At 41.9% G+C, this 72089-nt stretch overlaps 1 long non-coding RNA gene across 1 annotated transcript; it reads left to right on the forward strand.

Moving 5' to 3' along the window:
• The first annotated feature begins 29723 nt into the window (after window positions 1-29723).
• Window positions 29724-32798, forward strand: LOC142180611 (uncharacterized). The gene is made up of 2 exons (XR_012709224.1): window positions 29724-30353; window positions 32563-32798. It is a non-coding gene; the product is annotated as an uncharacterized LOC142180611 (long non-coding RNA).
• The last annotated feature ends 39291 nt before the right edge of the window (window positions 32799-72089 follow it).

Consider the following 72089-nt stretch of genomic DNA (forward strand, 5'->3'; position numbering starts at 1 on the left):
TCGTAACTGTTGCTACCTCCTATCATGCAGCCTGTATGGCTGACTTTGTAAGTGCGCTTATGCGACTCTTCTCTCCTTTTCCCTCCAACTTTTAGCCAATCTCTAGGCCTCACTTTGTAAATATATACAGAGCTTGACAAGATGTCCCTCAAGGCATCGATAGGTATACTTGAAGTTCTTTGCTCGGTACTTTTTTTAAACTTACGAATATTGCTATATCTTATTTCACAGATCTGCTTATTCATTGGTATGACTTTACTGCATCTAGGTAGGTCATCTAGGTTACTTTCGTTACTTATCCCATATATATAAATCTAAGTCCTTTAGTGCTTTTTCATTACTTGTTTATCTTAAGAATGACAGCCTAATCTCACCTCATACTTTGTGACTTGTGACCATCCATTGTTTATTCACCTCAATATTGATCTATCATCTGCCACTGCCAACTTTATCTCTTATGTAACACTGCCGCTAAGGCTCACGTCTCATTGGGAACATTTGGAGTAATTAGATTGATCCATCTAATACTTCCACAATGTAACGACCCAGCCGGTCATTTCATGAGTTACCACTCCGTTTCCCCCCATTTCTGCTTCTTTATGTCTTGTTCAGCTGTATTATGTGGTATCGTGTTGGTTAGTTTGGGTTCAGAGTGGTTTTGTAGAGAAATGAGACACTTAGTCTCTTTTGAGTAAGCTTGAGTTGGAAAAGTTAACCAGATGTTGACTTATGTGAAAAAGGTCTCGTATGTGAATTCAGATGGTTTGGATAGCTTCGTTAGGTTATTTGGGACTTCGGAGAGTGATCGGAATGTGTTTTGGAGGTCCGGGGTAGATTTAGGCTTGAATTGTCGAAATTGGAATTTTGGCATTTTCCAGTTGGTAGTGGAGATTTTTATATAGGGGTCGGAATGGAATTCCGGAAATTGAAGTAGGTCTGTTGTGTCATTTGTGACGTGTGTGCAAAATTACAAGTCATTCGGACGAGGTTTGATAAACTTTTTGATCGAAAGCAATTTGAAAGTTTTGGAGTTCTTAGGCTTGAATCCGAGGGTGATTTGATGTCTTGAGGTTGTTTTGAGCGTTTCGAATATTGGAAAAAGTTTGAATGATGTTATGGGTTGTGTTGGAATGTTTGGTTGAGGTCCCGAGGGCCTCGGATAAGTTTCAGGAAGTTAACGGACCAAATCCTTATTTTGGAGAGTTGCAGATTTCTGGTTTTTTGTTGCAGAAAAAATGTCCTTCGCGTTCGCGATGGGGGCTTGGGTTCGCGAAGGTATGGCCAGTCAAAGGAATGTGAACACGAGGAGATGGACGCATTCATAAAGAGGAAAGTGGAGCAGCTGGGTCCCCTAGTAGTTGTTCACTGCGTTCACGTAGGTGATGTCGCGTTCGCGAAGGCTTGGACGGTTGAGGCTTCGCGTTTGCGTGAAGGATGTCGCGTTCACGAAAGAGAAATATTTGTTCAGTGAATTTTTCTGCTTCGCGAACGCGAGGCTTGACCGCATTTGCGAAGAAGGAATTATCGCCTGGGCATAATGTTTAAATAGTTGCCTTCGCGATATTTGGTCCATTTTCCACCATTGTTGAGCGGTATCGAAGCTTTTTGAAGGGGATTGAAGAGGGAATCGAAGAGAAACACTTGGAGGTAAGATTTTTGAAATCAATACTCGATTATATGATGATTTCTACCTAATTAAACATGAAATTAGTGGTATTTAAAGCCTAAAATTGGGGAGTTAGGGCTTGAAATTGGAGACTTTGATTTGAGGATTTGAGGGGTGGTTTGTGGTCGGATTTTGATATATTTGGTATGTATGAACTTGTGAGAGTGTAAGGATTCTAGTTTTGTGATTTTATCGGAATCCGAGACGTGGGCCCGGGGTCGGGTTTGGCCAATTTCGGGATTCTTGATGTAATTTGATTATTTTTACATGGGCTTCGTTCCCTTAGCATATATTGATATTATAATTTTGATTTTGGATAATTTCAACGCGAGTTGAGACCGAGTCGAGAGGCAAAGATATCGCAGAGTAGTATTTCATCCGGTTTGAGGTAAGTAACCATTGTAAATCTAGACCTAAGGGTATGAAACCCAGAATTTTGTAATGTTTTGATAAATGAGGTGACGCACATGCTAGATGACGGGCGTGTGGGCATGCACGCATGCACCCGTAGGGATTGTTACTTGGTCCATCCCGTGGCGACTGTATAGTTTCATATTTTGATATATTGTATGTGATATCCATGTGTTTTAGAATTGGTTTGTTAAATTGGGCTAAATGTCATGATTGGGGCCTTGTGCCGACCTGTTTAGACCTTTAGGGGTATTTTTACTACTTTCCTCACTCTGTTTGATTCGAAAGCATATCCTCAGTCGTGTTTTACCTATTTATTGTTTAAAACTGGTTTCATCACTCTATTTCTTAATATATGAAAACTTTTTGGGCTGAGTTCCCTGATTTTCATCGATATGCCCGAGTAGCCGTGAGATTAATGACTGAGAGAGGTTAAGGACCTAATAGTGAGGATTGCATATATATTATGGATCGGATTGTGTGCCGCAACGATATTATATGGATCGAGTTGCACGCCGCAACGATATGTATTGGATCTGGCTGCGCGCCACAGCGATATGACACTTGGGCTGTAGGAGCCCCTCCGGAGTCTGTACACCACCAGTGAGTATAGTGGACTATATATCATGGATCGGGATGCACGCCGCAGCGGCTACTACTATTATTATGAGATATCTATTGAGCTGGGTGCTAAGTGTGAGTACTGATTGAGTCACAAGTGACTGAGAGACTTGCCCGAGAGGCTATACTTATGAGTGATACCTTTCCCTAGGGGCCTGTTTATGACATTTTCTCTGTTTTCACTCTTCTTTATTATGAGCCTTTATTGAAAAATGTTGAATAAATGTTTACAAAAGATTTCTAACTGAAACTGGAGTTTTATGAGATAACTGGCTATCAAACTGCAGATTTTGCCTTGATATTTCTGTTGAGATTTCTTATATGATTTTAAATGCTCGTCACTACACTCAAACTTTATTTACTTTAGTTACTTACTGAGTTGGCGTACTCAAGTTACTTCCTGCACCTTATGTGCCGATCCAGGTGCCCGATCATCAGAGTGAGAGCTTCCAGCACTCTCAGAGTCTTATCCGGAGATCGCAAGGTAGCTGCACGGTGATCGCAGCCCTGCCTTCCTCCTTCCTATCTTAGTACTTTGTATTTTCAAACTTATTATGTATTATTTAGACAGTGTTGGGTTATACTTAGAGGCTCATGACTAGTGACACTAGATTCGGGTTGTGTTAGTATATTTTGTACTATTTTTCCGCGTATTTCTGTTGATTTGTATATTACATATGAAAGATTTGAGACTTAATCGGTTTTGGAAAAATAATTTACTGAAAAGAATTCGATGCGGCAAATGTTGGTTTGGCTTGCCTAGCACTGTGATAGGCGCCATCACGACCAGAGTAGTTTGGGGTTGTGACAAGTTGGTATCAGAGCCTAGGTTACATAGGTCTCACGGGTCATGAGCCGGTTTAGTAGAGTTTCGCAGATCGGTACGGAAACGTTTGTACCTATCCTCGGGAGGTTGCAGAACCTTTAGGAAAAACTTCACATTCTTGAAATTCCTGTCTTGAGAATCTGTTGATTCTGGTACTAAACTTATATTGTTCTATTCTCTAATAGATGGTGAGGACACATGCTACTGGTCAGGACGGATGACCACCAGTACCACTAGAGGCCGAGGTTACGGTCGAGACTGTGGTAGGGGAAGGGGTGTAGCCTGCACAGTAGCTAGGGCAACACTTGAAGATCCACCCGTCACCCTAGTTCATGATCAGGTCCCAGTTGTAGACGCTCCAATAGTACCATCTCAGGCACCGACTGTGCCTATCTTGATTCCAGACCTTCAGGAGGCCCTAACTCAGATTCTATCAGTGTGCACTAGCCTGGCTCAGGCAGTCTCAGTTACTACGGCCGCAACTACTTCTCAGGCTGAGGGAGGTACTCAGACTCCTGCTGCTCGCACACCTGAGCAGGTTGTGCAGGGACTTCAGACACCGGGGGCACCACCAGCCCATCCGGTTGCACCAGCACAAGATTATGTGGTACCCGTTATTCCTGACGATGAGTAGTATCGATTGGAGAGGTTTGGTAGACTTTAGCCTCCGACTTGGACAAGTGTCAGAGGATTCTTCATACAGCGAGTATTTTGGAGACCAGTGGGGTCGCATTTACTAATTTTCAGTTTTCTGGAGCTGCCTTCACTTGTTGGGAGGCTTATGAGAGGTGTAGGCCTGTTGTTGCAATACCCCTTACCTGGAAGCAGTTCTCCATTCTCCTTTTGGAGAAGTATGTGCCACAGTCTCGCAGGGAGGAGTTGTGTAGACAGTTCGAGCAGTTGCATCAGGGTGATATTAGTGTGATGCAATATGAGATGAGGTTATCGAAGTTAGCTCGTCATGTTGTTTGGTTGGTTCCTACGGACAGAGAGAGGATCAGGAGGTTCATTGATGGCCTCACATATTAGCTTCGGATTCTCATGACCAGGGAGAGGGTGTCAGGTGCTACTTTTGAGGAGGTTGTTGACATTGCTTGCGAGATTGAGTTAGTTCATCGCCAGGAGTGAGATGAGAGGGAGGACAAGATGCCTCAGGGATCTGGTAGTTTTTGTGGTGCTCCTTCGAGAGGTCAGTTTCCACGTCAGAGGCTGTCCATTCAGGCATGCTTAGTCAGCTCACCCAGTTTATCGTGGGGCATCATCAGGACATGGTTCTCACAGCTCACATTAGGTTCATTCATCGGTTCGTCCCGTGCTCCATCGGTTCAGGGTTCTTCCATGCCAGGTCCTTCTACTGTCATTCCGGTGCTAGGGGTTCCCTTCAGTCCCCGTTCCCTGCACCAATGAATTGTTACAAGTGTGGAGAGTTTGGGCATATGAGGAGGCAGTGTCCTCATCTTCTTGAGGGTCTGTCTCAGCAGAGGAGTCAGCCCTCGACTTCAGTTCCAGTTACTTTACCACCCGCTTAGGCAGCTAGTGGTGGGGGTTAGTCAGCTAGGGGTGACCCCAGAGGGGGAGGTTGATCAGGTGGTGGTCAGTACCGTTTCTATGCACTCCGAGCCAGACCATATGCTATTGCTTCAGATGCTGTGTTGACAGGTATTGTCTTAGTCTGCCACAGAGATGCCTCTGTATTATTTGATCCTGGTTCCACTTTTTCATATGTGTCATTTTATTTTGCTCGTTATTTGGATATGCCCCGTGAGTCTCTTGTTTTATCTGTTCGTGTATCTACTCCAGTGGGTGATACTATTGTTGTGGACTACGTATATCGGTCGTATGTGTTGACTATTAGGGGTCTAGAGACCCGAGTGGACCTTTATGGTGTAATTTGATGTGATATTGGGCATGAATTGGCTATCTCCGTGTCGTGCTCTATTGAACTATCATGCTAAGACAGTGATGTTGGCTATGCCGAGTGTGCCACAGATTCAGTGGCGAGGTTCAACTGATTTTGTCCCCAGTAAGGTAATTTTATTTCTGAATGTCCAACGGATGGTTGGGAAGAGTTGTTTTTCATACTTAGCCTTTTTGAGGGAAGTCAGTGCAGAGACTCCTAGTATTGATTTTGTTCCTATAGTGAGGGATTTTCCTGATGTGTTTCCTGCAGACCTGTCTGGCATGCCTCCGGACAGAGATATTGACTTTGGTATTGATTTGGTGCCGGGCACTCAGCCCATTTCTATTCCACCATACTGTATGGCACCGACGGAGTTGAAAGAGTTGAAGGAGCAGCTTCAGGAACTCCTTGATAAGGGGCTTATTCAACCTAGTGTGTCATTGTGGGGTGTGCCTGTTCTATTTGTAAAGAAGAAGGATGGCACGATGAGAATGTGCATTGATTACAGGCAATTGAACAAAGTTACAATCAAGAACAAGTATCCTTTGCCTCACATTGATGATTTATTTGACCAACGTCAGTGAGAGAGAGTGTTCTCCAAGATTGATCTCCGTTCAGGGTATCACCAACTGAAGATCAGGGACTTGAATATTCTTAAGACAACTTTCAAGACCTAATATGGCCATTATGAGTTTCTTGTGATGTCTTTTGGGCTGACCAATGCCCTAGCAGCGTTCATGCATTTGATGAACAGCATGTTTCGGCCTTATCTCGACTCGTTCATGATTGTTTTCATTGATGATATTCTGGTATACTCGCGTAGTCAGAAGGAGCACGTGGAGCATCTAAGAGTTGTGTTGTAGAGATTGAGGGAAGAGAAGCTTTATGCAAAGTTCTCTAAATGTGAGTTTTGGCTCAGTTTAGTTGCTTTCTTGGGGCATGTGGTTTCCAGTGAGGGTATTCAGGTTGATCCAAAGAAGATAGAGGCGGTTCAGAGTTGTCCCAGATCATCCTCAGCTACAGATATTTGCAGCTTTCTTGGTTTGGCGGGTTATTACCGTCGGTTCGTTCAGGGATTTTCATCTATAACATCACCCTTGATCAAATTGACTAAGAAGGGTACTCCATTCAAGTGGTTGAATGAGTGTGAGTCGAGCTTTTAGAAGCTCAAGACTGCCTTGACCACAACTCCAGTGTTAGTCTTGCCATCAGTTTCAAGTTCATATATAGTGTATTATGAAGCTTCGAGAGTTGGTATTGGGTGTGTGTTGATGCATGAGGGTAGAGTTATTGCTTATGCTTCTCGTCCGTTGAAGCCCCATGACAAGAACTACCCCGTTCATGATTTGGAGTTGGCTGCCATTGTTCACGCGTTGAAGATTTGGAGGCATTATCTTTATGGTGTGTCTTGTGAGGTGTTTACTGGTCATCATAGCCTCCAGAACTTGTTCAAGTAGAAGGGTATCAATTTGAGGTAGCGGAGATGGTTGGAGCTGCTAAAGGACTATGATATTACCATCTTGTACCATCCGGGGAAAGCCAGTGTAGTGGCTAATGCTTTGAGTAGGAAGGCGGTGCGTACGGGTAGTCTTACATTTATTCTTGTTAGGGAGAGACCTCTTGTAGTTGATGTTCAAGCCTTGGTCAATCGGTTTGTGAGGTTGGATATTTCCGAGCCTAGTCGGGTCTTAGCTTGTGTGGTTTCTCGGTCTTCTGTGTTTGATTGCATTAGAGAGCGCCAGTATGATGATCCTCATTTGCTTGTCCTTAAGGACAGGGTTCAGCACGACGATGCTAGTGATGTGACTATTGGTGATGATGGGGTATTGAGGATGTTGGGTCGGATATGCATGCCCAATATAGATGGGCTTTGGGAGTTGATTTTGGAGGAGGCCCATAGCTCGCAGTATTCCATCCATCCGAGTGCCGCAAAGATGTATCAGGATTTGAGGAAGCATTATTGGTGGAGAAGAATGAAGAAGGACAATGTGAGACTTGTAGCTCGGTGTCTCAATTGTCAGCAGGTGAAATATGAGCATCATAGACCGGGTGGCTTGCTTCAGTAGTTAGATATTCCAGAGTAGAAGTGGGAGCGGATCAGTATGGACTTCGTAGTTGGGCTCCCACAGACATTGAAGAAGTTCGATTCTATTTGGGTGATTGTGGATCGGCTGACCAAGTCCGTGCACTTCACAGTTTCGGTCATTTCAGATAGAGGTACCCAGTTTACTTCGTAATTTTGGAGGGCCGTGTAGAGAGAGTTGGGTACTCAGGTTAAGTTGAGCACAACTCTTCACCCTCAGACGGACAGGCAGTCCGAGCGCCCTATTCAGATATTGGAGGACATGTTACGTGCTTGTGTCATTGATTTTGGAGGGTCATGGGATCGGTTTCTACCGCTCGCGGAGTTTGCTTATAACAATAGTTATTAATCGAGTATTCAGATGGCTCCATATGAGGTTTTATATAGGAGACGGTGTAGAGCTCCAGTTAGTTGGTTTGAGCCGGGTGAGGCTAGGCTTTTGGGTACAGACTTGGTGCAGGATGCTTTGGACAAGGTGAAGGTGATTCAGGAGCGACTTCGTACAACTTAGTCGAGACAAAAGAGTTATGCTGACAGGAAGGTCTGCGATGTGTCTTACATGGTTGAGGAGAAGGTTCTACTGAAGGTTTCACCCATAAAGGGTGTTATGAGATTTGGGAAGAAGGGTAAATTGAGTGCTCGGTTCATTGGGCCTTTTGAGGTGCTTTTGATGATTGGGAAGGTAGCTTGTGAGCTTACTTTACCACCCAGCTTGTCGAGTGTGCATCCGGTATTTCATGTTTCTATGCTCCAGAAGTATATTGGCGATCTGTCTCATGTTTTGGATTTTAGCACGGTTCAGTTAGATGATGATTTGACATATGATGTGGAGTTAGTAGCTATTTTGGAGCGACAGGTCTGAAAGTTGAGATCAAAGGATATAGCTTCAGTGAAAATGCAGTGAAGAGGTCGGCCCATGGAGGAGGCTACCTGGGAGACCGAGCGGGAGATGCGGAGCATATACCCTCACCTATTTGAGGCTTCATGTATGTTTCTTGACTCGTTTGAGGACGAACGTTTGTTTAAGAGGGGGAGGATGTAACGACCCGGCCGGTCGTTTCATGCGTTACCTATCTGTTTCCCCCATTTCTGCTTTTTTATGTCTTGTTCAGCTGTATTATATGGTATCGTGTTGGTTAGTTTGGGTTCGGAGTAGTTTTGTAAATAAATGAGACACTTAGTCTCTTTTGAGTAAGCTTGAGTTGGAAAAGTCAATCAGATGTTGACTTATATGGAAAAGGTCTCGAATGTGAATTCTGATGGTTTGGATAGCTTTGTTAGGTGATTTGGGACTTAGGAGTGCGATCAGAATGTATTTTGGAGGTCCAAAGTAGATTTAGGCTTGAATTGGCGAAATTGGAATTTTGGCATTTTCCGGTTGGTAGTGGAGAATTTGATATAGGGGTCGGAATGGAATTCCGAAAATTGGAGTAGGTCCATTGTGTCATTTGTGACGTGTGTGCAAAATTTCCAGATGATGTATTTTCTTCATATCATCTTTGTAAACTCTATTCTTAGAAGCTCATGATTTTTACTACTAGTCTTTGGGGAATTGTATAAGATTCAGATAATTTCTTTTGACAAATTGCCTAATTGAATGTTATTGGAATTGGATGGTTAATTGACTTACCTAGTGGGTTGGGTTAGGTGCCATCACGACTAGTGTATTTTGGGTCATGATACAAACAGAGATACTTGCAACATTTTAAATCAACTACTCATAGATACTTTGCATGAGGTTATAATCTGACAGAAGATAGGGTAAACTTCACAAAGTAAGAATGTCATAAAAGAGGTTAAAACAAGAAAATTGCTATACCAAATAGGTTTAACTCAGCCATGTAATTGAGAGTTCTATCTAAATATGAGGGAGTTATGTTTAGCTTAACAACAACTACCATTTAACTATAACAAACATAACTATGACCTATTTTTGTAAAAGACAATTTGATAATAACAGAATATATGTAGATGGGTTACTAATGTTCATGAGAGTTCATCTCCACAAGATTGTTTTTATATAGATGCAACCAACAGTTAGATATGAACATAATAATGTTATGATGACAACCCAGAAGTTGCTCTCAGAGTTAACAAATACAAATATAGAGAAGTAGAGCACTTAAACACTTAAACTTTTCATGTTTATGTTAAGTGGTGAAAGATTAAACTTGCTATTCCAAGGTTTATCCTAATTAGGATTATCAAATAATAATCTCGACCATATGACAAACAAAATGTAGAAAATAATATGTAGAGATAGAGATCACAACATAAATGGAAACTATGAAGTCTAAGTAAATATGAGAAGTCATTACGACACATTAAGGAAACCTAATCATCTAGGCTGTTTGGATTCAGAAATACAAGTCATAGAGGTCACATAACAGCTTAATCAACACTAATTAAATATACTTAGGAGCATGACAAGTGATTACAGGTTATAACACCTTATCATGAGTTAAAATAAAATTTTCTATACTCCTGGCAAATATCATAAATGAATACAATTAACAGAAGGCAACGACGTTCATGGTATTCAAGCAAGGCAATCAAATAGAAAAGGTACTGACCTTTTCGAGGGTAGCAGACCAAGTAAGAATTTTTAGCCGTTTAAGATCCAAGAATTCAAAACTTTAACCAATGAGTAACTCAGAGCAAAATAGAAATCGAGTATGAACTTAACCTTAGTCGAAAAAATTGTAAAGCACTACTATATTGATTTTTCTTCTTTTGTTAAGTGTTCTTGGTGTTATTTTTTTTTTCTGTAAGGTTGTTCTTTTTAGGTGAGAACATTAAAAACCCTTATACTGCCATTTAAGGCTTTAGGGTTTCAACAGATTCAAAATCGTGAGTGGAAGATGATGGATGGTAGATGATATGATCACGATTGAGTGAAGTTGGAAAGAAATAGAGGGAAAAATAGTGTTGAATTTTCCTGAGCATGAGGAGGTCGATCGTTGAAGCCTTTGGACTAGCGGTCAAACCCTAATGATGAATCCTAAGAAAGACTCCATGCATGCTCCAATTTGATAACTCATTAGAGAAATAAGATGATTTTAGGTTTTTCCTTTTGAGCTTAGTATTTCATATTTTGGATTTTGAATTGTAACAATGGAATTCAAAAAGTTAGGCAGGATTCGCGGTATATCAGGGACAGAAGGGATGATTTTGAGTGATTTCGAGTGACCTTGCACAAATTTTTGCAAGGTTTTGGAGACTGATGGGCTGATGGGGATGAGAAAAAAGAGAGGAAAGGGAAAGAGGGGCGACAGGGGGGTGGGGGTGGGAAATGATTAGGATTTGGGTAGGTTTGGAGGTCGTCTCAGAGTTAAAGTTAGGAGATGGAATGGGAGTCGTTGGATCTGTTGATCAACGACTCCAATTGTTTCTATATTTAGGAATTTAAAAATAATTCAATTGAGAAAAATCGACGATAATTGGATATCTCTGGTCTGACGGTGGAGATTAAGTCTTATAAGATTAAAGTAAAATACGAAAATGAGGATTAAATGCGACACGTTGATGAGATAGATCAATGGTCCAGATTTATTTGTGCTTTCTTTGTGAGTGAAAGAGATTAGCAAAGTGGCATATTGTGATTGGCTTAGATGTAATGGCAAGGATTGCCAACAGGGATTGAACACTACTAGAATAATGCAAATTTTCTATGGATATTTCCCACGAAAATTTATCAATGGTAATTACCACAAAAAAAGTTGTCAAAATCAGTGGGAAAGTGGGGACACGAAAATATTACAAATATCAATAGTTCTCATAGACTCTCCACGGGAACTGTTTAGCGCCTAAAACCGCAAAATTCGTTTCCCACCTATGTTAGTGGGAAAATAATTGGAAATTTTATATAAAATTAAAAAAAGTTCACAGGGAAAACAGTGGAAAACTAAAGAAACTATATGGAATACTTTTAATATTCCCACACATTCTCTAGGAAAGTAAATATTAGTATATTTTTTTATTTTTTGCGAAGAAGAATTTCCCACATTCTAATTAGGTCACAGGCGCTTCTCTTATTCAGAATTCCTTGTTCTCTTCTCCCATTCCCTTCTCTGTAAACTTAAGCATCCCTTCTTCATCAATGCCCCCCACCTAACCGACCTGAAGCATTGAATTGGATATCCATCGCTGAAAAGCTCTTAACGAATCGTGACCTAGTTGACAGCAAGTCATTCGCGACCCATGCCCGTGAATCAGACCTGATATTAGCACCTGCTATCGACCAAATACTCGGCATCATCGATACATTAAGATCCAGCAACAAAAGGATAAACAACTACCACTTCGACTACTACTCTATTCTCCAAATCCAATACAAGCTTGTGATTTCGGGAATTTCTTCACTTCGACGAGTAGGTAAGTCAATTTCTCTTTCTCTCTCTCCTTTCCCCCTTCCCCGATTTTGGGTTCCGCCACTGTATTGAACCCTAGATGTTTTTTCTCTATTTCATTTAGGACTATGTGTGCTCAAACATACCTGATGGCATATGCAATGTGTTTCTTATGAGAAAACTAAAACATCTATGGAAGTATATATAGAAGTACATATGGCAGTATAGCAGTACACATGTAAAATGGACTCACATTTTACCTTATGGCATATGCAATGTGTTTTCTTATTAGAATCTACCCTTTGCTTTGTGTTTTGATCAACCTGCAGCAGGGATGAGATGGACCAACGGACTAGAGTTGGGAACAAAATTTATTCCTTTCTTTCTCTGTATGCCCCATTTTATACGAGACAAATTGTTTGGTACAACGGTTGGTTTGGTGTTTTATTTGTATTTAGCATATCTGTCAGAAGTAATCTTTTTTTTAAACCTATGTTCCCTCAATATATACCAAACAAATTGGATCTTTAGAGAGTACTACTATTTGTCCGTAAGTTAAGGAAATAGGACAACTTTCTCCGGCGTCACTAGTAATAGAAGATACTGAATACATCAGTTGGGAATTTCAGTATGCTAAATTTGGATGTACACAAAGAGGAATGCTCTCACGGAGCTTCAGCTAAAGAGCCTTATATTTCCAACTAATTTATGTAATTTCACTTTATTAATGATTTCCAGAGTTGTATGCATTGTCCAAACTAATGCTGGATGCATTATTTTTGGTCAGCTGTTGGATGCTAATTTTAAATGCATTGAATTGAGATGTGGTGGATGGGGATTGTGATGACCTCACTTGTTTTAGAAATAAATTCTGGGTTCTGAAGCCTTAAAACCTCTTTTTTGCCTCACCTTGATTTGCGTGCATAGTATGGACGTGTATCCGGAAAGCCATTATGTGAAAATCTGTGAAAAATAATGAATTTTGCTTTTAAAATGAATTTACGTTGACTTCGGTCAACATTTTGGGTAAATGGGCCTGGACCCGTGATTTGACGGTCTCGGAGGGTTCGTAGGAAAATATGGGATTTGGGCGTATGTCCGGAATAGAATTCCGAGGTCTCAAGCCCCATAAATGATTTTTTTTAAAACAATTGTTTTCTAAAATATATATGAGTTTTTGGAAATGAAATATGTTTGAATTTGATGGTATCGGGCCCATATTTTAGTTCCAGAGCCCGGTATAGGTCTTATATGGGATTTAAGTTGAGCATGTAAAATTTGATAAGAAACAGACTTGAAATGACGTGACTCGGACCTTCGGTTGTTAAAATTTGAACTTAAGAGTTCATGAGATTTTTCTTTGATTTTGATGCTAAATTCATAGTTATTGATGTTATTTTGATGATTTGATCGCACGAGCAAGTTTGTATGATGTTTTTGGACTTGCGTTCATGTTTGTTTTGGAGCCCCAAGGGTTCGGTTGAATTTTGGATAGGTCACGAAGTGAAATTTGAACTTAGGAAATTGCTGATATGTTGCAGGCCTGCTCGCAAATGCGAATCTTTATCGCAAATGCAAAGATGGCCTGGGTTGCCTTGATCGCCAATGTGACGTAATTATCGCAAAAGTGATATCGCAATTGCGAAGGGTGTCTCGCAAATGCGAAGTGGACCGGATTCCTTTAGTGTCGCAAATGCGACAAGATCTTCACAATTGCGAAGTCAACAGGTTCTGAAGGGTTCGTAAAGCAATTGCGAACCCTGGTCGCAATTGCGACATCTGCAACCTGCTAAATCATAACTTAGACGCATTTTCAGCCATTTTTCAAACCTTTTCAAAACCTAAACACCTTTGGGCAAATTTTCAAAGATAAGTACTCTTCCAAATCGATTGTAAGTCATTTCTAACTCGTTTTCATTAATCTTTAACATCTTTTCACATGATTTCAACTCAAAATCAAGGGTTTTCATAGGGGAAATTGGGTGTTTTGGGTAGAACCTAGATTTTTCAAATTTTGGGGATTTGGACGTCGATTTGAGGTCCGATTTCAAAACAAATTATATATTTGGGTTCGTGGGTGAATGGGTAATCGGGTTTTGGTTCGAACCTCGGGTTTTGACCATGTGGGCCCGGAGTCAATTTTTGACTTTTTGGGAAAATTGTTATAAAACCTATTTTCATGCATTTGAATTGATTCATTTAGCATTTATTGATATCGTTAACTATATTGTGGCTAGATAAAAGCGAATTGGCAGTGGAAAAAAGAGGTAAAACGGTAGTTAAGGCTTGAATTGTGTTCGTGGCATCGAGGTAAGTGTTTGGTCTAACCTTAGTTTGAGAGATTAGGAATTGTGTCTTATTTGCTATGTGTTAATTGTGGAGTACGATGTATAGGCATGGTGACGAGTATCTATACGTCGGTGTCAAGCATGCCCATGGGTCTAGTGTTGTAATTGTTGTGACCCCGTTGAGATTTATTCATGCTTAACATGTTGATTATCATTGTTGGTTCCTTTGCCGGGATGTTATGGTTTATGATATTGTCTCCCTTGCCGGGATGTTATTGTTTATGATATTGTCTCCCTTGCCGGGATGTTATTGTTTATGATATTGTCTCCCTTTCCGGGATGTTATTGTTTATGATTTTGTTTCCCTTGCCGGGATGTTGTTGTTATGTTCTTGTTCCCTTGCCGGGATTCTTTTGTGATTGATGTTGATTTGTAAATGGGATCGGATTGCACGCCCGCAACAAGATATATGAAATGGGAGCGGGTGGCACGCCACCACGGAAATATTTGAAATGGGATCGGGTTGCACGCCTGCAACAAGATATGTGAAATGGGAGAGGGTTGCACGCCTGCAACAATATATATGAAATGGGAGCGGGTTGCATGCCTGCAACAAGATATATGAAATGAGAGTGGGCTGCACGCCTGCAACAAGATATATGAAATGTGAGCGGATTGCACGCTTGCAACAAGATATATGAAATGGAAGTGGGTTGCACGCTTGCAACGAGATATATGAAATGGGAGCGGGTTACACGCCTGTAACGAAATATATGAAATGGGATCGGTGTTGCACGTCTGCAACAAGAAAGAAATGAAAATGAATACTGTGTTTGTTTTCCTCATTATTGTTGGTAATTAAATCCTGGTTTCTTTACATTCCTCTTTGGTGTTTTGTTGTTATCTGATACTCCCCGTAGCATGTTTTTCGCTCCCCATCTTATAACTATGAATATCTGCTTTTATTTTTCGCTGTATATGATTTAACTGCACAGGTTTATTTGGTCGTCTAGTCCTAGCCTCGTCACTACTTCACCGAGGTTAGGCTAGACACTTACCAGCACATGGGGTCGGTTGTGCTGATACTACACTCTGCACAGTGTGCAAATTCCGGTGCTACAGCCTTTGGACCGCAGTAGGGTGGCTGGCTTCAGTCCACTTAGGTAACCCAAGGTAGTACTGCAGGTGTCCGCAGGCCTTGGCGTCTCTTTCTTCCTTTCCATACTGTTCCTTCTATGTATTTCTGAAACAACTTGTAGTTACCGTTCGAACCCTTATTTGTAGTATTCCTAGACAGTATGTGATAGTGTGACACCAAATTTTGGGTAGAGTTGTATCTCAAATTTATGTATCAATGTTTGGTTAAACTATTAAGTTTTTGTCTTCTGCATTTTTAGTTATTTTTAATAATTTTGCTGTTGATCACCTATTATATTGATCTGTTAAAAAGGCTAAGTAAAAAGGGTAATGAATCTATAACGCTCGGCTTGCCTAGCTTTCACGAGTAGGTGCCATCACGACTTTCGAGAGGGGAAAATCCAGGTCATGACAAGTTGGTATCAGAGCTCTAAGTTACTTAGGTCTCACAATTCATTGACAAGCTTAGTAGAATCTGAGGGATAGGTACAGAGACATCTATATTTATCCCCAGAGGCTACGGAGTTAGGAAAAACTTCACATCTATTCTTCTTTGTCGTGCGATTTTGTTCTCTCACTACTAAATTGAACCCTCTACTCTTGTTCTTTCACGGATGGTGAAACCATGTACCGCTTCTTCAGCCGAGCAGCAGCTCAGGCCAGTGATGGATCAACTACATCTTCAAGTGCCTTGTAGAGATTGGACTGGTTCACCAAGCTTTTCACTACTACTTTTAGCGGTGCATCTTCTGAGGATCCCCAGGGTTATTTGGACAGCTATCATGAGGTTCTCAGGAACATGGGGATAGTGGAGACCAATGGGGTCGACTTTGCTGCTTTTCGCTTATCTGGATTCGCCAAGACTTGGTGGAGATATTTTTATTTGGATAGACCAGTTGGGTCACCAGTTTTGACTTGGGATCAGTTTTCTCAGCTATTTCTAGAGAAGTTTCTTCCTGTCACTCAGAGGGAGAACTATCGGAGGCAGTTTGAGCATCTCCAGCAGGTTTCTATGACTGTTACTCAATACGAGACCAGATTTATTGACTTGGCCCGTTATGCTCTTCTTATACTTCCCACCGAGAGAGAGTGAGAGTAAGGAGGTTTATTGAGGGATTTGTTCAGCCAATTCAATTGTAGATGGCTAAGGAGACAGGGAGTGAGATTTCTTTTCAAGATGCGGCCAATGTGGCCAAGAGAGTTGAGATGATTCTATCACAGGGGAGTGGTCAGGGGTCTGACTAGAAACCTCATCATTCTGGTAGATTCAATGGTACCTCATTTGGAGGTAGGGATTCTTTTGGTAGAGGCCATCCTCCCAGGCCGTTTCATTCAGCACTTCAGGCTTCTCACGGTGCCCCAGGTGGCCGTGGTTCACATATGCAGTATTCTGATCAGCAGTCCTATAGTGCATCGCCAGCTCCTATCAGTGCACTTCCACTTCAGAGTTTTCAAGGTCGTCAGCCCCAACAACCGAGGGCTTGTTTTACTTGTGGCGACATGAGGCATATTTCTAGATTTTGCCCTCGAGCACCGAGCAGTTCTCAGCACCAGGGTTCCCGTTCCATGATTCAGGCACCGAGTGTTCCACCACCCGCTCAGCCAGTCAGAGGTGGAGGTAGAGGTGCTAGAGGTGGAGGTAGAGGTATTAGAGGTGGAGCTTAGGCCGCTAGAGGTGGAGGCCAGCCAGCAGGTGGTCGTCCCCGAGATGTAATTTAGAGTGGTAGGGCCCAGCTCCGATGTTATGCTCTTCCAGCTAGGCCTGAGGCTGAGGCTTCCGATGCAGTTATCATATATACTATTCTAGTTTGTAGTAGAGATGCTTTAGTTCTATTTGATCCAGGGTCTACATACTCCTATGTTTCATCTTATTTTGCACCGTATCTGGTCATGCCTAGTGACTCTTTGAGTGCTCCTGTATATGTGTCTACACTGGTGGGTGATTCTATTATGGCAGATCGTATCCATCGTTCTTGTATAGTGGTGATTGGGGGTCCTGAGACTCGAGTAGACTTATTACTTTTGGACATGGTTGATTTTGATGTTATATTGGGGATGGACTGGTTATCACCTTACCACGCTATCTTGGACTGTCATGTCAAGACTATGACCTTAGTCTTGCCAGGGTTGCCTCGTTTAGAGTGGAGAGAGACTCCTGGTCATTCTACCCGTAGTGTTATCTCATATATGAAGGCTCGGTGAATGGTCGAGAGTGGTGTTTGGTCTATTTGGCATATGTTCGTGATTCTAGTGCTGAGGTTTCTTCTATGGATTCTGTGCCTGTTGTTCGTGAGTTTCCTGAGGTATTTCCTTCAAACCTGCCGCGTATGCCACCCGACAGGGATATTGACTTCTGCATTGATTTGGATCCGGGCACTCAACCCATTTATATCTCGTCGTATCGTATGGCCCCGCCTGAGTTGAAGGAATTGAAGGAGCAGTTGTAAGACTTGCTTGATAAAGGCTTCGTTAGACCTAGTGTCTCGCCTTGGGGTGCACCGGTGTTGTTTGTTAAGAAGAAGGACGGATCGATGAGAATGTGTATAGATTACCGGCAATTGAACAAGGTTACAATCAAGAATAAGTATCCATTGCCTAGAATTTATGATTTGTTTGATCAGCTTCAGGGTGCCAAGGTATTTTCGAAGATTGACTTGAGATATGGCTACCATCAGTTGAGGATTAGGGCATCCGATATCCCTAAGACAACTTTCCGCACTCGGTACATGCATTATGAGTTCTTGGTGATATTATTTGGGTTGACAAATTCCCCAACAACTTTTATGGATGTGATGAACCGAGTTTTCAAGCTTCACTTGGATTTGTTCGTGATAGTCTTCATTTATGATATTTTGATCTACTCCCACAGTCAGGAGGAGCATGAGCCGCACCTGAGAGTGGTTCTTCAGACTTTGAGAGATAGTCAGTTGTATGCTATGTTTTCGAAGTGTGAGTTCTCGCTGAGTTTGGTTGCATTCTTGGGTCATGTTGTATCAGCAGAGGGTATTCAGGTAGATCTGAAGAAGATAGAGGCATTCAAGAATTGGCCTAGACCCGCATCAGCTACAGAGATCCGGAGATTCTTGGGTTTGGCAGGCTATTACCGTCAGTTTGTGGAGGGGTTTTCATCTATTGCAGCCCCGATAACCAGGTTGACCCAGAAGAGTGCCCAGTTCAAGTGGTCGGACAAGTGTGAGGCGAGCTTTCAGAAGCTTAAGACAACTTTGACTACGGCGCCAGTCTTGGTTTTGCCCACAGGTTCAGGGCCATATACAGTTTATTGTGACGCATCTCATATTGGATTTGGTACAGTGTTGATGCAGGATGACAAGGTCATTGCTTATGCTTCGTGTCAGTTGAAGATTCATGAGAAGAATTATCCAGTTCACGATTTGGAGTTAGCAGCCATTGTTCACACATTGAAGATTTGGAGGCATTATCTGTACGACGTGTTATGTGAGGTGTGCACGAATCACAAGAGTTTGCAATACTTGTTCAAGCAGAAAGAGCTAAATTTGAGGCAGAGAAGGTGGGTGGAGCTATTAAAGGACTATGATATTACCATCTTATATCACCCGGAAAAGGCCAATGTGGTGGCCGATGCTTTGAGTAGGAGATCAGCCAGTATGGGCAGTCTTGCATATATTCCGGTCGATGAGAGACCGCTTGCTTTGGATGTTTAGGCTTTGGCTAATCAGTTTGTGAGGTTGGATGTTTCGGAGCCCAGCCATGTGTTAGCTTGCACAGTCATTTGTTCTTCTTTATTGGAGCGTATCCGAGATCGACAGTATAATGATCCTCATTTGTATGTCCTTAAGGACACGGTGTATCACGGTGGTGCCAAGTAGGTTACATTGGGAGATGATGGAGTTTTGAGGTTGCAGGGTCAAGTTTGTGTTCCTAATGTGGATGGACTTCGAGTGTTGATTTTAGAGGAGGCCCATAGTTTTCGGTACTCTATTCATCCGGGCGCCGCTAAGATGTATCAGGATTTGCGGCAGCATTATTGGTGGAGAAGGATGAAGAAGGATATTGTTGCATATGTGGCTCGGTGTTTGAATTGTTAGCAGGTAAAGTACGAACATCAGAGACCTGGTGGTTTGTTCCAGAAGATTGACATTCCTGAGTGGAAGTGGGAGCGTATCACTATGGACTTCATTGTTGGACTCCCACGAACTCAGAGGAAGTTCGATGCAGTGTGGGTTATTTTTGATAGGCTGACCAAGTCAGCACATTCCATTCCTGTGGCAGTCTTCTATTCTTTCGAGAGGTTAGCTGAGATCTATATCCGGGAGATTATTCGTATTCATGGTGTGCCCGTGTCTATCATTTCGGACCGAGGTACGCCATTTACCTCACATTTCTGGAGAGCAGTTCAGCGAGAGTTGGGCACACGGGTCGAGTTGAGCACAACATTTCATCCTCAGACGGACAGGCAGTCCGAGCATACTATTCATATTTTGGAGGATATTCTCCGATCTTGTGTCATTGACTTTGGAGGCTCGTGGGATCAGTTTTTGCCTTTAGCGGAGTTTGCCTACAACAACAACTACCAGTCGAGCATCTAAATGGCTCTTTATAAGGCTTTATATGGTAGGCGGTATCGGTCGTCGGTTAGATGGTTTGAGCCGAGAAAGGCTCGGTTGTTGGGTACGGATCTAGTACAAAATGTCTTGGATAAGGTCAGGATCATTCATGATAGGCTTCGTACTGCTCAGTCCAAGCAAAAGTGTTATGCAAACCGTAAGGTTCGTGATGTGACATTCATGGTCGGTGATCGGGTGTTGCTTCGGGTGTCGCCTATGAAGGGCGTGATGTGATTTGGGAAGAGGGGCAAGCTTAGCCCTAGGTTCATTGGTCCTTTTGAGATTCTTGATCGAGTAGGAGATGTGGATTACAGACTTTCGTTGCCGCCGAGCTTATCAGCCATGCATCTAGTGTTTTATGTGTCCATGCTTCAGAAGTATCACAACGATTCATCCCACGTGTTAAATTTCGGCACTGTACAGTTGGACAAGGACTTGTCCTATGAGGAGGAGCTGGTAGCCATTCTAGACCGGTAGGTTCGTTAGTTGAGATCAAAGAGTTTTCCTTCTGTTTGTGTTCGGTGGAGAGGTCAGCCTGTTGAGGCAACGACCTGGGAGTCCGAGTCCGATATACGGAACCGATATCCCCATCTTTTATCCGACTAAGGTATTTTCTTCTTATGTCTATTCGAGGACAAACGATTGTTTTAGAGGTGGAGAATGTGATGACCTAAAAGGTCATCACTTGTTTTAGAAATAAATTCTGGGTTCCGAGGCCTTAAAACCTCTTTTTTGTCTCACATTGATTTGCGTGCATAGTCCGGGCGTGTATCCGGAAAGCCATTATGTGAAAATCTGTGAAAAATGATGAATTTTACTTTTAAAATAAATTTAGGTTGACTTCGGTCAACATTTTGGGTTAACGAACCCGGACCCGTGATTTGACGGTCCCGGAGGGTCCGTCGGAAAATATGGGAGTTAGGCGTATGTCCGGAATCGAATTTCGAGGTCCCAAGCGCGAGAAATGAATTTTTAAAGAAAATTATTTTCTGGAATATGAGTTTTTAGAAATGAAATATGTTTGAATTTGATGGTATCGAGTCGGTATTTTGGTTATGGAGCCCGGTAAAGGTTTTATATGGGATTTACGTTGAGCCTGTAAAATTTGGTAAAAAATGGACTTGAAATGACGTGAATCGAACCTTCGATTGTTAAAATTTGAACTTAAGAGTTCATGAGATTTTTCTTTAATTTTGATGCTAAATTCATAGGTATTGATATTATTTTGATGATTTGATCGCACGAGCAAGTTCGTATGATATTTTTGGACGTGCGTGCATGTTTGGTTTGGAGCGCCGAGGGCTTGGTTGAGTTTTGGATAGTCCACGGAGTGAAATTTGAACTTAGGAAATTGCTGGTATGTTGCAGGCCTGTAGGCTTTGTGAAGCCTGGCTCGCAAATGTGAATCTTTATCGCAATTGCGAAGGGTCTCTCGCAAATGCAAAGTGGACCGGATTCCTTTAGTGTCGCAAATGCGACAAGATCTTCGCAATTGCAAAGTCAACGTGTTCTGAAGGGTTCGCAAAGCAATTGCGAACCCTGGTCGCAATTGCGACATCTGCAATCTGCTAAATCATAACTTAGACGCATTTTCAGCCATTTTCAAACCTTTTCAAAACCTAAACACCTTTGGGCAATTTTTCAAAGACAAGTACTCTTTCAAATCTATTGTAAGTCATTTCTAACTCGTTTTCATTAATCATTTACATCTTTTCACATGATTTCAACTCAAAATCAAGGGTTTTCATAGGGGAAATTGGGTGTTTTGGGTAGAACCTAGGTTTTTCAAAATTTGGGAATTTGGACCTCGATTTGAGGTGCGATTTCAAAGAAAATTATATATTTGGGTTCGTAGGTGAATGAGTAATCGGGTTTTGGTTTGAACCTCAGGTTTTGACCATGTGGGCCCGGGGTCAATTTTTTGACTTTTTGAGGAAATCGTTATAAAACCTATTTTCATGCATTAGAATTGATTCATTTAGCATTTATTGATATTGTTAAGTAAATTGTGGATAGATACAAGCGAATTGGTTATGGAAACAAGAGGTAAAGCGGTAATTGAGGCTTGAATTGTGTTTGTGGCATCGAGGTAAGTGTTTGGTCTAACCTTAGCTTGAGGGATTAGGAGTTGTGTCTTATTTGCTATGTGTTAATTGTGGAGTACGATGTATAGGCATGGTGACGAGTATCTATACATCAGTGTCAAGCATGCCCGTGGGTCTAGTGTTGTAATTGTTGTGACTCTGTTGAGATTTATTCATGCTTAACAAGTTAATTATCATTGTTGATTCCCTTGCCGGGATGTTATTGTTTATGATATTGTCTCCCTTGCCGGGATGTTATTGTTTATGATATTTCTCCCTTGCCGGGATGTTATTGTTTATGATATTGTCTCTGTTGTCGGGATGTTAATGTTTACGATATTGTCTCTCTTGCCGGGATGTTGTTGTTATGTTCTTGTTCCCTTGCCGGGATTCTTTTGTGATTGATGTTGATTTGTAAATGGGATCGGGTTGCACGCCTACAACAAGATATATGAAATGGGAGCGGGTGGCACGCCGCCACAGAAATATTTGAAATGGGATTGGGTTGCACGCCTGCAACAAGATATGTGAAATGGGAGCGGATTGCACACCTACAACGAGATATATAAAATGGGAGCGAGTTGCACACCTGCAACAAGATACATGAAATGGGAGCGGGTTGAATGCATGCAACAAGATATATGAAATGGGAGCGGATTGCACGCCTGCAATGAATGAAATGGGAGTGGGTTGCACGTCTACAACGAGATATATGAAATGAGATCGGGTTGCACGCCTGCAACAAGAAAGAAATAAAAGTGAATACTGTGTTTGTTTTCCTAATTATTGTTGGCAATTAAATACTGGTTTCTTTACATTCCTCTTTGGTATTTTGTTGTTACCTAATACTCCCCGTAGCATGGTTTCCCCTCTCCATCTTTAACTGTGAATATCTGCTTTTATTTTCCGCTGTATATGATTTAACTGCACAGGTTTATTTGGTAGTTTTGTCCTAGTCTCGTCACTACTTTGCTGAGGTTAGGCTAGGATCTTACCAGCACATGAGATCGGTTGTGCTGATACTACACTCTGCACTATGTGCAAATCCTGGTGCTGCAGCTTTTGGACCGCAATAAGGTGGCTGCCTTCAGTCCACTCAGGCGACCCGAGGTAGTCCTGCAGGCGTCCGCAGGCCTTGACATCTCCTTCTACCTTCCCATAATGTTTCTTCTATGTATTTTTGAAACAACTTGTAGTTATCTTTCAAACCGTTATTTGTAGTATTCCTAGACAATCTGTGATATTGTGACACCAAATTCTGGGTAGTGTTGTATCTCAGCTTTATGTATCAGTGTTTGGTTAAACTATTAAATTTTCGTCTTCCGCATTTCTGGTTATGTTTAATGATTCCGCTGTTGATCACCTATTATATTGATCTGTTAAAAAGGCTAAGTAAAAAGGGTAATGAATCTATAACACTCGGCTTGCCTAACTTTCACGAGTAGGCACCATCACGACTCCCGAAGGTGAAAAATCTAGGTCGTGACAGGGATGAGTGTGGATTTAGTTAATCCAAACTCAATTTAGTAATTTGTTTATCTTGCAAGTATAAGTCTACTAATTAGTTGCCCCACCCAACACTCATATGGGTTGTTTGGAATGAGAGTAATATGATAGCTTTTGGTGTAGTAGAAAAAGAACTTGTTCACTTGAGGAGTAGCCTCTTTTCCCTTATTTATTTTTGATACACCCATAAGGTTCCTATTTGTGTAGAAGATTGGTTGTTTTTCATAGTAAACCATGTCCTTTTATAAGGTTTTCTAATTTTTGGTGTAATCCTCGTACACGGGCATGTTTTGCTTTTTTTAATGAATTTATTACCTTATAAAAAAAGTCTACTAATTAGTTAGTGATTATTCCAGGCATCATTACTGTTAACCACTAGTTTCATTTCTGCTCCTTCCACATTCAGAGATAAAACAGATTCTATGAAGCTTAGTGTGCCGACTCGCCAAACTCCTTACTGATTTTGCCGACTAAGCGGCCACGACCGGCTAAGCGGCCACAAACCAAGTCCAACCTGGCTGCCAAAAGCCAGGGAATCTTAGCACATGGAGGGCGCGGCCCCACGGCCCACTGGGACAATCATGGCAGCCACCCTCTGCCAAGAAAGACAAGTGCTGCCCAGCTGGGAAAGACCACAAGCTGTCAGCACAATCATGGAAGACAACCTGGGCCAGCAGGAATTATTGGACAGCAGCTGGACGGGACCACTGGCAGAAAGTCTGCCAGCACCATGATGGAAGGCACATGTGCCAGCACAAAGCAGTGCCATACAGCTGGACGGGGCCACTGCCAACCACCCCCATCAGGGGATGTTTTTGTATATAAATAGGCATGCTTAGGCCTGTTAGAAGGCATCTCATACATACTTGTATTTTCCCTTTTGTATATCAACTAAACCAGAAAATTGGCCTTGGCCTCCCAGTCTTTGTGTGCCTTTTCATTTCATTATCTTTCCAGCCTTGTGTAGTACACGTTTGCCATTCCTTAAGCACGATTTAGTGCTTGATTTGGGGTAGGACTGAAACTAGAAGCCGATAACAGCTGTCTAGTTGTCCGCACGTAGCTTACTGGAGTTAAGCTCGTGACAAGAGGTATCAGAGCGAGGTTTACAGAATGGCAACTGATAAAGATAATGTTGATCTAGGCAACATTCGTGGGAGAGACGAGTCCCCAACAAGGAGGAATAAACCAAAGAAAAGAGGGACGAGCAAGGTACGAGATCCCGCCGTAGCATCAACAAGTGAGGCACCACCCCCACAAGTTAGCCATGGTGTAGATGGAGGTTTGGCTGCACTTCCTCTGGAAGTACGAACAAGCCTGTTCGAGGCTGGTTTAAATGCCTTAAACCAGCGCCTTGAAGTTGTTGAGGGCAACTTCTGCTCGCTTGAGTCTACAGCTCTAGAAGAACTGGGAGACGTCAAGGAGACCATAGATCGTTTCACCGAGGAGCACAAGGATGGACTGACCAACCTTGAGCTTAAGCTGACCGAGGCTGTATCAGCATTGCATGGGGAAGTTGAAGCCCTGAAGCAACAACTGAAGGCAGCAAGGCTTGCTGGAGGCACAGAACATGTTGCTGTGCGTGAAACCAAAATAGAGGGCCCAAAACCGAAGGAGTTTAGGGGCGAACGAAATGCTCAAGACATAGAAAACTTCCTGTGGAAAATGGAAGACTACTTTGAGCATCTTGACATCGATAATGAGGCTGCCAAGGTCCGTGCAGCAACGATGTATCTTGCCGACACCGCCATGCTATGATGGAGACGGAAGAAAGCAGATATGGAGAAAGGTATTTGCTCCATCAAAAACTGGGAACAGTTCAAGTTTGAGCTAAAGTGCCAGTTTTATCCACAAAACGTTGTGAATGAGGCCCGTCGCAAGTTGAGGGAACTCAAGCAGACAACGTCTATTCGGGAATACGTGAAGGAGTTCACCAAACTTATTCTTCAGATTCCCAACATGGCAAGCGATGACTTGCTATTCTATTTCATAGATGGCCTCCAAATTTGGGCCAAACAAGAATTGCAGCGACGTCAAGTTCAAGACGTCGACGAAGCAATTGCAGTGGCAGAATCATTAAGTGATTTCAGGTCGGAAGCCACAAAACCAAGGGACAGCGACTTCGAACCCGATCGAGACCACGGTTATCGGGACAAAGGCAAACAGATTGCTACACCAGACCGTGGGTCTAAAGAAGGCAACACTGGGCGTCATTGGCGCGACAGGTACACTCAAAAGAAGAAAGCGAATGGCCCCCGCAATGGTTGCTATCTTTGCAAGGACCCTGGACATCACTACAGAGATTGTCCTTCTTTAGGCAAACTCAGTGCCTTGATCGCAACAGAACGGAGGCGAACAGATGATAGAGTCGAAGCTGAAAGCCTAGATGAGGAGGAAGCTGAACAACCGCCAGATCTAGCTCATCTTGCCAACCTGATATTAGGTGCCGTCGTGGTAAAGGAACCTGCTTTGAAGCAGGTTGCCCAAAGAAAGCCTGGCCTTGCCAAAATAGGTCGTACGTTGGACAACGTGGCGATAGGCAAGGGCCCTCAAATGAGGAAGAAAGGATCCGTATTCGTGGATGCCAAGCTGAACGGGCAGCATGTTCGCATCATGGTGGACACCGGTGCAACTCACAATTTTGTGAGTAAAGAAAAGGCTAAGTCACTTGGCCTTAAGTTCGATCCTTACAGTGCCGTGTTGAAGACGGTAAACTCCAAACCCACCAACATATTTGGAGTTGCCCGCAACGTACAGCTCAACTTGGGAGCTTGGTTAGGGAGCGTGAACTTCGTTGTCGCTCCCATGGATGTGTTCGATCTGGTACTGGGGTTAGATTATTGGGACGAAGTTAAAGCGTTCGTTTGCCCCTTCCTTGACCAGATCTACATTTACGACCCGAGGGGTCCATGTGTGGTGCCAACAATTCGGGTACCACAAGTCGTTAGCCAACTGTCCTCAATGCAAATTGTGAAAGGCTTCAATAAGGAAGACACCACAATCTTGGCAGCCGAGATAGAGACTGAGGACAAGGTTAACAAGGCCTTGTGTGAAGGCAAACCACGAGTCTTTAATGGGAAAAAGGACTCCACATCGGGAGCGTTATCTCCAGCCATGAGTCTGGAATACATGGCACCTCTGAAGTCGGAGGATTCGAACAAGCAATCCAAAGATTTGCTTAGGGAGGAGCACATCAGTCGGTCAAAGGAACCCTTTGGAGACAAGAGTGTGATGGAGCAGAGGCCGTCCGAAGGGAAAGTTCCCAATTCCTTGAAACTTTGCGGCGACGAGGACGTCGCCATTTCAAGTGGGGGAGTGTGTGCCGACTCGCCAAACTCCTTACTGATTTTGCCGACTAAGCGGCCACGACCGGCTAAGCGGCCACAAACCAAGTCCAACCTGGCTGCCAAAAGCCAGGGAATCTTAGCACATGGAGGGCGCGGCCCCACGGCCCACTGGGACAATCATGGCAGCCACCCTCTGCCAAGAAAGACAAGTGCTGCCCAGCTGGGAAAGACCACAAGCTGTCAGCACAATCATGGAAGACAACCTGGGCCAGCAGGAATTATTGGACAGCAGCTGGACGGGACCACTGGCAGAAAGTCTGCCAGCACCATGATGGAAGGCACATGTGCCAGCACAAAGCAGTGCCATACAGCTGGACGGGGCCACTGCCAACCACCCCCATCAGGGGATGTTTTTGTATATAAATAGGCATGCTTAGGCCTGTTAGAAGGCATCTCATACATACTTGTATTTTCCCTTTTGTATATCAACTAAACCAGAAAATTGGCCTTGGCCTCCCAGTCTTTGTGTGCCTTTTCATTTCATTATCTTTCCAGCCTTGTGTAGTACACGTTTGCCATTCCTTAAGCACGATTTAGTGCTTGATTTGGGGTAGGACTGAAACTAGAAGCCGATAACAGCTGTCTAGTTGTCCGCACGTAGCTTACTGGAGTTAAGCTCGTGACATTAGTGCTCATTAAATTTCGTTTGAAAAGAACCTTAAAAGAAATACCCCATCTTCATGCTTAGCCAGTATAATTCGAGTGCAGACATTGCTAAACTTGCTCAAGTTGCCTCTTTCAGTAGTTGTCTCTTCGACACTTTTTCATTATGCAATGCCTTAACTGCATGTGCATTGATGTTTCTGCTGTTGTCTACAGAGCATGAGGAAGGTCTTCAAGTTCTCCACTACGAAGTAGGGAAAAAGTATGAACCCGACTATGATTACTTTCTTGATGAGTTTAACACTAACAATAGAGGTCAACGCATTGCTACAGTTCAAGTTTCACTAAATCAAATTAAAAATAGTAGGTTGCTCGCCTCGCTTCGCCTCGCCTCGCCTCACGCTATTAGTTCTGAGGGGAGCACTATTTATAACACTGGACTGACCCAAGTTGTTGCAAATATAATACTTATGCTCGCATTGAATGTTGTAACCATAGTACTCATGTTCACTTCTCCTCCATGTTGTCACGACCCAATTTCTCTTATAGGCCGTGATGACGCCCAACGTCGCCGCTAGGCAAGCCAACAGTGAATTAACCATGTAATTGTTCTTTTTAATAAAATTTCCAAGTAGTTGAATTTAATTTATTTAGAAAATAAGGAGTAGAAATTTTAATAAAGTAAATGGAAAGATAATGAGTGAGCAAATGCAGTGAAATGAATGCTCCAAAACTATAAAGTCTACTAGCATATGTTCCAAGACCTGGTGTCACAAGTGTATGAGCGATTATTAGAATATACAAAACTCAGAACTACTGCCTGAAATAGAGTGGATAGAAAATAAATGCAAAAGAGAGACTCCGGGTGCTGCAGAACGGACTCAGAAAGCAGCTCACCACTAAGCCTCAGGGTAACGGGGTACGCGCCAGGATGACTGCCAGATGCACCTATTTCAGATCATGCACGATTAGTGCAAAAGTATAGCATGAGTGCATAAACAACATTTACCCAGTAAGTATCCAGTCTAACCTCGAATAAGTAGTGACGAGGGTTCGACATCAACACTTACTATGGGCTAACAATAACATACATGAATGGTAGATAGTTATAAAATATGTGAACAATAATATTAAAACAGTAGCAACAATGATTAAATAATTCTTTAACCAATACTAAGTTCCAAAAGTCATCCACTAACACCTACTAATTCCAAATAAACCTCGCGCAAATAAATAAATAAATTATAACCTCTCAATTCATAAAAATAATATCAAGTGTATTCGGGCTCCAAGCATTTAACACGCACGATTATGCCGAGGTTGTATGGTTCGATCCAGAATTATATGCACACTGTCAAGGGTCGGGTGGCACGAACCATAGATGCATCTATTATACTGCCGAGGCGTTCGGCCCGCTCCAGAAGAAGAGAGAATATTTTATGAACATCCGATTTAAAAGCTATTACAAGGCTAATACGCAAAGAAGCACAATTTCTATTAATGGTCAAGTAACCTGCCAAAACTCAAGTATGTGAAATTCGGTCTTTACAAATCCTTTATCGAGTTTAAACATAATTTAGGTACTTTAATTAACAAGTATGGTGCAAACATTATAAGTATTTCATGATTTGGGTCATAAATTACCCGTACTTAAGCATAATTAGTAGCTACGCACAGACTCTCGCCACCTCTGTGAGTACGTGATTTTTTCCCTATATGAATTACTCCCATAAAATATAAGAAAATATTTTTTTTCCAGTTTTTGCAATTTTATAGGATTTTTCGTAGAATTTTATTAATTATTTGCATTATTGTGCATATTTAATTTTCATTAAAAATCAAAAAATACCAAAAATACCATGCATTGCATTTAGATTTTTGTTCACATTTTAGGATTAATTAATTAGTTAGTTGCTTTATTAAAAATTAAAACCACAAAAATGACTCATTTTTACATTCTTAGCTTTAAATTTTGGGTTATTAAGTTTTCTCTTTTAATTTAGGATCAACTAATTTTTATAAATATTATGGTTAGATAATTAGCTTAATTTTACAATTTGAATTAATTTAGGTTTTTAATTAATTAAAGAAAGAAAAGAAAACAAAAAGAAAAGGAAATTGAAAAGCTTGGTCTAAAATTCGAAATTGGGCCATGTAATGAGTGAGCCCAAATCTTTCAATACCCCTTCTTCACTTAAACTAGCCCATCTCCTTACCCAACCCGGGTCGGGTCTCGACCCGACCCAACACCCAATAATCCTAACCCTACAAAAACCTAGACCCCTAATATACAAATCAGCTGAAATGCACAAAATAATAGACCTAGGGACCTAAAAAGCTAGGACAGCCACTAACACAGAGAAACCCCACCCCCTGACTTCATCTTCTCCAAACGACCCCCCATGTTATTCATTTTCTTCAGCAGCATAAACCAAAATAGCGACCCCCAACTCCAGTGACCCCTCGCCGGAAACCACCAGACCTCACGCCAACCACCCAATGACCAACCCTGAACTTCATCTCATTTACACCTAGAAACCTAAAACCATCACAGCCACCTCCAAACCCACGCTCCAGCTACACCTCAGCCCAAAAAGAGGCACACACGGATGAAATAGAGCAAGACAGAGCGGAAGTAACAGAAAACAATGATGAACGAAACAAAAACAAAAAAACGCAAAAATCGAAAAAATATATATACATATATAAAAGAGCTTCTGTTTTCTTCATTTGATTTCGGTTTTGGATTCAAAATCATGTTGTTTGTTTGAGGTCTGGAAGTTTGCTGATTTTGGTTGCCGGTTCGAGGCTTGTTTCGGTCGAATCAGAGTTTGTCGAGTTTCCGTTCGTTGGTTTTGTTGCCTATTTTCCGTCGCGATCCGATATATATTTCTATTGGGGGTTGGTTCAGTGATTTAAATTCAAAGAAAAACTAATCAATTTGAGGTTCGTCACCATCGTACTCTTTGCTTGATGATTTTGTCCTGTATGATGTTTGGGTGGTAGACTTGTGTAAATTCCATGCCTATTTATGATATCTTGAATTAAAAATCTGATTTTGAAATGAGATTGGATTACATGATTCAATGGAAAATTATTGAAATATTCATGTGACAATTTGCACAAATACTTATGGTTGATATATGCCTTTTGGACTCACAGTCAATTCGGTATTCATTTTGAAAGGAATCGAAATGGAAAAGAATTTGACCATGGTGATCAGTTAAAAATCGGAAAAGGAATTCAACCTTAGATGTTTCGAATCCTCTATTCGTTTTATGCAAGCTTGATACTAATTATTGGTTTTGTGATATGATCCCGTTGATTCTGTAATTATTCTCCGTAGTTTTAAATTTGCTCACTTAGCTATCTGCCTGTATGTTTACTCGAATTGGTTATAGCTGAATGTGATTTTGTCACAGTATAGAAATTGGGTTGCTATCCACTACGCTAACTAGATTAAAAGGGCTCGGGTGTGCATTTCATATGACCCTGCCATAATATTGATAATAATAATGGAATAAACACGTTCTAAATCCGGGTACATTTCATGTGACCCGATTCTAATTTCCAACAAGGTTAAATAGAACGTATCGTGAACCACGGGTGCATTTCGTGGATTACGATGTGTTTTAAATAACCTTGAATTTTCTTGAAATATTAAAAACAGCTAAAAGGTTAAAAAGGGCACATAGGTTTTAAATGTGTAATTAAATCAGATTATTGAGCCAACAATAATAGTTGAACGACCGTGCTAGAACCACGAAACTCGGTAATGCCTAACACCTTCTCCCGGGTTAACAGAATTCCTTACCCGGATTTCTGTTTTCGTGGACTGTAAAACAGAGTCAATCTTTCCTCGATTCGAGATTTTAAACTGGTGACTTGGGACACCATAAATTATCCCCAAGTGGTGACTCTGAATCTTAAAAAAATAATCCCGTTTCGACTGTCACTTAAATTGGTAAAAACTCCCTTATATACCCTTCCGAGGTAGTAAAAAGGAGGTGTGACAGCTTTGGCGACTCTGCTGGGGACAAGAACCCAGAATCTCTGGTTCAGGGTTCAAGAATTCGAGCTTAGAATAATTGTTATATTTGGCTTTATTTATTATCTGGTTTTATTTACATGTTTGGGCCTAATGTGCTAAATGTTGCTTTTTACCGCTTTGATATTGTTGAACTGTATATAAATTGATACGAAACCCTCCTCTCTCTGAGTCTTCTAAATCATCTGGGAAGTGTGCACTTCGTGTGACTTCTCTTCTGTTAAAGTCATATCCCAATTTTAAAACGAGGTTCGAACAAGTTGCAAAGCCGGTGAAGCTTCTGTATTCCCGGTACACTGCCCCCCCCTCCCCGCTCGACATGTCCGCTCGGGTAAGCCAGGTCTAGAACAAATAAACCTAGGTTTTTAAACCTAGAATAACATAGCCTCATGCCGGATCCCTAGTAGGAACGCTTGTTTGTATCACGTGCATCTCACTTTGGGGACTCAACACAGGCGTTGGGTCCGTCTAGGACATGTGTACCCCAAAAAATAAAAGATCATCCTGATGCATCCTAATGTGCTATATGTTGCAATCTTCAAGGGTAAAAGGGTCATTTGGCGGACCAATAATAGTAGAGGGCAAATGAAAAAAGGGAAAAAAAAAGTGAGGGTGAAGTGTGAAAATAAAGCAAGTAGGACCCAGTTATAAGTGTCTTTCATGCTTTTTCAGGAAAAGACCAAAAAAATGAAAATGAAAAAAAAAACAAAAAGATTTTGCACTTTCCCATTATTTTTTCAAAAAAAAAAAAAAGAGGAATACGAAATTCAAAAAGAGTTTACATGTTTCATCACTTTTCAAAACGACAAAAAAAAATATTTTCTCTAAATTAGTTTTTTTTTTAATTCTTGCCCTTATCCAATCGGCCTGAACTACGCATACCTGATTCTCGCCTTTCGGGCCATGATACGTAGGTAACCCACATAGGGTCCGATCTTCCTAGTAAATCTTAGATTCTTGGATTTGTAGGGTCTTAGCCAAATTTTGCACTTCTAGCCACCTTTTGGCCACTGTCATTTTGCAAAAATAGCCTCAACCATGTCTTGCATGTGTCTAGTAGGGAATATTATTGTCTCACATAGTGTTGGTTTCAATTTTCTCATACAGGTGTGGATCTACTTACCGGAATTTGAGCATGACAGATACCCCAGGACCACTGCATTCAGGAGCTGCCTGAGGAGCTTTTTTTTTAGTCTATTGTTCATTTCAGTCATTTAGTTGATGCTAGAGTCTGTCATAGTCTAGTTAAGTTTGTCGAGTCTTTTGTTATTATTTCGTATTTTGTATTTGAAAATGTATCGTAAATCAAAAATCCAAAAAAAAGAAGAGATTTCGCGTTTTTATATTTCTGTTAAATGTTTTCTTTAGAATACTAACTCTAGAAGTTCAAAAAAAAAATTGTGGTTTTCCTTAGGAAATTAATATTTAGAACTTAAAATAAAAATTGCTTTTATATTTCCTTTAGTAAAATAAGACTAAAAATTCAAAAAACAAAAAAGAGAAGAGAATTTTCTTTTAGTACTTCTTTAAAAAAAATCTTTAAGATATTAATACCAAAAATCCAAAAAGATTTTCTTTTGAGGTTCTTCTTTGGGAAATTAATGAAAAATGAATATTAAAAAAATCTTTTTATTTTCACTAGAACTTTAGGACATTGTACATAGAAGAAGAAAAAAACATACTTTTTCCTTGGTTTATTTTCAGAGTTTCTCCCTTAGGTAATTAAAAATTGAAATCCAAAAATATTTTTTTTATCTTGTTCATTTCCTGTTTTGAAATATTTCCTCGGGATATCAAACGAAAATCAAAATATATTTCTTTGGTTTATTTTTTAGATTTCCTTCCTAAAAAAGGTCAAAAAACATTTTTCTCTTCTAGGATTTTTCCTTAATAGAGTATTTGCTTCAAAAAGAAAAGAAAAAGAAAAAAAATCTGTTAAGCTTGAGTTTAGAATATGTTATAGAACATTAAGTCTAGAAAATTCAAAAAAAAAGGGTTTGCTTCTTTAATTTCTCTTTTCTCATCGGATTAGTCATTAAAAAAAATGAGATCGTTAGTTGTTAACTTTATTCCCGATCTTCCCGAACTACACAAAGATCTGATTCATGCGGCGTCATGATACGTAGGCAACCTATATAGGGTTCGATCAAATCATTTTTTTTATCAAAAGAAAAAGAGAAAAAAGGAAAAAGAGAAAAAAAGAAAAAGAAAAAAGGGAGATGAAATTATGGGATGTGAGAAATAAGAGGAAAGAAAAAAGTGATAATTAGAAGAAAAAAAAAGGAAAATGAGCAAGCAAGTGCTAGAAAGAAACGAAAATAGAAGATTGAAGGGAACAAATTGGGATGATGCCAAGTGACCTTGTGACCCTCGAAGTCATTCTAGAATCGTTAATTGTTGCTAGGTGCATTGCACGCAATGTGATTTTTAGCTGTTAAATGCCCTAACGCTAACAGATGACTTCATCTTCATAGCAGAAAGGTGGTTGATTTGTGGTTCTTAAAGTGGTAACTCTTCTCTAAAAATAAGGTTGAAAGGCAATGGCAGATGGCAACAGAATTGAGTCGGTTGATATCGGTACCCAAAAGCAATTGGTTCAACAGGGCAATGGGTTGGTTGAAGAGGTGAGGATGTTAAGACAACACATTGCGGACATGTATCAGGCTTGGATGACTGGGAAGGCACCACCTCTGCCACCACCTAGCTTCTTAGATGCTACCCTTACCCAAACTCCGGTCATAATGCCAGATGATCACTACAACAAAATGTATTTTTAGCGGCAATTATTTAGTGGCAATAAGATAATCGCCGGTAATTAATTTCTTATGTCAAACTGTTAGTGGCTAATATAAATTAGCCAGAAAAAGCTACATATTTACTGGCAATTAAATGAAATGGCCAGTAAAATAACAAACTTTAACTTTTTAATCTCCAAAAGCAAACCCTATATTTTTCATTTCCCTCTCTATTACTCCTCCCGCCTATGGCTTTTCTTCTATAGTGTTTCTCTTATTTTTTTTCCATTTAGATCATCTAAGAATTTTTATGCTTTCAATGAATATTGAAGATAATAGCAGCAATCCAGCAACCAAAAAGGAAGAAAAAGCATGAACATAGATATTATACCATTGTCAAAGCTCGATTAACCAGTTATTGATCGAAAACCTCTGCCTTTTTACTATCGCTGGCATCTCCATCACTGCCAGTTACCTATTTGATACTTTTGCATATTTTTTTACTTGTATTTGTCATTTTCCATCCACATCCTTATATAGACAGAATATTCTACGTATTCCATTTTGATAGGAATTAACTGTTCTCAAAAAAAATTTCGTTTTTAGCTTTGCGTTTGTTGGATTTTGATTTTGTAATAATTGAAACTGGGTTTATTCTAATTTATTAGCCTTTTACTATATTGCTTGTGATGGGATTTGATTCTGAATTATTTGAGTATTCTATATTACTTTAGGTGTTGCTTCTAGAGGACAAATTTAAGAAACCTATTCAGTGTTTGATAAAATGTTACACAAAAGTATGTTTGCTTGAATAACAATGACTAATGTGTATGATGTTTTACTAGTATTTCTATGAATCTTTGAAAATCAAGACATCATTTTTTAGACATCCATATATTGTGAATTTTTAATTTATGTGACCCTCGGTTAGATCAATATCAATTGAAAAGTTTTAAACATAAGAGCTCCAAGAGAGGATAAATAAAGCGTAAACAGATGCAATAATAGACTAAATGAGGAGAAATACATTTGCATGTGTCAGTTATTTCTTTTACCAGATTCTATACATAAGCCTATGCGACAATAGAGTAAATGAGATCACTCAACGAACTACTGCTTACTAAAGAGAGTAAAAACTTTTCTAAACCTAGGAAATCATATCTCCAATTATATATTGTTTAACTTAGTAATCAATTGACAGTTTAGGTTATTGATGTTAATTCATTATTTGTGGGCGTAGGGTTAAATTTTAAAGATATAATGTGAAAGTCCAAGCAGAGATTAGTTATATACTGCGGGTGAGGATTTGAATGAAATCTCCTTCTAGTTAACATTATCTTGTTAACTTGATCCCAAATGGGGAACGTTCCTAGTCAATGAACATTCTTCCGTATTGTTAATTTTTTAGGGAGAGGGAGAGGGAAAAAAATTAGAACTTTCTGTGGATTAGCACACATTGATAACTCTTTATTTATTCTCTATTCTTGCATGTCATATATAAATAATTGTTTGAATATCTTTCCTTATAAATAAATAATTGTATGATAGACCATTTTTATTATCAATATTTTGTTTGTGCTAGGTTATTTGCAGTTGTGGATGATATATTCTATTTGTTTAATGCCACATTGAGAATGTATAATATCTAAAGTAACAATATGGTTAAAAAAAATAACGAATAAAGTAATCGTTGTTGTAGAGGCATATATAACTTTGATGGATAAAGGTCCTTATCATGCAGATCAAGTAAGTAGAGATTTCCATGGAGAGTTTGCTTTCGTTCTCTATGACAGCTCTTCAACAACTATCTTTTTAACTACTATGAGTGTTTTTTTATATATATCTTGATCTTGATATCAAATTGTCCATAATTGAATTGAAGTAGACTTAGTGCACATCGTTCTTTGTTGTTCTTCTAGGTATGCTTCTTTTTTAAAAATAATGTGAAATTGGCCGAGCTTGCAATTTAACTATTATTATGTTGTTTAACCTTTTATAAGAGAAAAAACTGGAGCTATACAAGAAAATTGTTAAAATGGATTGAGATGGTAAGACTGATGGTATCTAGGTTGCTATATTATTTCACTAATCAAGTTAGATAAGTTGACTTTTCTAAATCAGAAGTTTCTCTTTTATAGAACCATTCTAGACACATTAAGGTGAATCTTGAGGTGCTAGTAAAATCACTGGATGAATGTGGCAAAACTTATGAGTTGTGACCTGAATTAACTACACTGCTTGAACTTTTATTTGATAACTGCACACCTTTTTGTTCTTTCTGTGATGATATAAGCTTTCATTGAGTTTTTCATATGTTTATATCTTTTTATTATAAAATCAGTAAAATCTAATAAAAAGATTATGTCGAAAATATAATCATTTTTTTATTTCTTTGTGCTGAATTGGCACTAAGTTACAGATTATGAGAAGAATCTTACTAATAAAAATTATTTCTGAAAAGAAACTGTGGTTCTAGCAAAGAATTGTTTTCTCTTAAAAATGCCAGTTGAATTTCTTTGAAGATGATCGGTTTCCAACAGTTTTGATGATTACCATGTATACTTTAAAAACCAAATCAAAATTTTCTTGTTTGAACATGTGTTCTTACTTACTTAATAGGAACTAGCGTCGATACATGTGACCCTCAATGAACAAAGAGCTAGGAGTGAGAACTTGAAGAGAATCAAGGTTCATTTTGCCTTCATAATCTATATTTCAACTATAGATAAGTAATCCTTTTTCATGAGCAGATGCACTAAATTTCTACAACTTCTATTGTGCAGATTGATTTGGATCTACAATCTATAAATGACATGGCTACAGAATCAGTGTCCTACCAATGGAACTCGCTGGTTAATCAAGAATCGTCCATGTTGGTTTAAACTTGTCTGGACACACCATATGACCTGGTATTATTTGCATTATATGCACATACATTTTGCTCGCCTATTAATCCATCTGGTTGTTTTTGCTAATAAATGTTAGGTGAGGGAGTTGGCTGAAAAAGAATATGACAGACTGACAATGATAGACTCTTCAATATATTTTTTCACATTATATTTTATCTTTTGACACAATTTTTTTAAAATTTCAGGTCACACTCTGATGTTCAATAATTTAGCGGGTGGAAGATTTTAATATGATGAAAAGTTGCGGAAATTATTTGAAGATTATCATTCGTCAGGATTAGTTATATAATAGCATTAGCTATTCAATTAGAACAATATAAGTTTATTTTTAAGTTAATGTGACATTGATTTTTTTATTAGTACTTCCTTTTGTTTGTTAAGATTTAGTAAGATATATCATATTTTTGAATTAGTATTAATAAATTTTGTCGTTTGGAACATATTCTGGATGAATGTAGTAACTATTATTAATGGTGCCTAAATTATTTCAGTTACAGCTTGTGAATTTTAGCACTAAAATCAATTGCCATTAAAGTTGCTTGTTTTTAGCGGCAATAGATCATATATTTTACCAGCTTTTGTCATAAAGGCTGCTAAAGGCTTTGCCGACCACAACATCAGCGGTTAAACGCTAATGGCCGATAAAAGATATATCATCTATTATTATTGCTGCTAAAGCCGTTTTGTATTGCCGCTAAACACCCTTTTTGTTGTAGTGGATCCCCCATACTCTCCAGATCCACCCGCTTATTACAGCTTTCCCAACCACCCTAGTAGCTCCATCACTCATCCTCCAATTACCTCTCCCCAAAATTGCCCTCCTGTCATATCCACTATCCTCATGGACAACTTCTCAACAATCTTCCCTTCATAGATCCAACAATGAACACTCACTCAAAGCTCATGATGCCCAATATTACCTCTCAGAGGTTGCCCATAAGGTTCCTGACTCATACAACTAGAGCCCTCGGGATGAGCCTCATGTTGAAAATGAAAGTTTACGGGAAAAGAAGGGCGAGATGAGATATCCAGGACGTTGAAAGGTATAGAACAGTCCTTAAGGAGCATGCAAGGGATGGGAAATCAGATTAATATGTTCCCTGATGTTCATCTGCCCGCGGGGTTTAAAGTGCCAAAGTTTAATTTGTATGAGGGGCGTGGAGATACGGTAGCCCATCTGAGGGGTTATTGCAGTAAAATGAGAAGTGTTAGCGGGAAAGACGAGTTGCTGATGGTGTATTTCAGTGAAAGCCTGACTGGGGCAGCTTTGGAATAGCGTACACGTCAAGATGTCAGTAAGTGACCTACATGGCATGACATGGATCAAGATTTTGTTCGACACTTTCAGTACAATGTAGGCATTACCCCAGACCGCTCCTCCCTATCTAATATGGAAAAGAAACCGGAGGAAGGTTTTAGGGAGTCTTGGTTCAGATGGAACGAACAAGTTGTTCGGCATAGTTCTCCCATTGATAGAAAAGATGTTGCTGAGCCCCGCCAACGACAGGATCCAGTGGGCATTCCTGCTCAACGTTTTCAGCCTCAATATCGACCCCATGGCTATCCTCGTGCTCCAAATATTTCTCCCCAATGCTACTTTTCTCCACAAAATTCCCAAAGTCATACCTTACCTTCCTAGTACCCTATCTACAATGCACCGCCATATGCTCCACACCCACGAGACATGCGATGGCCTGCACCATTTTCGCAAACATTTTACCCGCCTCCTCAAGCATATCAACCACCTACTCGCAAAATATTTCAACCGAGGCTAGAGTACAAAATGAGAAGGCTGCAGCAAAGAAAAAAGTCTTTCACTCCTATTGGAGAATCATATGCTAGTCTATTCCAAAGGCTGAGGCAATTGGACATGTTGAAGCCGATTCAGATAAAAATTCCAAACCATCTTCCAAAGAATTTTGATTTTTCTCAAAGGTGTACATATTACTCTAATGCCACGGGGCATGACATAGAAAAGTGTTGGCATCTGAAAGGAGCAGTCCAGAAGCTTATTGATGCAGGTGACATTACCGTGCAAAATCCAAATGCAGCAGATACTAGCCAAAGTCCATTGCCTGTTCATAATGAGACACATATGGTGGACATGATTTGTGTGGAAAAGGAATATAAGAAATCTTCTGAGATCCTCGGAGGGCCACTTGCTGCAAAGCTTTCAGCGTTATCACTCTTGGTTCCGGCAGTTGATCCTAAGAGCGAGCCGACCAAAGGGACCCAAAAGCAATTTGCTAAGGACAATGCGATGAAGACTTGTGAAGGTTCTAGTAATGTTGATGCGAAACCCAGTGGCTAGGATGTTGAGCTTGGTGATTAGAAAGATGCTCCTTTCTTGGCCAGCCAGGGAGGAGTCTTGGTGGTTCATTTTACTATCATTTTTATTATCCGGGTTATTTCAGGGTTGCAATCCGGATATTGTCTTGTGCCTCAAAATATTCTATCATTTTATTTTGCCTAGTTTGTTTAGTCATAGTAACTCTTTTAGTGTTATTTAGGTTTTTCCAGGGTTGCAACCCCAGTGTGTTTTCTTTGTCTTGTTGTTCAAACCCTTTCACTGTCTGTCTAATGCAATTTTTGTTTTCTGTTATTTCTAGTCATTTTTGTTTAGTTATCTTTTTCTTTTATAGTTCTTTTCCTGCTGACTCTAGTGACATGGCATGTACGCATAATTCTAGGCCTGGTCTTAAAAGTTAGTTTAATCATGAAGCAATGAAATAATTTTGAAGATGATAGGGGCACTTGAGGAAAATAAGTACAGATTTGGATATTTTGAGATCATTTGAAGCCTGAACCATGTGAAACTGGAACAAATAATTTGGAAAGTTAATAGGGTGAAAAGACATCATTAAAGGAAAGTGTATCCCGAACAATTTGAAGCAAACAACTTTGAGTTCAAGTGCATCTCAAGTTACAAGATAAAGTCAAGAAAGTTTTCTCCAAATTGACGGAGAATATCCATTGTGAAAACGGAATCACCCAACGAGGGTTCTGTACTTGACAAGGTGCTAAAGAAAAGTGGAAGACATATCAGTAATATCAATGACGAAGCCGCAAAAGAAATTTTGTGCATGATCTTCAACTTTCATTTCAAGTTGCATGTGTTGTACTTGGGATTTTCAAGGATTGAGAGACTCTCTTTCAGCTACCCAAATACTTATACCATTTGATACCCTTTTGAGCCTGTACTAATTCTTTGACTTTCCCTCTTTTGGAATCAAGTTAGAGTCAACGAAAAAAGAAAAAAGATTTATGCCCCCATAGGTTTATTTTAAAAGGTTCATTCCAGAAGGAAAATTCAAAACAAAAAGAAGAGAAAAATAGAGATAAAAAAAAGGAAAAGAAAAAAAAGAAAAGAAAGAAAAAAGAAAAAATAAGAAAAAAGAGAAAAAGAAAAAAAAAGGAAAATAGTAACAAAAAGTAGTCTTGTGAACTACGTTTGACCTGATTCTTATCACCACAAGATACGCAGGCAGCCTTACGGTTCGGTCATACCAAATAAAATATTTCATAATCCCACGAAGTTGAGAGTGAGGCATTCTTTCTTAGTAAAAAGAAAAAGAAAAAGAGAGCCAAATTCCTTTGTTTTAGAAATTGGGGCAAAGTTTTTAAAATGGATTCCAAAAGTTGTAAATAAATTAACTCCGTTGTCATAGTTACTTTGAGCCTTTATGATATCCTTTCCTTCTAACCCTGTCCAAAAGCCACATTACAATCCAAAAAAGACCTCCCAGATAATCTTTGAGAGTGCTGAGTTTAGACATACCAGGAGCACATGATGTTTTTACTATGGTCAATGCCTTGTCATCTACAGAATCGGAGGAAAGAAGAAAAGAAGAAATGAGAGAGTCTTATCAGTGAAAACCTTCATAGGCACCATAAGGCGACAGTAAGTTGAGATAAAGAACAAAATAAGAGAGTCTTGATGGTGAAAACCCTTCGGGCACTACAAGTCGAATAAAGATTGTGAATCAGATAGGATAATCGGAGCATTGAATCCCAATTTTACGGCGAAGAGGTACAACAAGAGTTGAACATTAGACTTGCTTGACAGATTAGGCCACTTAATCCAGAGGTGCATGTCATGGTCATTATAGTTGGTATCCATATCTGATAAGTTTTTACTTCGTAGTTTTCTTGTTAAGAATCATCTCTTTCCATTGTCCTTTACTCTGTTCCTTTGTCTTGTTTACTTCCTCCTCCTGAGTCTGTTTGGTCAGAACAAGTGAGAAATGACTTCAAAATTTGCTACTAGCTTTTCAATTGCACAAAATGGGATCTGGCTAGCACATCAAAGTGGCATAAGTCAGGAAAGAACAGCATGCACACTGAGTTGGTAATGATCAACGTACTTTGGGATTCATGTGAAATACAAAGGTTTGGTATATGTCAATTCATGAACAATGCAACAAATAGAGGATGATGGGTGAACGGGTCAAAGGTATTTTCTCTGATAAGTTTGACAGAGAAAGTGGTTAACTAATGGCAAGCAAGGTCTTCCAAGCGGAAATCAAAGTTTTCATGGCAAGTGAAGGAGCAATAGACCTCAAGGCCAAAGCTAGTGGTTTCAGTCAGGAAAGAATAGTATGCGCACTGAGTGGTTAGCAATTGACGTGCTTTGGGATTCATGTGAAACATAAAGGTTCAGTATATGTCAATGCATGAGCACAATGCAACAGATGAATGGTATTGGGTTTGAACGGATCAGAGGTATTTTCTGTGATAAGGGTGATAGAGAAAGTGGTCAGTTAATAAACATGCAAGTTTTTTCGAGTTGAAATCGAAGTTATCATTGGAAGTGAAGGATCAATCGCCCTCAAAGTCAAGGCCACAAATCAACCACCATATTTATAAACTCACAAGTTGTCTTTGATTGAAACAGGGACGAAAATTGTGTCCAAATCAAAGCTGGGAAGTTTGAATGTTTTCAAGTGTTGTGCCCAAATTTTGTTAGCACAAAGGCGGTTTGAGAAGGGGAAAGCAATTCAAGTGTTGGTAATCAGGAGCCCACCTGGAGAACAAAGGGAAAGCAATTCAAGTGTTGGTAATTAAGAGCCCACCTGGAGAACAAAGAGAAGCAGTTCAAGTTTCGAGGAAAAAACAGTGCAAATATTGGTAGTCAGGAGCCCACATGGAGAACAAAGGGAAAACAATTCAAGTGTTGGTAATCAGGAGCCCACCTGGAGAACAAAGAGAAAACAATTCAAGTGTTGGTAATCAGGATCCCACCTGGAGAACAAAGGGAAGCAGTTCAAGTTTCGAGGAAAAATAATGCAAATGTTGGTAATCAGGAGCCCACCTGGAGAACAAAGGGAAGCAGTTCAAGTCTCGAGGAAAAACAGTGCAAATATTGGTAATCAGGAGCCCACCTGGAGAACAAAGGGAAAGCAATACAAGTATTGGTGTCACACCTCCTTTTTCCGCACCAGAGAGGGTGGGGAGTTTTTCCAATTAAAGGACAATCGAAACGGGATTGGTTTATTTATTTCAGAGTCGCCACTTGGGAGATTTAGGGTGTCCCAAGTCACCAATTTTAATCCCGAATCGAGGAAAATAATGACTCCATATTACAGTCTGCGCACCAGAAATCCGGATAAGGAATTCTGTTAACCCGGGAGAAGGTGTTAGGCATTCCCGAGTTCCGTGGTTCTAGCACGGTCGCTCAATTGTTATATTCGGCTTGATTATCTGGTTTTATACAAGTATGAACTTATGTGCCAATTTTGTCTTTTAACCGCTTTTATCATTCACTGTTATTTTTATAGGACTTGCAACGTCATGAAAACATATCTCGAACCACGTTACATTAATGCACCCGTGGTTATTGATATATTTCGACTTGGTTGAGATTTGGATTTGGATCACATAAATGTGCACCCGCATTTATGAAAAAATAAATTATTTAAGACGCGCCTAAAGCAACTAGCGTATTTATTTTGGGTAAGACCGTGGAATTTTACTAAACGGTCCATCCCGAAGTCCAAATAATTTTAAAGCAAATATTTGCTGAGGGCCCCACAGTTTGTATGTTTATTGGGCGAGGCTCGTCTCGTTCTTATTTTTAATGAATTTGCAACGTCATGGACATGCATCTCGAACCACGTCACAATCAATGTACCCGTGATTAGAAACACCTTTCGACTCCGTTGAGAATTGGATTTGGGTCGCATAAATGCGCACCCGAGTTTAAGAAGGTAAGATTTATTAAGGCGCGTCCTAAAGAGTCTAACGTATTATTATTTTAGGAGGGTTGTGAAATTTGCTAAACAATCCGTCCTGGAACCTAAATGCTTTGATAATATACATTTAAACAAGGGCCCCGCATCTGCGCGTTTTGTTTATTTTCATCGAGGCTCATCTCGTTCTTATTTTTAAAAGGATATCCTATAACAACTACGTTTCTTGTCGAGTTTGTCTTTATCAATTGAAAATAGTAGATAATCCTAATTAATTAGGTGCTTGCAAGTTGTTTGTAATGACATTCAGAAAAAGCAAAAAATCAGAAATGAGGCTGCACATACAGCCATCCGAACAAATAATCCCGGGCCCAAATCCAGCCCATGCGTGGTAGGCCAGACCTGGGCCTCTGCTTGTTCGATATGGGCCTACTGGGTTTGCTTCGGTTTGGGCTCGACCTTCATGAGATTTATGTTACAAATTTTATGTTTTTGTCTTAACAGATGGTTTGTTAGTTATATAGGACCATTGATCAGAAAAGACGAACTTAACCCCTTGTGTACAGTTTCATGTTTGGCATACGTTACAGCATCTATGGCAAAGTAAACTAAATCTGAGATGCAAACTAATTCATTGAGACCACTTTTATCTAACAGCATACATATACGATTATCATTCGATACCCTACATTGACATTAACTAGGCTTGCAAACTACTTCCAGCATCCAAACAAGAATAACATTTTTCTACACTACATGATATTTAATGCAACAATCTATGTATAAAAGACATTCTTCAAGTTTCTCATTTTTGCATTCATCCTCAATTTTCCGATTACATCTGACAGTGTATTAGGTGTGTACCTGGTATGGAGAACAACAGAAGAAAGGAATAGTCAGTCGGGCAGTATGCCACAAACACAGCAACAGCAGATACACAGCAACAACACAGCAACAAAATCAACTAACAAAAATGAAGCTCCCGAGTAGTCGAGCAACAAAACAACAATCCCAGAAACAGGGTATGAACCAGCAGAGACAGCAGAGTATTCAATGTAAACACCCCAGCAATTCAACAACCACAAGCAGCTCAAACAGGCAACTAACAGTGATTGGCCAAGACAGCTAAACCAACATAAACTCTTATGTAATTTTCAGACAGTGTTTGATTACAATATTCTGAGACTTTCTGTTTCTTGTTTTTCTTTTCTGAAGACTAAGAAAAATGTCCAGCCCCGTTTAAGTTATCAAATGGCCTATTTATAAGCCACATGACCAAGGGCAGCTAAGCTGCCTCCCTCCTACTTGCAGACTGCCCATACCCCTTAACTCCCCATGCCTAAAGGCATCTTTCTTGGAATCCTTAAACAGCCCCCATGCCCTGTCTATATTACTCTAATCAAGGGTTATGGGTTTAGTTAAGTATTCAATTAATTCCCATACTCTTAGGTCTGGTCCCCCATTAGCATTAATTTAATCCTATTTTAATTACCACTTGACACATTCTGAAATTAACCCCCTAATCAGACCCTGCCTTATGCCAAGATTACCCTTACACTTTGCATATTACTGTATTACCCTAACTCTTAATAGTTAGTATATAGACCTCACTAATTTCAGCCAATAACTGACTACTAGCTAATTAAACTCAAACTGTTTTCAGGCTGATTTGTTAGATTTCTGAAGCTAATTGCCAATTCTCTGCCCAAGTTCAGGCAATGATTCAAACTTTAAGCAAACAGGGTGTCAATTAAAGGGTACAAGTTGGTCATGCCGATACAAGTAGCGCCAACAAGAAACAGGCATAGTAATCAATACGGAAATGTAGACTCATTTAGATGACTACACAAGCTATAACACCTTTCAAGTGAATTCAGTTGACGACGCTTATTTAGATGACTATACAAGTTATAATACACAGCAAGCAACCAATAAACCAACAACCAACTCTTTATTAACTTAAAACGTACACACATGGACAGATGAGTCGCAGAACAAACAAACCAGAACACGAACGACAGATAGATTTTAGGAGGGCAAAAGGAAAAGGAAAAATACCTCAGAAAAATGAAACTAAGATCGATTCAAATTCGAACTCGGGCCAGGTGATTTTGGGGTCTAATGGACTTTAACCGAAGTGTTCTCAACTGAGAACACTTTGGTAAAAGTCTGCTAGACCCTGATCCTGCCACTGATTCGAACAAAACCCATAGATCTGAATCCTAGGGCTCTTGAGGTTCGATTTGGGAACCGTTCAATTCTAGTCAGATTCGAACGGAACCAAAGCCACTCAGGGGGTGAGGGAGGTCAGGAGGGGCTGTGGTGTGAGTTTGGGGTCAATCGGTGTAGATCTAGTTTTTGCTCGAATCTTCGTTTGAAGATTCGAGAGGCTACGGGTTGATTCGAGGTGAGCGGTTAACGGATTCGTGTTCAGGGTGGCTGGGTGCATCGGGGATGTTATTTTGGTGGTCATCGGAATCCGAGTGGCCGGGGTTACAGAGGAGGAACCTAAGGTTTCTTAGGTTTTGAGAGGAGGGGGGTTCGGGGACGAAGGTGAACAGTGGGGCTAGGGGGGTTTGGTTTGGGGCGTGGGGGTAAGGGGTCAGGTTTATATACGATCTAGGGGTTTAGATCCTGGCCGTTGGATCAAACGAGACCTATGGCCAGGATCTATTTACTTAGGGAAAATGGTGTCGTTTGTGTTTTGGTAGTGGGTGAGACCGGGTAAGGTTGGATCGGGTCAAAACTGGGCGGGTTTAGGGGAATGGCCTAGGTCCGTTGGATCAAGGGGTTGGACGGCTCAGATCACCTTCCTTAGACGACGTCGTTTGGGTTCGAACGAGTGGCCTGATCGGGACCGTTCGTTTGAGTCAGATCAAGGGTTCTAATCAGGGGTACTGATGCGACGTCGTTTGGGGGTCCTGTTGGGGCAGCCTGATTTGGACTGGGTTTTGGTGCTGGTTTGGGCCTGCTTTGTTTCATTTCTTCTTTGGCCCAAACCGGTTTTCTTTCACTCTTTTGCTTTCTTTATTATTTTTTTTCATTTTTCTTTTAAAACAAAAAATAAAAATAAAAATAATAGATAATAAAACAACGAAATTAAAACTAAACAACAATGTAACATTTAACACTATTATCACAAAAATATTTAAGTTAACTAAAAACCTAGAACGAACGATGCACACATATATATATATATTTTGAATTTTCTTTTACCGACACATAGTTTTGTATTTTGTTTGATAGTGACTGGATGCAAAATGGACAGACTCACTAACAACACATGTCACGGAAAGATCGAAAAATTGTATAGCGAAGCCTTTTGCCACTATTTTTATTTTCTTTTGGAGCGATTGTCCGTGAAGCAAAAATCACGTGCTTACAGCTGCCCCTCTTTGCACGAAGACACGAAGGGTCTTCGCGCAAAGATAAAGCGAGCGATTTTTGCCCATCCGAATACTCCGTGTGAAGCATTTTTTGAAAAAGATTTGACCGAACCTTTGCTTCAGAGGTTTCCTACATATCCCGGGCTGAAACAGGAATCAGGTCAATGTAGTTCGGGAAATTTTGGTAGCTGGGACTACCGTGTGATTGCAGTGTTTGCTGTTGTTGTGCGCTGTTGTATGCTGCTGTAGGATGCTACTACTCAACCGATCTCCCTATTACATTGCTCTAGAAGGAAAACAAGAAGCTAAGCTAAACTGAGGATCCTGAAATCTCATCCATCTTCAACTTGTTCTTGCTGCCTTGCTTTCTTGTCGGCTAACGCTTTCCTCTGACGCCTTTATTTTGTGAACTTGGAGATGATGCTGGTCCTTCACCTTTTCTGAATGCCAGTTATCATCACTTTGCTTGATTTGCTGGGGATACGGCTTTCTTCTTTAAATCTTCCAATGGTTTCTTCAGTGGTATGGCTTTTCATCAGAGTTGTTATACTGGGCATGCTACACCGTTCCCAAACTACTTCTTTTGAGACGCGTTCCTTTTTCCTTTTGAATTGCGCGCTTGCCTCTGCCGTTGTCTGCTTCTTGGTGCTGGGGATTTCATTGTTTCCCGTTTGGGGTCTCTGTTGTAACCTTCTGTCTTCAGGTGGGGTGACTGATTCCAAACTCTAGAGCTGGATGTATTCCCGCATTATACTGGTGGGCGACCTAGAACTTAAATGTATTCCCGCATTATACTGGTGGGCGACCTAGAACTAAAAAGTATTCCCGCATTATACTGGTGGGCGACCTAGAACTTAAATGTATTCCCGCATTATACTGGTGGGCGACCTAGAACTAAAAAGTATTCCCGCATTATACTGGTGGGCGACCTAGAACTTAAATGTATTCCCGCATTATACTGGTGGGCGACCTAGAACTAAAAAGTATTCCCGCATTATACTGGTGGGCGACCTAGGACTAAAAAGTATTCCCGCATTATACTGGTGGGCGACCTAGAACTAAAAAGTATTCCCGCATTATACTGGTGGGCGACCTAGAACTTAAATGTATTCCCGCATTATACTGGTGGGCGACCTAGAACTAAAAAGTATTCCCGCATTATACTGGTGGGCGACCTAGGACTAAAAAGTATTCCCGCATTATACTGGTGGGCGACCTAGAACTAAAAAGTATTCCCGCATTATACTGGTGGGCGACCTAGAACTTAAATGTATTCCCGCATTATACTGGTGGGCGACCTAGAACTAAAAAGTATTCCTGCATTATACTGGTGGGCGACCTAGAACTTCAAAGTATTCCCGCATTATACTGGTGGGCGACCTAGAACTTAAAAGTATTGAAATTGTTTCCCCGTTCTTCCGAGAAAATTTTCGACAATCGGCAGAAAATTTTCTGCCCCGGTTTTTGGTGACTTCCATGGCGGTGCATCTTGCTGCCATCATCAATCCTTTGTTTTCCTGCAGCAGACAAAAGGATTTAATCAGTTTTAATCGTGGTGGTAGAGGGTGCCTTTCTGGCGAGCAATTTTTCTCTCTTCCCCTTTTCTTGCTCTTTGTCCCCATAATTGGTTGGCGGGCAAAGTTGCCTGTTGGGGGTCTCTAGCCTGCTGGGGATTGGTTTTCAATTTATCCCTTTTTCTGCTCTCTTTTAAAACACATGATGTGGGAGTCTGCTTCTAACTCCCGAAACCACTCCCTTTTGGAGCTTACTTCTTCCAACATTTCCGAGCACAATCCCTGCATTGCCTGGGGCCGGCCTTTAAGACTGTTTGTATTATCCTGCATTGGATGAATTCCCCTTCGGTTTCTGGTAGTAAGCTTTGACAAATCCTTTAAAGACACATTTTAGGAAAAGAAATAAAGATATGGAAAAGAGTAAATCTTGCTGAACCAATATTTTGTGGGAGGAGACAATAGAAAGAACTTATCTGGAGGACACAACTGGTCCCCGTGATCATGATGTGCACCATAGATTCCCGACCCAGTCTATTTGTATCAATCGATTTGCCGAATGGTCTGACTTGCTGGGGATGATAAGTGACTGTCCATGCTGTTGCAATTGTGGTAGCTTTTGTCGATTCGTCTTGTCGCCTCATAGTGCCCTTCGAGGGGTTTTCACTAATGAGACTCTCTCTTTTCTCTCATCTCCCGGCGCCTTATGGTGCCTGCGAAGGTTTTCACCAATAAGACTCTCTCATTTCATATCCCTCATCTTACATCGCCTTTCGGTGCCTGTGAAGGTTTTCACCGATAAGACTCTCTCATTTTATTTCTTTCGAGAATCCGGTGTGTTGTAGATACGACCCTCTCTTCCGGGGATTCTTTTGACTATCAACTCATTCCCAGTCTTACGATCCTTTTCTTTGCTGGGGATCAGTGTATTATTCTCGGCCTTATTTGCCGGATTTGGCATCTCTCGAACATTGATCGGGAGGTCTTTTGGATGTCGATGTTGGTTTTGGTGTGGGATTGAAGAAAGGCTATAAAATGAAAACAACTTGAAGGGTGATGTGCTACAACCTTTGGAATCAAACCTTTGTTGGAACTTAAAACATAACCTCTGCCCCAGTTTTCTTGCTTGGGGGATTTATTTTTTATGCTTATGTTGGGTTACGTGCGTTACGCACATTGTGCTACATTGTGCACACTATGTACATTATGCATCCTATATTTGCTATAATGCACACTATGACCGAGCCGTGAGGCGCCTACGTATCCTCTTTGAGGAATCAGGTCAAACGTAGTTCCCACGGTTTTATATTCCTTGATTTTATCTTCTTCTTTTTTCATTTCCTTCTTTTCATTTTTTCATGTCTTTTTCTTTTCTTTTCTTTTCTTTTCTTTTTTTTTTCCGTATCTTTCCCATTTGTGATTCCAAAAGAGGGGTATTGAAAGAATTTGCTTAAGGCTCAAAGGGGGAAGCAAGGGTTAAACAGTGTTTGGGTAGAAGAAAGAATTGCCTCTGTCATCTCATTATCCAATAAATGCCAAATACAAACAAACAAACCGAATAATTGCCATAATTAAAGAAATTACGCATAATATCTCTTGACTGCATCTGAATTGATAGCCATGTCGACACATCTACCTTCGACATCTGTCAAACACAAAGCACCGTTGGACAATATTCTGGTCACGATATAAGGCCCTTGCCAATTTGGGGCGAATTTGCCTTTTGCCTCGACCTGATGTGGGAGGATCTTCTTTAATACCTGCTGCCCTACTTCAAATTTCCTAGAGCGCACCTTCTTATTATACGCTCTTGCCATTCTCTTCTGGTACAACTGACCATGGCACACTGCTGCCAATCTTTTCTCATCTATCAGGCTCAACTGTTCCAAGCGAGCTTTGATCCATTCATCATCATCAATTCCGGCTTCAGTGACAATTCGGAGGGACGGAATTTCGACCTCCGCTGGTATCACGGCCTCAGTTCCATATACCAACAAATAAGGAGTTGTGCCTATGGAAGTCCGGACGGTAGTGCGGTAACCTAACAAAGCAAAGGGTAATTTCTCGTGCCATTGTCTGGACCCTTCCACCATTTTTCGTAGTATCTTCTTGATATTCTTATTGGCTGCTTCGACTGCTCCATTTGCCTTAGGACGATATGGGGTGGAATTGCGGTGTTTAATCTTGAATTGTTGGCATACCTCTCTCATCAAGCTGCTATTAAGATTCGCACCGTTATCCGTGATGATCACTTTTGGGATCCCAAATCTGCAGATGATATGGGAGTGAACAAAGTCCACCACTGCCTTCTTAGTTACTGATTTGAAGGTTTTAGCCTCAACCCATTTGGTGAAGTAATCAATGGTCACTAGAATGAACCTATGACCGTTGGACGCTGCTGGCTCGATGGGCCCAATGACATCCATGCCCCATGCTACAAACGGCCAGGGTGCTGACATCGTATGTAACTCTGTTGGCGGAGAGTGAATCAAGTCTCCATGTATCTGGCACTGATGGCATTTCCTCACGAAAGTGATACAGTCGTGTTCCATGGTGAGCCAATAACACCCTGTTCGAAGGATTTTTCTTGCCAATACATATCCACTCATGTGTGGCCCACAAACTCCAGCATGTACTTCTGCCATAACCGTCGTTGCCTGCCTGGCATCTATGCATCTCAACAATCCCAGATCCGGGGTTCTTTTGTACAATACTCCTCCACTGAGGAAGAAACCATTCGACAAACGCCGAAGGGCTCTTTTTTGGTCCCCAGAGGCATGTTCTGGGTATATCCCCATCCTGAGGTATTCCTTGATATCATGAAACCAGGGTTCGCCATCTGCTTCTTCTTCTATGGTATTGCAGTAGGCGTGCTGATCACGGACCTGGATGTGTAGAGGATCAACATACATTTTGTCAGGGTGGTGCAGCATTGATGCCAAGGTGGCCAAGGCATCCGCAACCTCATTGTGAACTCTCGGGATGTGTTTGAACTTTACCGATCGAAATTGCTTGCTCAGATCATGTAAGCATTGTCGGTATGGTATGAGCTTTAGATCTCGTGTTTCCCATTCACCCTGAATTTGATGTACCAAGAGGTCCGAGTCTCCCAAGACCAAGATGTCCCGGACATCCATGTCAGCGGCCAGGCGCAGACCCAGAATGCAAGCCTCATATTCGGCCATATTGTTGGTGCAATAGAAACGTAGTTGAGCCGTAACAGGATAATGCCGTCCTGTTCCAGAAATGAGTACTGCTCCTATTCCAACCCCTTTTGCGTTCGCAGCTCCATCGAAGAAAAGCTTCCAACCCAGTTCCTCAGGTAATTCCAACTCATTCGTATGCATCACCTCTTCGTCAGGAAAATACGTTCTTAAGGGCTCGTATTTTTCATCAACAGGATTATCGGCCAAATGGCCTGCCAGCGCCTGGGCTTTCATGGCCGTCCTCGTCACATAGACGATATCAAACTCTGTGAGCAGAATTTGCCATTTTGCCAACCTTCTCGTGGGCATAGGTTTCTGAAAGATATACTTCAATGGGTCCAAGCGGGATATGAGATAAGTAGTATATGAAGACAGGTAGTGCTTCAACTTCTGAGCTACCCAAGTTAGGGCGCAACACGTTTTCTCGAGTTGAGTATACTTGACCTCATGCACTGTGAATTTCTTGCTAAGATAGTAGATGGCCTGCTCCTTCCTCCCTGTGTCATCATGTTGCCCCAGTACACAACCAAATGAATTTTCCAAGACCGTCAGGTAAAGGATTAGGGGTTTCTCGGGCTTAGGTGGGACCAATACGGGTGGATTAGACAGATACCCTTTGATTTGGTCGAAGGCCTCCTGACACTCTGCTGTCCAACCTACTGCAGCGTCCTTTCTCAGCAGCCGAAATATGGGCTCACAAGTTGCTTTGAGTTAAGCGATGAACCTGCTGATGTAATTGAGTCTACCCAGCAAACTCATTACCTCTGTTTTGTTCCTTGGCGGTGGCAAGTCTCGGATGGATTCAATTTTGGATGGGTCTAACTCAATCCCCCGTCGACTGACGATGAATCCTAGCAACTTTCCTGATGGAACCCCGAATGCGCATTTGGCCGGGTTAAGCTTGATATCATACCTCCGGAGTCTTTGGAAAAATCTCCTTAGGTCTGCGACATGGTCCTCCTGATGCCAAGATTTGATGATCACATCATCGACGTACACCTCTATTTCTTTGTGTATCATGTCATGAAACACAGCAGTCATTGCTCGCATGTACGTTGCCCCAGCGTTCTTTAACCCGAACGGCATTACCCGATAGCAGTAGGTTCCCCATGGCGTAATAAATGCTGTCTTCTCAGCATCCTCTTCGTCCATTAGGATCTGATGATAGCCCGCATAGCAATCCACAAAGGATCCGATCTCGCGCCCAGCGCAATTATCGATCAGGATATGAATGTTGGGTAGCGGAAAATTGTCCTTGGGACTTGCTTTGTTGAGGTTGCGGTAGTCGACACATACCCTGATTTTTCCATCCTTCTTAGGGACTGGTACCACATTGGCCAACCACTCGGGATATCGAGTGACCCGAATGACCTTCGATTGCAACTGCTTAATCACTTCTTCTTTGATCTTTACACTCATTTCTGTTTTAAATTTCCTTAGTTTTTGCTTGACCGGAGGGTATGCCGGGTCAGTGGGTAGTTTGTGAACCACTAAATTGGTGCTTAATCCAGGCATATCATCATATGACCATGCAAAAACATCTTTGAATTCCCTGAGAGTTTTGATCAATTCTGCTCTGACATCTGGCTCAATGTGGACGCTAATTTTGGTCTCTTGGACGTTATCATCGTCTCCTAGATTCACAGCCTCGGTGTCATTTAAGTTAGGCTTGGGTTTCTCTTCAAATTGGCACAGTTCTCGATTTATTTCTTCGAAGGCTTCCCCTTCGTCACATTCGGATTCATTATCACAAACGACCTCTTGCATCATTGAGTCAGATTCAGATTGATTTATTAGACTAGGTCAAAGATCCGCTGTGCATGCCATGTCATTAGGACCAGTAAAAAGAGAACTGTTCAGAAAGAAAAAGAACAAAACAAGAAATTAAAACGGGACAAAAAGAAAAGAACTTTATTAAATTTGCAGGATAAAAAGGGTTCACACTTTTACAAAACGAAAGTAAAATTGGGATTACACCCTTGAATAATCCGATCAAACAAACAAACAAACAAAACATTAATCAAAGCCTACTACCAAGACTCCCCTCGGACAGGAAGAGGAGTAACCGTCCAATTGTTGGTCTTGGCCTCAGGCCCCACAAATTGTATCTCTGCTCTGCTGGAACCCTCTCCAGCTTCCACCATACTGACATCCGCGAATAGTCTCTCAAAACTCTGATTCAGGTCTTCACTTATGCCGATCAAAGGTCCTCGAATCTTTGGGATCGCTGACCCCTTGGCGCTAGCTTTAACAAAAGACCTCGAGAGGCGTGGCACTGGTTTAGGCAGAGACCAGACCCTCTTCTTCATTTTTCGCGCTTGCTTCCTGTCTGCTGCGGTTGGTTTGAACCTCAACCCGAAAGTTTCCAGATTCTTAGGAAGGGAGACAGGTTGGACTATCCCTTGAAGTTCAACTCCCAGGCCTTTTCCCGGCACAAACCCATTACCCAGCATTTCTGATACCATCATGACTGTTGCGGCAGCCACCCTAGGGTGCGGGATGATTTCTCCTCCAGAAATTTTGTTGGCCGACCCTGTATCGAGAATCTGGTAGACCCAGGGACCCTTGTCATCAGTGGTCTCTATGAAAGGCACGATGGTTCCGCCCATGGTGCATGTTGTATCCTCGCCGTGCAACACGACCTCTTGTCTTTCCCACTCGAACTTCACTGTCTGATGTAGGGTGGAAGGCACCGCTTTAGCTGCATGAATCCAAGGTCGTCCTAACAGCAAGTTGTAAGATACCGTGGCGTCCAACACCTGGAATTCCATGGTAAATAGGACCGGGCCAATGGTCAGTTCAAGTACGACATCCCCCATAGTGGTTGTTCCGTTTCCATCAAACCCCCGGACACAGATGCTATTCTCCCGGATTCTTCCACGGTCAATCTTTAACTGGTCCAGGGTGGACAATGGACAAATATTGGCGCTTGAGCCGTTATCCACCAATACTCGAGTTACCACCGAGTCTTCACATTTGACAACTAGGTATAGAGCTTTGTTATGCTCCGTACCTTCCACTGGCAGGTCATCATCTGAGAATGTTACCCTGTTTACCTCGAAAATATTGCCGGCAATGGTTTCCAGGTGGTTTACAGAAATCTCACTGGGTACATGGGCCTCGTTCAATATCTTTAACAGGGCCCGACGATGTTCCTCGGAATGGAGGAGTAATGACAATAGTGAGATCTGGGCGGGTGTTTTTCTCAGCTGCTCGACCACAGAATAGTCTTGCACTTTCATTTTCCTCAGGAAGTCTTCAGCCTCCTCTTCTGACACTGGCTTCTTGGTTGCCACTGGGTTGGTTTTTCTTAACTCCACCGGAGCAAAACATCGACCTGATCGAGTCAGTCCTTGCGCTTCACAACTGACTTCCTCCACCTGTTTTCCTTGGTACGTCACCATTGCTTTTTCATATTTCCAGGGCACGGCCCTGCTGTCAAGCATCAGCAGTTGGACCACCGGCTTTATGGTCACCCGTTCTCCACATACCCCTTTCAACATGACTGCCGGTGTGGGCAGGATCCCTGGTATTACCAACTTGCTTGGCTCGGGTTTGCTTGCTATGACGGACGGGCTCTTCCCCCATATCACTACCGGCTTGACGCCTTCTCCCTGCGACTGTACATTTGTTCCTCCGCAACCTGTCATTTCTGGCATCTGGATTTCCCCAGAAACCTGCCCCTGAAGGATTTCTATATGCCCTTGGTGGAGGGTAAGTGTTTTGTGGTGGTGCATATATGTTCTGGGGAGCCGGTGCGCGCCATTGTGGGCGAACCGGAGGCTGAGTGTATACCTGGGCTTGGTGTACGGAACAATGTGGTTCTCGAGGTGGATAGAAATTTTGTGGTGGGTTGTATGGGTAGTTTGACCTGTGAGGCCTGGGTTGGTTGTAGTGTGGCCTGCCAGCCCTGGGCCAACTGCCTGCCTCGATCGTGGCAACCTCTTCTTTCTTTCTTCTTAGCGCACCTCCCGTGCCGCTTTGAATAGCCTGGGTTGTGGCCTTAAGTGCCGAATAGTTTAAGATCTTGTCCGACCTCAAACCTTCTTCTATCATGACCCCTATTTTGACCACCTCGTTGAAAGATTTTCCAACCGTTGTCACCAAGTGACCAAAGTAGGTTGGATCCAATGTCTGCAAAAAGTAGTCTACCATCTCTCCCTCTCTCATGGGAGGATCGACCCTAGCTGCTTGTTCTCTCCAGCGGAACCCGAACTCGCGAAAACTTTCCCCGGGTTTCTTCCCAGTCCTCAATAACGTGAGATGGTCAGGGACTATCTCCAGATTGTATTGGAAATGACCTGCAAAAGCCTGCGCCAGGTCATCCCACGTGTACCACCTGCTGAAATCCTGCCTGGTATACCATTCCAGTGCAGATCCGCTCAGACTTTGGCCGAAATAAGCTATCAAAAGCTCATCCTTGCCTCCTGCCCCTCTCATTTTGCTACAGAATCCTCGCAAATGTGCCATGGGATCACCGTGCCCTTCATATAAATCAAACTTGGGCATCTTGAACCCAGCCGGGAGTTGGACATCTGGGAAAGGGCACAGATCTTTGTATGCCACGCTGACTTGATTGCCCAGCCCGTGTAAGTTCCTGAAGGATTGCTCCAGGCTTTTGAACTTTCTCAACACTTCATACTGTTCAGGGGCCTTAACCGGCTTCTCATCTTCTGCCGGTACTTCCATATGGGGATTGTAAGCCTGTGGTTCCGGTGCGTGGAATGTAGGCTCAGGGGGATAGTATTGTGTATCGTGAGCCTGAAACAATGGCTCACTGGTCGTTCGCTGCAAAGGGGCTGATGCAGGTCCCACAAAAATGGGAATATTGGGTGTTGGGAGAGGTTGATGGGGTGGTGGAGCTTGGGAATCATGAGGGCTTCTTTCTTGATGATAGAGGGGATTTGGGCGGCTTGTGGAAGGGCCAGAGTGAGGGTACCCCGGTACGTGTCCCAGTGTCTTAGGGCTCTTTTGCGTTTTGGCCAGGGCTAGCTGCATTGCATGCATCTCTAGTCCCATCCTTTCAATCTTTTCCATTGCCTCTTTTAGCAACTGGCTCATCGGCCTTTCTTCCTCATTACTATTCTCAGAAGTAGTCATGCTTGTTGCTACCGGTCCTTTGGATCTGGTTTGGTATGAATGTGTTGCCAGAATTCTTTAACAACTAACTGTCTGGTATCAGACAACAACAAACTTTGTTAGTGTTAGAGCTTAACAGATTTGATCATAACACATACAGGATGCAATGCACCTAGGCAGTTAACCGTTTCTACATGCTTTGCTTCAAACCACATGCGTCATCCCGGTTTGTTCATTCGTTTCTTTTTAAAGTATTTTGCGAAACCCCGCGTTTTATTTTATTTACATTTTTTCTTTATTTATTAAAAGCGGTCGAATCTCATGGGGATTGCCTATGTATCACGTCCCCGCGTGAATCAGACCAGGCGTAGTTCTGCCTTAAAGTAAAGACACATAGAAATTCTTCCGGAGTCACTTAATTTCATTATCAAAATTTGCTATTACACATTACTTCAAACAAAATAGCAACAGTACAGACTCCAGGGTTTTAAACTTGGTTTGAGGAAAAGAAAACAACATTGGGGAAACAACAAACAAAACAACCAGGACTCGATCAACAACTAATTTTCCAACTTAGGGACCCACGAGGCATCTTTCGGCCCTTTCGCGGCCCTAGGTGTAAGGTCTCTTTGCAAGCCCTTCAACTCGTTCATAATCCGATGGACGCAACCCATGATGGAAGCAATGAGGTTTTCCCGAGGTGTCTGCTCGCATGCCAAACATTTTAGGTAGATGTAATGCCCGACTTCGTCAATTCTTGCCCGAATGTTGTCCCTTTCTGCGAACAATTGCCTTATCTGTCGGCTCTTTAACCCTAGCGTTTGTGCGTTGGCGGCGAGCTGATCCTGGAATATATCCATTTGCCTTTCCATCATTGTCATTGCATTGTAATAGCGTCTCCGGTCGGCCTAGGCATCTTGCATTTGCTTGAAGATCCGCTCTTGCAAAGCGGAATTTGTTTCCTTTGCTGCTTTGACGCTCAGTTCACAATTCCTCATGACTTGCTGTAGGCGCTTTCTCCGGGCCATTGTACCTTCTGCCCATTTGGCCCTCATCCTTGCTATGCAAGCCTCTGATAGGTCTAATTCTACCTGGCTCTGGATGACCTGATTTCTCAAACTGGCTATCAATCTTTCGTCGGAGCAACGCCTCTGTCGGTCGATGTTATTCTTACTGGCTTGGCGAAGCCGGGCCTTCAGGGTTTGGTTTTCTTGGGCTAACTTGTCTTTTTCAGCCTGCTCTTGGGCGACTTGTACGTTGTTTTCGAATACCATCCTTTCCATTTGTCGCTTCAGCTTCCTAATTTCAATCAGGTAACCTTCCTCTTTTGCGAGCCAGTCCCATTGTTCTTGCGATGACTCAACAAAATTTCGGAGGTGAGGCCGTTTGGTTGGCCGTTTTACGATGTTCTTCTTGTTCTGCCAAGTGATATAGGCCGGCGAGACTTCACCCCTAGACAAATCATTTACTCGGGTATTCGCCGTTAAGTACTGGCATTCACTCCATATGCAACGAACTGTCTTTTTAGGAAATTGGCCGTCACTGCTGACCTCGACTGCATAAGTGCTGAGATCTTCGTCCGGGTGTAGTACTTGACATCTTCCCAACTGCCTCATTACCCTGTAAGGGGCATAAGGTTGAATACCCCTGAGTCCCATCAAGAGGAAGTGAGGACCAGTGGCGGGCATGTATATGATTTCTTCCACAGAAAGCCAACCCAAAGTCCAGTTTATTTGGTCTGCGGTGATGATCCGGAGATAGGATATCCATTCTTCAAACCCTCCCGGTGATCGGAAACCTGAAACCCTTAGGCTATAACCCTCGATGCAGCCCCCATTTGTAGACATGTAGCGCATATACTGAGGGTGGTGACACAAGTGTTCGATCATCCACATCTGTAACAACAAGTTGCACCCTTCGAAGAAGTCTGCTCCAGCCTTACAAGCCGTGAGGGCTCGGTATATTTCTGACATTATCATGGGAGCAAGGATGCTTTTATCGTTGGTAATCAGGATTCTGACGATTCCAGCCACCTTTAGGTCGATATTTCTATCTTTTCGGGGAAACACCACAAGGCCCAAAAACGCCACCATAAAAGCGAACTGCCTATGCTCATTCCATTTTACCAGATTTCCCCTGCTGCAAACACCACTTTCTGGATCATTGAATCCTCCTATGCTCCCGTACCTCTGGTATATGAATTGTAGGGTAGAAAAACCTTTATCCAGTTTAGCGTATGGGACTCCTTTGCTTATCTTCAACAGATCCATGAATTTGTGTGAATTCACAGCCCTTGGAGCGATCAGGTATTTGTGTCTCAAACCTTCAGTGACGTCCATGTAACCCGCCATTTCCTCTAAGGTTGGGGTGAGTTCAAAATCTGAGAAACGGAACACGTTGTGGGCCGGATCCCAGAATGTAACCAAAGCCTTTATGATGTCGCACCGAGGCTTGACTTTCAACAAATCAACCAAACCCCCCAGGTGTAGTTTGACCTTGTCTTGCTCTGGCCTTTCCAAATCCTCCCACCATAATCGCACTTCCAGGGGGATTTTGCTTCTAACTGTCATCGGCAAACTTGGACTCATGCTCATTCTGCATGTTTATTGGGGTGATTAAGCGAAGATCCAGACTCATTAGACTCAAATACACAAACCGACACACTTTTTTCTAGAAAAACGAAATTTTGGTTGTTTCTGAAAAGTACGATGTTACCTTAAAACTTTCGTTATTTGGTTTGTACCTCTATTTTGAAAGAACAAGTTGAGCCCGATGGGGGTTGCCTACGTATCCCGCACCATGCGAGAATCAAACTGACGTAGTTCGGGCATAAATCGAATTTTGGGGACACCCTATTTTTCTCTTAAAAATGAATCAAAGACTCCTTTTTCTTTTCTTTTTTTAAAACAAATTAATAAGACACACATTTTTTCAAAATTCTGGCAGAGCTTTAACAATTTTTGTGACTTTTCAAGAATAAATAAGTAACCCCTTAACCGTTATTCCTCTTCCCTTTCCAAACATTCCCGATATTCAGAAACCGGTCAGCATGCAAGCCTTGAAACAAGTAAATGCATAAAGCAAATAGGATGTAGCAGGATGGCCTTTATTCTCAGGTTGCCTGTCCTAGACGGACCCAGCCCCTGTGCTGAGTCCCCTAAGTCAAATGCACATGATGCAAATAAGCGTTCCTACTAGGGATCCGGCATGAAGCTATGTTACGCTAAGCTGTAAAGCCTAGGTGTTTGTTCTAGACCTGGCTTACCCGAGCGGACAACTCGAGCCGAGGATGGGAGCTGTGTACTGGTAACCAAAAGGCCATCCGATTTTGCAACTCCTCCGAATCCTCGTTCTATTTTGGCATATGACACTAACAGAAAGAAGCCACGACCAGCGTGCGCTCCTCAAGAGAGAAGAGAATGGTTTCGGCACAGTTTATATATACAGTCCAAATAATATCAAAGCAGTAAAAGCAACGTTTAGCACATTAGGCTCAAACACGTAAAAAAAACCGATAATAAATAAAGCCAAATAATAACAATTATTTCAAGCTCGAATTCTTAACCCTGAACCAGTGGTTCCGGGTTACAGATCCCCAGCAGAGTCGCCAGAGCTGTCACACCTCCTTTTTCCGCACCAGAGAGGGTGGGGGAGTTTTTCCAATTAAAGGACAATCGAAACGGGATTGGTTTATTTATTTCAGAGTCGCCACTTGGGAGATTTAGGGTGTCCCAAGTCACCAATTTTAATCCCGAATCGAAGAAAATAATGACTCCATATTACAGTCTGCGCACCAGAAATCCGGATAAGGAATTCTGTTAACCCGGGAGAAGGTGTTAGGCATTCCCGAGTTCCGTGGTTCTAGCACGGTCGCTCAATTGTTATATTCGGCTTGATTATCTGGTTTTATACAAGTATGAACTTATGTGCCAATTTTGTCTTTTAACCGCTTTTATCATTCACTGTTATTTTTATAGGACTTGCAGCGTCATGAAAACATATCTCGAACCACGTTACATCAATGCACCCGTGGTTATTGATATATTTCGACTTGGTTGAGATTTGGATTTGGATCACATAAATGTGCACCCGCATTTATGAAAAAATAAATTATTTAAGACGCGCCTAAAGCAACTAGCGTATTTATTTTGGGTAAGACCGTGGAATTTTACTAAACGGTCCATCCCGAAGTCCAAATAATTTTAAAGCAAATATTTGCTGAGGGCCCCACAGTTTGTATGTTTATTGGGCGAGGCTCGTCTCGTTCTTATTTTTAATGAATTTGCAACGTCATGGACATGCATCTCGAACCACGTCACAATCAATGTACCCGTGATTAGAAACACCTTTCGACTCCGTTGAGAATTGGATTTGGGTCGCATAAATGCGCACCCGAGTTTAAGAAGGTAAGATTTATTAAGGCGCGTCCTAAAGAGTCTAACGTATTATTATTTTAGGAGGGTTGTGAAATTTGCTAAACAATCCGTCCTGGAACCTAAATGCTTTGATAATATACATTTAAACAAGGGCCCCGCATCTGCGCGTTTTGTTTATTTTCATCGAGGCTCATCTCGTTCTTATTTTTAAAAGGATATCCTATAACAACTACGTTTCTTGTCGAGTTTGTCTTTATCAATTGAAAATAGTAGATAATCCTAATTAATTAGGTGCTTGCAAGTTGTTTGTAATGACATTCAGAAAAAGCAAAAAATCAGAAATGAGGCTGCACATACAGCCATCCGAACAAATAATCCCGGGCCCAAATCCAGCCCATGCGTGGTAGGCCAGACCTGGGCCTCTGCTTGTTCGATATGGGCCTACTGGGTTTGCTTCGGTTTGGGCTCGACCTTCATGAGATTTATGTTACAAATTTTATGTTTTTGTCTTAACAGATGGTTTGTTAGTTATATAGGACCATTGATCAGAAAAGACGAACTTAACCCCTTGTGTACAGTTTCATGTTTGGCATACGTTACAGCATCTATGGCAAAGTAAACTAAATCTGAGATGCAAACTAATTCATTGAGACCACTTTTATCTAACAGCATACATATACGATTATCATTCGATACCCTACATTGACATTAACTAGGCTTGCAAACTACTTCCAGCATCCAAACAAGAATAACATTTTTCTACACTACATGATATTTAATGCAACAATCTATGTATAAAAGACATTCTTCAAGTTTCTCATTTTTGTATTCATCCTCAATTTTCCGATTACATCTGACAGTGTATTAGGTGTGTACCTGGTATGGAGAACAACAGAAGAAAGGAATAGTCAGTCGGGCAGTATGCCACAAACACAGCAACAGCAGATACACAGCAACAACACAGCAACAAAATCAACCAACAAAAATGAAGCTCCCGAGTAGTCGAGCAACAAAACAACAATCCCAGAAACAGGGTATGAACCAGCAGAGACAGCAGAGTATTCAATGTAAACACCCCAGCAATTCAACAACCACAAGCAGCTCAAACAGGCAACTAACAGTGATTGGCCAAGACAGCTAAACCAACATAAACTCTTATGTAATTTTCAGACAGTGTTTGATTACAATATTCTGAGACTTTCTGTTTCTTGTTTTTCTTTTCTGAAGACTAAGAAAAATGTCCAGCCCCGTTTAAGTTATCAAATGGCCTATTTATAAGCCACATGACCAAGGGTAGCTAAGCTGCCTCCCTCCTACTTGCAGACTGCCCATACCCCTTAACTCCCCATGCCTAAAGGCATCTTTCTTGGAATCCTTAAACAGCCCCCATGCCCTGTCTATATTACTCTAATCAAGGGTTATGGGTTTAGTTAAGTATTCAATTAATTCCCATACTCTTAGGTCTGGTCCCCCATTAGCATTAATTTAATCCTATTTTAATTACCACTTGACACATTCTGAAATTAACCCCCTAATCAGACCCTGCCTTATGCCAAGATTACCCTTACACTTTGCATATTACTGTATTACCCTAACTCTTAATAGTTAGTATATAGACCTCACTAATTTCAGCCAATAACTGACTACTAGCTAATTAAACTCAAACTGTTTTCAGGCTGATTTGTTAGATTTCTGAAGCTAATTGCCAATTCTCTGCCCAAGTTCAGGTAATGATTCAAACTTTAAGCAAACAGGGTGTCAATTAAAGGGTACAAGTTGGTCATGCCGATACAAGTAGCGCCAACAAGAAACAGGCATAGTAATCAATACGGAAATGTAGACTCATTTAGATGACTACACAAGCTATAACACCTTTCAAGTGAATTCAGTTGACGACGCTTATTTAGATGACTATACAAGCTATAATACACAGCAAGCAACCAATAAACCAACAACCAACTCTTTATTAACTTAAAACGTACACACATGGACAGATGAGTCGCAGAACAAACAAACCAGAACACGAACGACAGATAGATTTTAGGAGGGCAAAAGGAAAAGGAAAAATACCTCAGAAAAATGAAACTAAGATCGATTCAAATTCGAACTCGGGCCAGGTGATTTTGGGGTCTAATGGACTTTAACCGAAGTGTTCTCAACTGAGAACACTTTGGTAAAAGTCTGCTAGACCCTGATCCTGCCACTGATTCGAACAAAACCCATAGATCTGAATCCTAGGGCTCTTGAGGTTCGATTTGGGAACCGTTCAATTCTAGTCAGATTCGAACGGAACCAAAGCCACTCAGGGGGTGAGGGAGGTCAGGAGGGGCTGTGGTGTGAGTTTGGGGTCAATCGGTGTAGATCTAGTTTTTGCTCGAATCTTCGTTTGAAGATTCGAGAGGCTACGGGTTGATTCGAGGTGAGCGGTTAACGGATTCGTGTTCAGGGTGGCTGGGTGCATCGGGGATGTTATTTTGGTGGTCATCGGAATCCGAGTGGCCGGGGTTACAGAGGAGGAACCTAAGGTTTCTTAGGTTTTGAGAGGAGGGGGGTTCGGGGACGAAGGTGAACAGTGGGGCTAGGGGGGTTTGGTTTGGGGCGTGGGGGTAAGGGGTCAGGCTTATATACGATCTAGGGGCTTAGATCCTGGCCGTTGGATCAAACGAGACCTATGGCCAGGATCTATTTACTTAGGGAAAACGGTGTCGTTTGTGTTTTGGTAGTGGGTGAGACCGGGTAAGGTTGGATCGGGTCAAAACTGGGCGGGTTTAGGGGAATGGCCTAGGTCCGTTGGATCAAGGGGTTGGACGGCTCAAATCACCTTCCTTAGACGACGTCGTTTGGGGTCGAACGAGTGGCTTGATCGGGACCGTTCGTTTGAGTCAGATCAAGGGTTCTAATCAGGGGTACTGATGCGACGTCGTTTGGGGGTCCTGTTGGGGCAGCCTGATTTGGACTGGGTTTTGGTGCTGGTTTGGGCCTGCTTTGTTTCATTTCTTCTTTGGCCCAAACCGGTTTTCTTTCACTCTTTTGCTTTCTTTATTATATTTTTTTCATTTTTCTTTTAAAACAAAAAATAAAAATAAAAATAATAGATAATAAAACAACGAAATTAAAACTAAACAACAATGTAACATTTAACACTATTATCACAAAAATATTTAAGTAAGTTAACTAAAAACCTAGAACGAACGATGCACACATATATATATATATTTTGAATTTTCTTTTACCGACACATAGTTTTGTATTTTGTTTGATAGTGACTGGATGCAAAATGGACAGACTCACTAACAACACATGTCACGGAAAGATCGAAAAATTGTATAGCGAAGCCTTTTGCCACTATTTTTATTTTCTTTTGGAGCGATTGTCCGTGAAGCAAAAATCACGTGCTTACAGCTGCCCCTCTTTGCACGAAGACACGAAGGGTCTTCGCGCAAAGATAAATCGAGCGATTTTTGCCCGTCCTAATACTCCGTGTGAAGCATTTTTTGAAAAAGATTTGACCGAACCTTTGCTTCAGAGGTTTCCTACATATCCCGGGCTGAAACAGGAATCAGGTCAATGTAGTTCGGGAAATTTTGGTAGCTGGGACTACCGTGTGATTGCAGTGTTTGCTGTTGTTGTGCGCTGTTGTATGCTGCTGTAGGATGCTACTACTCAACCGATCTCCCTATTACATTGCTCTAGAAGGAAAACAAGAAGCTAAGCTAAACTGAGGATCCTGAAATCTCATCCATCTTCAACTTGTTCTTGCTGCCTTGCTTTCTTGTCGGCTAACGCTTTCCTCTGACGCCTTTATTTTGTGAACTTGGAGATGATGCTGGTCCTTCACCTTTTCTGAATGCCAGTTATCATCACTTTGCTTGATTTGCTGGGGATACGGCTTTCTTCTTTAAATCTTCCAATGGTTTCTTCAGTGGTATGGCTTTTCATCAGAGTTGTTATACTGGGCATGCTACACCGTTCCCAAACTACTTCTTTTGAGACGCGTTCCTTTTTCCTTTTGAATTGCGCGCTTGCCTCTGCCGTTGTCTGCTTCTTGGTGCTGGGGATTTCATTGTTTCCCGTTTGGGGTCTCTGTTGTAACCTTCTGTCTTCAGGTGGGGTGACTGATTCCAAACTCTAGAGCTGGATGTATTCCCGCATTATACTGGTGGGCGACCTAGAACTTAAATGTATTCCCGCATTATACTGGTGGGCGACCTAGAACTTAAACGTATTCCCGCATTATACTGGTGGGCGACCTAGAACTTAAATGTATTCCCGCATTATACTGGTGGGCGACCTAGAACTTAAATGTATTCCCGCATTATACTGGTGGGCGACCTAGAACTAAAAAGTATTCCCGCATTATACTGGTGGGCGACCTAGATCTAAAAAGTATTCCCGCATTATACTGGTGGGCGACCTAGAACTAAAAAGTATTCCCGCATTATACTGGTGGGCGACCTAGAACTAAAAAGTATTCCCGCATTATACTGGTGGGCGACCTAGGACTAAAAAGTATTCCCGCATTATACTGGTGGGCGACCTAGAACTAAAAAGTATTCCCGCATTATACTGGTGGGCGACCTAGAACTTAAATGTATTCCCGCATTATACTGGTGGGCGACCTAGAACTAAAAAGTATTCCCGCATTATACTGGTGGGCGACCTAGAACTTAAATGTATTCCCGCATTATACTGGTGGGCGACCTAGAACTAAAAGTATTCCCGCATTATACTGGTGGGCGACCTAGAACTTAAAAGTATTCCCGCATTATACTGGTGGGCAACCTAGAACTTAAATGTATTCCCGCATTATACTGGTGGGCGACCTAGAACTAAAAAGTATTCCCGCATTATACTGGTGGGCGACCTAGGACTAAAAAGTATTCCCGCATTATACTGGTGGGCGACCTAGAACTAAAAAGTATTCCCGCATTATACTGGTGGGCGACCTAGAACTTAAATGTATTCCCGCATTATACTGGTGGGCGACCTAGAACTAAAAAGTATTCCTGCATTATACTGGTGGGCGACCTAGAACTTCAAAGTATTCCCGCATTATACTGGTGGGCGACCTAGAACTTAAAAGTATTGAAATTGTTTCCCCGTTCTTCCGAGAAAATTTTCGACAATCGGCAGAAAATTTTCTGCCCCGGTTTTTGGTGACTTCCATGGCGGTGCATCTTGCTGCCATCATCAATCCTTTGTTTTCCTGCAGCAGACAAAAGGATTTAATCAGTTTTAATCGTGGTGGTAGAGGGTGCCTTTCTGGCGAGCAATTTTTCTCTCTTCCCCTTTTCTTGCTCTTTGTCCCCATAATTGGTTGGCGGGCAAAGTTGCCTGTTGGGGGTCTCTAGCCTGCTGGGGATTGGTTTTCAATTTATCCCCTTTTCTGCTTTCTTTTAAAACACATGATGTGGGAGTCTGCTTCTAACTCCCGAAACCACTCCCTTTTGGAGCTTACTTCTTCCAACATTTCCGAGCACAATCCCTGCATTGCCTGGGGCCGGCCTTTAAGACTGTTTGTATTATCCTGCATTGGATGAATTCCCCTTCGGTTTCTGGTAGTAAGCTTTGACAAATCCTTTAAAGACACATTTTAGGAAAAGAAATAAAGATATGGAAAAGAGTAAATCTTGCTGAACCAATATTTTGTGGGAGGAGACAATAGAAAGAACTTATCTGGAGGACACAACTGGTCCTCGTGATCATGATGTGCACCATAGATTCCCGACCCAGTCTATTTGTATCAATCGATTTGCCGAATGGTCTGACTTGCTGGGGATGATAAGTGACTGTCCATGCTGTTGCAAATGTGGTAGCTTTTGTCGATTCGTCTTGTCGCCTCATAGTGCCCTTCGAGGGGTTTTCACTAATGAGACTCTCTCTTTTCTCTCATCTCCCGGCGCCTTATGGTGCCTGCGAAGGTTTTCACCAATAAGACTCTCTCATTTCATATCCCTCATCTTACATCGCCTTTCGGTGCCTGTGAAGGTTTTCACCGATAAGACTCTCTCATTTTATTTCTTTCGAGAATCCGGTGTGTTGTAGATACGACCCTCTCTTCCGGGGATTCTTTTGACTATCAACTCATTCCCAGTCTTACGATCCTTTTCTTTGCTGGGGATCAGTGTATTATTCTCGGCCTTATTTGCCGGATTTGGCATCTCTCGAACATTGATCGGGAGGTCTTTTGGATGTCGATGTTGGTTTTGGTGTGGGATTGAAGAAAGGCTATAAAATGAAAACAACTTGAAGGGTGATGTGCTACAACCTTTGGAATCAAACCTTTGTTGGAACTTAAAACATAACCTCTGCCCCAGTTTTCTTGCTTGGGGGATTTATTTTTTACGCTTATGTTGGGTTACGTGCGTTACGCACATTGTGCTACATTGTGCACACTATGTACATTATGCATCCTATATTTGCTATAATGCACACTATGACCGAGCCGTGAGGCGCCTACGTATCCTCTTTGAGGAATCAGGTCAAACGTAGTTCCCACGGTTTTATATTCCTTGATTTTATCTTCTTCTTTTTTCATTTCCTTCTTTTCATTTTTTCATGTCTTTTTCTTTTCTTTTCTTTTCTTTTCTTTTTTTTTTCCGTATCTTTCCCATTTGTGATTCCAAAAGAGGGGTATTGAAAGAATTTGCTTAAGGCTCAAAGGGGGAAGCAAGGGTTAAACAGTGTTTGGGTAGAAGAAAGAATTGCCTCTGTCATCTCATTATCCAATAAATGCCAAATACAAACAAACAAACCGAATAATTGCCATAATTAAAGAAATTACGCATAATATCTCTTGACTGCATCTGAATTGATAGCCATGTCGACACATCTACCTTCGACATCTGTCAAACACAAAGCACCGTTGGACAATATTCTGGTCACGATATAAGGCCCTTGCCAATTTGGGGCGAATTTGCCTTTTGCCTCGACCTGATGTGGGAGGATCTTCTTTAATACCTGCTGCCCTACTTCAAATTTCCTAGAGCGCACCTTCTTATTATACGCTCTTGCCATTCTCTTCTGGTACAACTGACCATGGCACACTGCTGCCAATCTTTTCTCATCTATCAGGCTCAACTGTTCCAAGCGAGCTTTGATCCATTCATCATCATCAATTCCGGCTTCAGTGACAATTCGGAGGGACGGAATTTCGACCTCCGCTGGTATCACGGCCTCAGTTCCATATACCAACAAATAAGGAGTTGTGCCTATGGAAGTCCGGACGGTAGTGCGGTAACCTAACAAAGCAAAGGGTAATTTCTCGTGCCATTGTCTGGACCCTTCCACCATTTTTCGTAGTATCTTCTTGATATTCTTATTGGCTGCTTCGACTGCTCCATTTGCCTTAGGACGATATGGGGTGGAATTGCGGTGTGTAATCTTGAATTGTTGGCATACCTCTCTCATCAAGCTGCTATTAAGATTCGCACCGTTATCCGTGATGATCACTTTTGGGATCCCAAATCTGCAGATGATATGGGAGTGAACAAAGTCCACCACTGCCTTCTTAGTTACTGATTTGAAGGTTTTAGCCTAAACCCATTTGGTGAAGTAATCAATGGTCACTAGAATGAACCTATGACCGTTGGACGCTGCTGGCTCGATGGGCCCAATGACATCCATGCCCCATGCTACAAACGGCCAGGGTGCTGACATCGTATGTAACTCTGTTGGCGGAGAGTGAATCAAGTCTCCATGTATCTGGCACTGATGGCATTTCCTCACGAAAGTGATACAGTCGTGTTCCATGGTGAGCCAATAACACCCTGTTCGAAGGATTTTTCTTGCCAATACATATCCACTCATGTGTGGCCCACAAACTCCAGCATGTACTTCTGCCATAACCGTCGTTGCCTGCCTGGCATCTATGCATCTCAACAATCCCAGATCCGGGGTTCTTTTGTACAATACTCCTCCACTGAGGAAGAAACCATTCGACAAACGCCGAAGGGCTCTTTTTTGGTCCCCAGAGGCATGTTCTGGGTATATCCCCATCCTGAGGTATTCCTTGATATCATGAAACCAGGGTTCGCCATCTGCTTCTTCTTCTATGGTATTGCAGTAGGCGTGCTGATCACGGACCTGGATGTGTAGAGGATCAACATACATTTTGTCAGGGTGGTGCAGCATTGATGCCAAGGTGGCCAAGGCATCCGCAACCTCATTGTGAACTCTCGGGATGTGTTTGAACTTTACCGATCGAAATTGCTTGCTCAGATCATGTAAGCATTGTCGGTATGGTATGAGCTTTAGATCTCGTGTTTCCCATTCACCCTGAATTTGATGTACCAAGAGGTCCGAGTCTCCCAAGACCAAGATGTCCCGGACATCCATGTCAGCGGCCAGGCGCAGACCCAGAATGCAAGCCTCATATTCGGCCATATTGTTGGTGCAATAGAAACGTAGTTGAGCCGTAACAGGATAATGCCGTCCTGTTCCAGAAATGAGTACTGCTCCTATTCCAACCCCTTTTGCGTTCGCAGCTCCATCGAAGAAAAGCTTCCAACCCGGTTCCTCAGGTAATTCCAACTCATTCGTATGCATCACCTCTTCGTCAGGAAAATACGTTCTTAAGGGCTCGTATTTTTCATCAACAGGATTCTCGGCCAAATGGTCTGCCAGCGCCTGGGCTTTCATGGCCGTCCTCGTCACATAGACGATATCAAACTCTGTGAGCAGAATTTGCCATTTTGCCAACCTTCCCGTGGGCATAGGTTTCTGAAAGATATACTTCAATGGGTCCAAGCGGGATATGAGATAAGTAGTATATGAAGACAGGTAGTGCTTCAACTTCTGAGCTACCCAAGTTAGGGCGCAGCACGTTTTCTCGAGTTGAGTATACTTGACCTCATGCACTGTGAATTTCTTGCTAAGATAGTAGATGGCCTGCTCCTTCCTCCCTGTGTCATCTTGTTGCCCCAGTACACAACCAAATGAATTTTCCAAGACCGTCAGGTAAAGGATTAGGGGTTTCCCGGGCTTAGGTGGGACCAATACGGGTGGATTAGACAGATACCCTTTGATTTGGTCGAAGGCCTCCTGACACTCTGCTGTCCAACCTACTGCAGCGTCCTTTCTCAGCAGCCGAAATATGGGCTCACAAGTTGCTATGAGTTAAGCGATGAACCTGCTGATGTAATTGAGTCTACCCAGCAAACTCATTACCTCTGTTTTGTTCCTTGGCGGTGGCAAGTCTCGGATGGATTCAATTTTGGATGGGTCTAACTCAATCCCCCGTCGACTGACGATGAATCCTAGCAACTTTCCTGATGGAACCCCGAATGCGCATTTGGCCGGGTTAAGCTTGATATCATACCTCCGGAGTCTTTGGAAAAATCTCCTTAGGTCTGCGACATGGTCCTCCTGATGCCAAGATTTGATGATCACATCATCGACGTACACCTCTATTTCTTTGTGTATCATGTCATGAAACACAGCAGTCATTGCTCGCATGTACGTTGCCCCAGCGTTCTTTAACCCGAACGGCATTACCCGATAGCAGTAGGTTCCCCATGGCGTAATAAATGCTGTCTTCTCAGCATCCTCTTCGTCCATTAGGATCTGATGATAGCCCGCATAGCAATCCACAAAGGATCCGATCTCGCGCCCAGCGCAATTATCGATCAGGATATGAATGTTGGGTAGCGGAAAATTGTCCTTGGGACTTGCTTTGTTGAGGTTGCGGTAGTCGACACATACCCTGATTTTTCCATCCTTCTTAGGGACTGGTACCACATTGGCCAACCACTCGGGATATCGAGTGACCCGAATGACCTTCGATTGCAACTGCTTAATCACTTCTTCTTTGATCTTTACACTCATTTCTGTTTTAAATTTCCTTAGTTTTTGCTTGACCGGAGGGTATGCCGGGTCAGTGGGTAGTTTGTGAACCACTAAATTGGTGCTTAATCCAGGCATATCATCATATGACCATGCAAAAACATCTTTGAATTCCCTGAGAGTTTTGATCAATTCTGCTCTGACATCTGGCTCAATGTGGACGCTAATTTTGGTCTCTTGGACGTTATCATCGTCTCCTAGATTCACAGCCTCGGTGTCATTTAAGTTAGGCTTGGGTTTCTCTTCAAATTGGCACAGTTCTCGATTTATTTCTTCGAAGGCTTCCCCTTCGTCACATTCGGATTCATTATCACAAACGACCTCTTGCATCATTGAGTCAGATTCAGATTGATTTATTAGACTAGGTCAAAGATCCGCTGTGCATGCCATGTCATTAGGACCAGTAAAAAGAGAACTGTTCAGAAAGAAAAAGAACAAAACAAGAAATTAAAACGGGACAAAAAGAAAAGAACTTTATTAAATTTGCAGGATAAAAAGGGTTCACACTTTTACAAAACGAAAGTAAAATTGGGATTACACCCTTGAATAATCCGATCAAACAAACAAACAAACAAAACATTAATCAAAGCCTACTACCAAGACTCCCCTCGGACAGGAAGAGGAGTAACCGTCCAATTGTTGGTCTTGGCCTCAGGCCCCACAAATTGTATCTCTGCTCTGCTGGAACCCTCTCCAGCTTCCACCATACTGACATCCGCGAATAGTCTCTCAAAACTCTGATTCAGGTCTTCACTTATGCCGATCAAAGGTCCTCGAATCTTTGGGATCGCTGACCCCTTGGCGCTAGCTTTAACAAAAGACCTCGAGAGGCGTGGCACTGGTTTAGGCAGAGACCAGACCCTCTTCTTCATTTTTCGCGCTTGCTTCCTGTCTGCTGCGGTTGGTTTGAACCTCAACCCGAAAGTTTCCAGATTCTTAGGAAGGGAGACAGGTTGGACTATCCCTTGAAGTTCAACTCCCAGGCCTTTTCCCGGCACAAACCCATTACCCAGCATTTCTGATACCATCATGACTGTTGCGGCAGCCACCCTAGGGTGCGGGATGATTTCTCCTCCAGAAATTTTGTTGGCCGACCCTGTATCGAGAATCTGGTAGACCCAGGGACCCTTGTCATCAGTGGTCTCTATGAAAGGCACGATGGTTCCGCCCATGGTGCATGTTGTATCCTCGCCGTGCAACACGACCTCTTGTCTTTCCCACTCGAACTTCACTGTCTGATGTAGGGTGGAAGGCACCGCTTTAGCTGCATGAATCCAAGGTCGTCCTAACAGCAAGTTGTAAGATACCGTGGCGTCCAACACCTGGAATTCCATGGTAAATAGGACCGGGCCAATGGTCAGTTCAAGTACGACATCCCCCATAGTGGTTGTTCCGTTTCCG

This window comes from Nicotiana tabacum, chromosome 5, assembly GCF_000715075.1.
Source record: "Nicotiana tabacum cultivar K326 chromosome 5, ASM71507v2, whole genome shotgun sequence".
In the NCBI taxonomy this organism is placed as follows: domain Eukaryota; kingdom Viridiplantae; phylum Streptophyta; class Magnoliopsida; order Solanales; family Solanaceae; genus Nicotiana; species Nicotiana tabacum.